The sequence below is a fragment of the Triticum dicoccoides genome, chromosome 5B (genome assembly GCF_002162155.2).
Source record: "Triticum dicoccoides isolate Atlit2015 ecotype Zavitan chromosome 5B, WEW_v2.0, whole genome shotgun sequence".
Taxonomy (NCBI): domain Eukaryota; kingdom Viridiplantae; phylum Streptophyta; class Magnoliopsida; order Poales; family Poaceae; genus Triticum; species Triticum dicoccoides.
This window is the reverse complement of record NC_041389.1, coordinates 391,286,193-391,357,321: the sequence shown is the minus strand read 5'-3', so window position 1 is coordinate 391,357,321 and position 71,129 is coordinate 391,286,193. Positions and strand designations below refer to the sequence as shown.

The 71,129-nt window shown below is 49.9% G+C and overlaps 1 protein-coding gene across 1 annotated transcript; it reads left to right on the top strand.

Moving 5' to 3' along the window:
* Positions 1–22,513: 22,513 nt before the first annotated feature.
* On the top strand, positions 22,514–26,754 carry LOC119309359 (U-box domain-containing protein 33-like). Its single transcript, XM_037585381.1, has 8 exons — positions 22,514–22,914; positions 23,245–23,366; positions 23,518–23,639; positions 23,851–23,955; positions 24,178–24,517; positions 24,682–24,825; positions 24,914–26,167; positions 26,253–26,754. The coding sequence occupies exons 1-8, from the start codon at positions 22,686–22,688 to the stop codon at positions 26,460–26,462; spliced, it is 2,526 nt and encodes an 841-aa protein (XP_037441278.1). The 5' UTR covers positions 22,514–22,685; the 3' UTR covers positions 26,463–26,754.
* The last annotated feature ends 44,375 nt before the right edge of the window (positions 26,755–71,129 follow it).

Sequence of the window (71,129 nt, the reverse complement as noted above, 5' to 3'; positions counted from 1 at the left end):
GGGGGGCTGCGCCCCCACCTAGGGTTTCACCCCTAGGGGCGGCCGCCAGCCCAATCCCATCTAGGGTGGAGGCCAAGGGGGGGGGAGAGGGGAAACTTGCCCCCCAAGTTAGGTGGGTGCGCCCCCTCCCCCAACCCTAGGCGCCTTGGGCCCTTGTGGGGGGGCGCACCAGCCCACCTGGGGCTGGTCCCCTCCCACACTTGGCCCATGCAGCCCTCCGGGGTCGGTGGCCCTACTTGGTGGACCCCCGGGACCCTCCCGATGGTCCCGGTACGTTACCCATAAAACCCAAAACTTTTCCGGTGACCAAAACAGGACTTCCCATATATATATCTTTACCTCCGGACCATTCCGGAACTCCTTGTGACGTCCGGGATCTCATCCTGGACTCCAAAAAACATTCGGTAACCACATACAAACTTCCTTTATAACCCTAGCGTCATCGAACCTTAAGTGTGTAGACCCTACGGGTTCGGGAATCATGCAGACATGACCGAGACGTTCTCCGATCAATAACCAACAGCGGGATCGGGATACCCATGTTGGCTCCCACATGTTCCACGATGATCTCATCAGATGAACCACGATGTCAAGGACTCAATTGATCCCGTATACAATTCCCTTTGTCTAGCGGTATTGTACTTGCCCGAGATTTGATCGTCGGTATGCCGATACCTTGTTCAATCTCGTTACCGGCAAGTCTCTTTACTCGTTATGTAACACATCATCCCGTGATCAACCCCTTGATCACATTGTGCACTTTATGATGATGTCCTACCGAGTGGGCCCAGAGATACCTCTCCGTTAACCGGAGTGACAAATCCCAGTCTCGATTCGTGCCAACCCAATAGACACTTTCGGAGATACCTGTAGTGCACCTTTATAGCCACCCAGTTACGTTGTGACGTTTGGTACACCCAAAGCATTCTTATGGTATCCGGGAGTTGCACAATCTCATGGTCTAAGGAAATGATACTTGACATTAGAAAAGCTTTAGCATACGAACTACGATCTTTGTGCTAGGCTTAGGATTGGGTCTTGTCCATCACATCATTCTCCTAATGATGTGATCCCGTTATCAACGATATCCAATGTCCATGGTCAGGAAACCGTAACCATCTATTGATCAACGAGCTAGTCAACTAGAGGCTTACTAGGGACATGGTGTTGTCTATGTACCCACACATGTATCTGAGTTTCCTATCAATACAATTATAACATGGATAATAAACGATTATCATGAACAAGGAAATATAATAATAACTAATTTATTATTGCCTCTAGGGCATATTTCCAACAAGTGTGTCCACCGGCGAGGGAGGGGCCGGATTTTATAGCGGCCGGTGGCGGCGAGCGGGGCGGCAGACGTGTGTACGCATGGCGGGAGGGGGCGGCGCGTCGTTGGCCACCGCTCCTGAAGGAAATATGCCCTAGAGGCAATAATAAAGTTGTTATTTATATTTACTTATATCATGATAAATGTTTATTATTCATGCTAGAATTGTATTAACCGGAAACTTAGGACATGTGTGAATACATAGACAAACAGAGTGTCACTAGTATGCCTCTACTTGACTAGCTCGTTGAATAAAAGATGGTTAAGTTTCCTAGCCATAGACATGAGTTGTCATTTGATTAACGGGATCACATCATTAGAGAATGATGTGATTGACTTGACCCATTCCGTTAGCTTAGTACTTGATCGTTTAGTTTGTTGCTATTGCTTTCTTCATGACTTATATATGTTCCTATGACTATGAGATCATGCAACTCCCGAATACCGGAGGAACACTTTGTGTGCTACCAAATGTCACAATGTAACTGGGTGATTATAAAGGTGCTCTACAGGTGTTTCCGATGGTACTTGTTGAGTTGGCATAGATCGAGATTAGGATTTGTCACTCCGATTGTCGGAGAGGTATCTCTGGGCCCTCTCGGTAATGCACATCACTAGAAGCCTTGCAAGCAATATGACTAATGAGTTAGTTGCGGGATGATGCATTACGGAATGAGTAAAGAGACTTGTCGGTAACGCGATTGAACTAGGTATTGAGATACCGACGATCGAATCTCAGGCAAGTAACATACCGATGACAAAGGGAACAACGTATGTTGTTATGCGGTTTTACCGATAAAGATCTTCGTAGAATATGCGGGAGCCAATATGAGTATCCAGGTTCCGCTATTGGTTATTGGCTGGAGACGTGTCTCGGTCGTGTCTACATAGTTCTCGAACCCGTAGGGTCCGGACGCTTAACGTTCGGTGACGATCGATATTATGAGTTTATGTGTTTTGTGTTGGGGAACGTTGCAGAAAATTAAAATTTTTCCTACGGTTTCACCAAGATCCATCTATGAGTTCATCTAAGCAACGAGTCGAGGGAGTGAGTTTGCATCTACATACCACTTGTAGATCGCGTGCGGAAGCTTGCAAGGTGATGATGGAGTCGTACTCGACGTGATTCGAATCACCGATGACCAAGTGCTGAACGGACAGCACCTCCGCGTTCAACACACGTACGGGACGGGAGACGTCTCCTCCTTCTTGATCCAGCAAGGGGAAAGGAGAGGTTGAGGAAGACAGCTCCACCGGCAGCACGACGGCGTGGTGATGGTGGAGAAGCAGTACTCCGACAGGGCTTCGCCAAGCACACAACGGAGGAGGAGAGGTGTTGGGGAGGGGAGGGCTGCGCCTTGGAGGGTGGTGCGGCTGCCCTCCCCTCACCCCTCTATTTATAGGGAGAAGGGAGAAGGGGGCCGGCCCCTCTAGAACCCATCTAGAGGGGGGCGGCGGCCAAGGGGAGAGGGGGAGAGGGTGGCTTGCCCCCCAAGCCAAGGGGGCGCCCCCTCTAGGGTTCCCCCCCTCAACCCTAGGCGCAAGGGCCCAAGGGAGGGGGTGCGCCCAGCCCACCAGGGGCTGGCTCCCTGCCCCACGCAGCCCATGTGGTCCCCCGGGAGGGGTGGCCCCTCCCGGTGGACCCCCGGAACCCTTCCGGTGGCCCCGGTACAATACCGGTATGACCCCGAAACTTCCCGGTGCCCGTTTGACAACTTCCCATATATAAATCTTTACCTCCGGACCCTTCCGGAGCTCCTCGTGACGTCCGAGATCCCATTCGGGACTCCGAACAACATTCGGTAGTCACATACTAGTCTTCCTAATAACCCTAGCGTCACCGAACCTTAAGTGTGTAGACCCTACGGGTTCGGGAGACATGCAGACATGACCGAGACGCTCTCAGGTCAATAACCAACAGCGGGATCTGGATACCCATGATGGCTCCCACATGCTCCTCGATGTTGTCATCGGATGAACCACGATGTCGAGGATTCGATCAAACCCTGTATACAATTCCCTTCGTCAATCGGTACGTTACTTGCCCGAGACTTGATCGTCGGTATCCCAATACCTTGTTCAGTCTCGTTACCGGCAAGTCACTTTACTCGTACCGTAATGCATGATCCCGTGTCCAACACCTTGGTCACATTGAGCTCATTATGATGATGCATTACCGAGTGGGCCCAGAGATACCTCTCCGTCATACGGAGTGACAAATCCCAGTCTCGATCCGTGTCAACCCAACAGATACTTTCGGAGATACCTGTAATGCACCTTTATAGTCACCCAGTTACGTTGTGACGTTTGATACACCCAAGGCACTCTTACGGTATCCGGGAGTTACACGATCTCATGGTCGAAGGAAGAGATACTTGACATTGGCAAAGCTCTAGCAAAACGAACTACACGATCTTTTATGCTATGCTTAGGATTGGGTCTTGTCCATCACATCATTCTCCTAATGATGTGATCCCGTTATCAACGACATCCAATGTCCATAGTCAGGAAACCATGACTATCTATTGATCACAACGAGCTAGTCAACTAGAGGCTCACCAGGGACATATTGTGGTCTAAGTATTCACACGTGTATTACGATTTCCGGATAATACAGTTATAGCATGAACAAAAGACATTTATCATGAATATTGAAATATAATAATACTTTTATTATTGCCTCTAGGGCATATTTCCAACAGTCTCCCACTTGCACTAGAGTCACCAATCTAGTTACATTGTGATGAATCGAACACCCATAGAGTTCTGGTGTTGATCATGTTTTGCACGCGAGAGAGGTTTAGTCAGCGGATCTGCGACATTCAGATCCGTGTGCACTTTGCAAATCTCTATGTCTCCATCTTGAACATTTTCACGGATGGAGTTGAAACGACGCTTGATGTGCCTGGTCTTCTTGTGAAACCTGGGCTCCTTGGCGAGGGCAATAGCTCCAGTGTTGTCACAGAAGAGTTTGATCGGCCCCGACGCATTGGGTATGACTCCTAGATCGGTGATGAACTCCTTCACCCAAATCGCTTCATGCGCTGCCTCCGAGGCTGCCATGTACTCCGCTTCACACGTAGATCCCGCCACGACGCTCTGCTTGCAGCTGCACCAGCTTACTGCTCCACCATTCAACATATACACGTATCCGGTTTGTGACTTAGAGTCATCCAGATCTGAGTCGAAGCTAGCGTCGACGTAACCCTTTACGACGAGCTCTTCGTCTCCTCCATAAACGAGAAACATGTCCTTCGTCCTTTTCAGGTACTTCAGGATATTCTTGACCGCTGTCCAGTGTTCCTTGCCGGGATTACTTTGGTATCTTGCTACCAAACTTACGGCAAGGTTTACATCGGGTCTGGTACACAGCATGGCATACATAATAGATCCTATGGCTGAAGCATAGGGGATGACACTCATCACTTCTTTATCTTTTGCCGTGGTCGGTGACTGAGCCGAGATCAGTCTCACACCTTGTAACATAGGTAAGAACCCCTTCTTGGACTGATCCATTTTGAACCTCTTCAAAATCTTATCAAGGTATGTGCTTTGTGAAAGACCTATGAGGCGTCTCGATCTATCTCTATAGATCTTGATGCCTAATATGTAAGCAGCTTCTCCAAGGTCCTTCATTGAAAAACACTTATTCAAGTAGGCCTTAATGCTGTCCAGAAATTCTATATTATTTCCCATCAAGAGTATGTCATCTACATATAATATGAGAAATGCTACAGAGCTCCCACTCACTTTCTTGTAAACGCAGGCTTCTCCATAAGTCTGCATAAACCCAAACGCTTTGATCATCTCATCAAAGCGAATGTTCCAACTCCGAGATGCTTGCACCAGTCCATAAATGGATCGCTGGAGCTTGCATACTTCGTTAGCGTTCCGAGGATCGACAAAACCTTCCGGCTGCATCATATACAGCTCTTCCTTAAGATGTCCGTTAAGGAATACCGTTTTGACGTCCATCTGCCATATCTCATAATCATAGTATGCGGCAATTGCTAACATGATTCGGACGGACTTCAGCTTCGCTACGGGAGAGAAAGTCTCGTCGTAGTCAATCCCTTGAACTTGTCGATAACCCTTAGCGACAAGTCGAGCCTTATAGATGGTAACATTACCATCCGCGTCCGTCTTCTTCTTAAAAATCCATTTGTTTTCTATCGCTCGCTGATCATCAGGCAAGTCTGTCAAAGTCCATACTTTGTTTTCATACATGGATTCTATCTCGGATTTCATGGCTTCAAGCCATTTGTTGGAATCCGGGCCCGCCATCGCTTCTTCATAGTTCGAAGGTTCATTGTTGTCTAACAACATGATTTCCAGGACAGGGTTGCCGTACCACTCTGGTGCGGAACGTGTCCTTGTGGACCTACGAAGTTCAGTAGTAACTTGATCCGAAGTACCTTGATCATCATCATTGTTTTCCTCTTCAGTTGGTGTGGGCATCACAGGAACATTTTCCTGAGCTGCACCACTTTCCCGTTCGAGAGGTAGTACTTCATCGAGTTCTACTTTCCTCCCACTTACTTCTTTCGAGAGAAACTCTTTTTCCAGAAAGCATCCGTTCTTGGCAACAAAGATCTTGCCTTCGGATCTTAAGTAGAAGGTATACCCGACAGTTTCCTTAGGGTATCCTATGAATACGCATTTTTCCGACTTGGGTTCGAGCTTTTCAGGTTGAAGTTTCTTGACATAAGCATCGCATCCCCAAACTTTTAGAAACGACAGCTTAGGTTTCTTTCCAAACCATAATTCATACGGTGTCGTCTCAACGGATTTAGAAGGTGCCCTATTTAAAGTGAATGTAGCTGTCTCTAGAGCGTATCCCCAAAATGATAGCGGTAAATCGGTAAGAGACATCATAGACCGCACCATATCCAATAGAGTGCGATTACGACGTTCGGACACATCGTTTCGCTGAGGTGTTCCAGGCGGCGTGAGTTGTGAAACGATTCCACATTTCCTTAAGTGTGTACCAAATTCGTGACTTAAGTATTCTCCTCCACGATCTGATCGTAAGAATTTTATCTTTCGGTCACGTTGATTCTCTACCTCATTCTGAAATTCCTTGAACTTTTCAAAGGTTTCAGACTTGTGTTTCATTAAGTAGACATACCCATATCTACTCAAGTCATCAGTGAGAGTGAGAACATAACGATATCCTCCGCGAGCCTCAACGCTCATTGGACCGCACACATCGGTATGTATGATTTCCAACAAGTTGGTTGCTCGCTCCATTGTTCCGGAGAACGGAGTCTTGGTCATTTTGCCCAAGAGGCATGGTTCGCATGTGTCAAACGATTCATAATCAAGAGACTCCAAAAGTCCATCAGCATGGAGCTTCTTCATGCGCTTGACACCAATGTGACCAAGGCGGCAGTGCCACAAGTATGTGGGACTATCGTTATCAACTTTACATCTTTTGGCATCTACACTATGAACATGTGTAATATTACGCTCGAGATTCATTAAGAATAAACCATTGACCATCGGAGCATGACCATAAAACATATCTCTCATATAAATCGAACAACCATTATTCTCAGACTTAAATGAGTAGCCATCTCGTATTAAACGAGATCCAGATACAATGTTCATGCTCAAACTTGGCACTAAATAACAATTATTAAGGTTCAAAACTAATCCCGTAGGTAAATGTAGAGGCAGCGTGTCGACGGCGATCACATCGACTCTGGAACCATTCCCGACGCGCATCGTCACCTCGTCCTTCGCCAGTCTTCGTTTATTCCGCAGCTCCTGCTGTGAGTTACAAATATGAGCAACGACACCGGTATCAAATACCCAGGAGTTACAACGAGTACTGGTAAGGTACACATCAATTACATGTATATCAAATATACCTTTGGTTTTGCCGGCCTTCTTATCTGCTAAGTATTTGGGGCAGTTCCGCTTCCAGTGACCCTTCCCCTTGCAATAAAAGCACTCAGTCTTAGGCTTAGGTCCATTCTTTGACTTCTTCCCGGTAACTGGCTTACCAGACGCGGCAACATCTTTGCCGTCCTTCTTGAAGTTCTTCTTACCCTTGCCCTTCTTGAACTTAGTGGTCTTATTGACCATCAACACTTGATGTTCTTTCTTGATTTCAGCCTCTGCTGACTTCAGCATTGAGAACACTTCAGGAATGGTCTTTTCCATCCCCTGCATGTTGTAGTTCATCACAAAGCTCTTGTAGCTTGGTGGGAGCGACTGGAGGATTCTGTCAATGACCGCCTCATCTGGGAGGTTAATGTTCAGCTGGGTCATACGGTTGTGCAACCCAGACATCTTCAGGATGTGCTCACTGACAGAACTGTTTTCCTCCATCTTACAACTGTAGAACTTGTCGGAGACATCATATCTCTCGACCCGGGCATTGTTGGGTTTCGTAGTAATTTCAAAAAATTTCCTACGCACACGCAAGATCATGTGATGCATAGCAACGAGGGGAGAGTGTTGTCTACGTACCCAACGCAGACCGACTGCGGAAGCGATGACACGACGTAGAGGAAGTAGTCGTACGTCTTCACGATCCAACCGATCAAGCACCGAAACTACGGCACCTCCGAGTTCGAGCACACGTTCAGCTCGATGACGATCCCCGGACTCCGATCCAGCAAAGTGTCGGGGAAGAGTTCCGTCAGCACGACGGCGTGGTGACGATCTTGATGAACTACAGCAGCAGGGCTTCGCCTAAACTCCGCTACAGTATTATCGAGGTATATGGTGGCAGGGGGCACCGCACACGGCTAAGGAATAGATCACGTGGATCAACTTGTTGTGTCTTTGGTGCTAGCCCTGCCCCTCTATTTATATGTTGAGCCCCGGGGTCGAAACTTGGAGCAAAAGCCTCCTCAAAGTCGGTTTTGCCCGAAAGGCAAGAGTCCCACTCGGACTCCAGGACCAAACGCCACAATCCTTGGCGTCTGGCCCAGACGCCATGGGCCTCGGCGTCTGGCCCAGGGCCAAACGCCATGGTCTCCGGCGTTTGGCCCCCTGGCCTCCGCAAAACTCCTTTTTGCACCGATCTAAAGCCTCATGGGCTTGACCCCTTGGCCTAACCATATCATCCAATATATGAATCTTTACATCTCGACCATTTCGAGACTCCTCGTCATGTCCCCGATCTCATCCGGGACTCCGAACTCCTTCGGTTCATCAAAACATGTAAACTCATAATATAACTGTCATCGTAACCTTAAGCGTGCGGACCCTACGGGTTCGAGAACAATGTAGACATGACCGAGACACGTCTCTGGTCAATAACCAATAGCGGGACCTGGATGCCCATATTGGCTCCTACATATTGTACGAAGATCTTTATCGGTCAGACCGCATAACAACATACGTTGTTCCCTTTGTCATCGGTATGTTACTTGCCCGAGATTCGATCGTCGGTATCCAATACCTAGTTCAATCTCGTTACCGGCAAGTCTCTTTACTCGTTCCGTAATACATCATCTCACAACTAACATATTAGTTGTAATGCTTGCAAGGCTTATGTGATGTGTATTACCGAGAGGGCCCAGAGATACCTCTCCGACAATCGGAGTGACAAATCCTAATCTCGAAATACGCCAACCCAACATCGACCATTGGAGACACCTGTAGTACTCCTTTATAATCACCCAGTTACGTTGTGACGTTTGGTAGTACCCAAAGTGTTCCTCTGGTAAACGGGAGTTGCATAATCTCATAGTCATAGGAACATGTATAAGTCATGAAGAAAGCAATAGCAACATACTAAACGATCAGGTGCTAAGCTAATGGAATGGGTCATGTCAATCAGATCATTCAACTAATGATGTGACCTCGTTAATCAAATAACAACTCATTGTTCATGGTCAGGAAACATAACCATCTTTGATTAACGAGCTAGTCAAGTAGAGGCATACTAGTGACACTCTGTTTGTCTATGTATTCACACATGTATTATGTTTCCGGTTAATACAATTCTAGCATGAATAATAAACATTTATCATGATATAAGGAAATAAATAATAACTTTATTATTGCCTCTAGGGCATATTTCCTTCAGTCTCCCACTTGCACTAGAGTCAATAATCTAGTTCACATTGCCATGTGATTTAACAGCAATAGTTCACATCACCATGTGATTAACACCCATAGTTCACATCGCTATGTGACCAACACCCAAAGGGTTTACTAGATTCAGTAATCTAGTTCACATCGCTATGTGATTAACACCCAAGGAGTACTAAGGTGTGATCATGTTTTGCTTGTGAGAAAATCTTAGTCAACGGGTATGTCATATACAGATCCGTAAGTATTTTGCGAATTCTATGTCTACAATGCTCTGCACGGAGCTACTCTAGCTAATTGCTCCCACTTTCAATATGTATCTAGATCAAGACTTAGAGTCATCTAGATTAGTGTCAAACTTGCATCGGCGTAACCTTTTACGACGAACCTTTTTCCATAATCGAGAAACATATCCTTATTCCACTAAGGACAATTTTGACCGCTTCTCCAGTGATCTACTCCTAGATCACTATTGTACTCCCTTGCCAAACTCAGTGGTATGGCATACAATAGATCTGGTATACAGCATGGCATACTTTATAGAACCTATGACTGAGGCATAGGGAATGACTTTTATTCTCTTTCTATTTTCTGCCGTGGTCGGGCTTTGAGTCTTACTCAACTTAACACCTTGCAACACAGGCAAGAACTCCTTCTTTGACTGTTCCATTTTGAACTATTTCAAAAATTTATCAAGGTATGTATTCATTGAAAAAATCTTATCAAGCGTCTTCATCTATCTATATAGATCTTGATGCTCAATGTGTAAGCAGCTTCACCAAGGTCTTTCTTTGAAAAACTTTTATTCAAGTATCCTTTCATGCTTTGCAGAATAATTCTACATTATTTCCGATCAACAATATGTCATTCACATATACTTATCAGAAATGTTGTAGTGCTCCCACTCACTTTCTTGTAAATACAGGCTTCACCGTAAGTCTGTACAAAAACTATATGCTTTGATCAACTTATCAAAGCGTATATTCCAACTCCGAGATTCTTGCACCAGTCCATAAATGGATCGCTGGAGCTTGCACACTTTGTTAGCTCCCTTTGGATCGACAAAACCTTCCGGTTGCATCATATACAACTCTTCTTCCAGAAATCCATTCAGGAATGCAGTTTTGACATCCATCTGCCAAATTTCGTAATCATAAAATGCGGCAATTGCTAACATGATCCGGACAGACTTTTAAGCATCGATACGAGTAAGAAAATCTCATCGTTTTCAACACCTTGAACTTTGTCAAAAACCTTTTTCGACAAGTCTAGCTTTGTAGATAGTAACACTACTATCAACGTCCGTCTTCCTCTTGAAGATCCATTTATTCTTAATGACTCACCGATCATCGGGCAAGTCAATCAAAGTCTACACTTTGTTCTCATACATGGATCATATCTCAGATTTCATGGCCTCAAGCCATTTCGTGGAATCTGGGCTCATCATTGCTTCCTCATAGTTCGTAGGTTCATCATGGTCTAGTAACATGACTTCCAGAACATGATTACCGTACCACTCTGGTGCGGATCTTACTCTGGAAGACCTACGAGGTTTGGTAGCAACTTGATCTGAAGTTTGATGATCATCATCATTAACTTCCTCACTAATTGGTGTAGGAATCACTGGAACTGATTTCTGTGATGAACTACTTTCCAATAAGGGAGAAGGTACAATTACCTCATCAAGTTTTACTCTCCTCCCTCTCACTTCTTTCGAGAGAAACTCCTTCTCTGGAAAGGATCCATTTTAGCAACGAATGTCTTGCCTTCGGATCTGTGATAGAAGGTGTACCCAACAATTTCCTTTGGGTATTCTATGAAGACGCACTTCTCCGATTTGGGTTCGAGCTTATCAGGATGAAACTTTTTCACATAAGCATCGCAGCCCCAAACTTTAAGAAATAACAGCTTAGGTTTACTGCTAAACCATAGTTCATACAGTGTCGTTTCAACGGATTTAGATGGTGCCCTATTTTAAAACGTGAATGCAGCTGTCTCTAATGCATAACCCCAAAACGATAGTGGTAAAGAGATATCATAGATCGCACCATATCAAATAAAGTGCGGTTACGACGTTCGGACACACCATAACGATGTGGTGTTCCAGGTGGCATGAGCTGTGAAACTATTCCACATTGTTTTAATTGAAGACCAAACTCGTAACTCAAATATTTGTCTCCGCGATCAGATCGCAGAAACTTTATTTTCTTGTTACGATGATTTTTCCACTTCACTCTGAAATTCTTTGAACCTTTCAACTATTTCAGACTTATGTTTCATCAAGTAGATATACCCATATCTGCTCAAATCATCTTGTGAAGGTCAGAAAATAACGATGCTTGCCATGAGCATCAGCACTCATTGGATCGCATACATCGGTGTGTATTATTTCCAATAAGTCAGTAGCTCGTTCCATTGTTCCGGAGAATGGAGTTTTAGTCATCTTGCCCAAAAGGCACGGTTTGCAAGCATCAAGTGATTCATAATCAAGTGATTCCAAAATTCCATCAGTATGGAGTTTCTTCATGCGCTTTACACCAATATGACCTAAACGGCAGTGCTACAAACAAGTTGCACTTATCATTATTAACTTTGCATCTTTTGGTTTCAATATTATGAATATGTGTATCACTAAGATCGAGATCCAATGAACTATTTTCATTGGGTGTGTAACCATATAAAGTTTTATTCATGTAAACAGAACAACAATTTATTCTTTTACTTAAATGAATAACCGTATTACAATAAACATGATCAAATCATATTTATGCTCAACGAAAACACCAAATAACACTTATTTAGTTTCAACACTAATCCCGAAATTATAGGGAGTGTGCGATGATGATCATATCAATCTTGGAACCACTTCCAACACACATCGTTACTTCACCCTTAACTAGTCTCTGTTTATTCTGCAACTCCCGTTTCGAGTTACTAATCTTAGCAACTGAACTAGTATCAAATACTTAGGGTCTGCTATAAACACTAGTAAAGTACACATCAATAACATGTATATCAAATATACTTATGTTCACTTTGCCATCCTTCTTATCCGCCAATCACTTGGGGTGATTCCATTTCCGGTGACCAGTCCCTTTGCAGTAGAAGCACTTAGTCTCAGGCTTAGGACCAGACTTGGGCTTCTTCACTTGAGCAGCAACTTGCTTGCTGTTCTTCTTGAAGTTCCCCTTCTTCCTTCTGCCCCTTTTCTTGAAACTAGTGGTCTTGTCTACCATCAACACTTGATGTTTTTCTCGATTTCTACCTTCGTCAATTTCCGCATTACGAAGAGCTTGGGAATCGTTTCCGTTATCCCTTGCATGTCATAGTTCATCATGAAGTTCTACTAACTTGGTGATGGTGACTAGAGAATTCTGTCAATCACTATCTTATCTAGAAGATTAACTCCCACTTGATTCAAGCGATTGTAGTACTCAGACAATCTGAGCACATGCTCACTAGTTGAGCGATTCTCCTCCATCTTTTAGCTATAGAACTTGTTGGAGACTTCATATCTCTCAACTCGGGTATTTGCTTGAAATATTAGCTTCAACTCCTGGAACATCTCATATGGTCCATGACATTCAAAACGTCTTTGAAGTCCCGATTCTAAGCCGTTAAGCATGGTGCACTTAAACTATTAAGTAGTCATCATATTGAGCTAGCCAAACGTTCATAACGTCTGCATTTGCTCCTGCAATAGGTCCGTCACCTAGCGGTGCATTAAGGACATAATTCTTCTGTGCAGCAATGAGGATTTAACCTCAGATCACGGATCAAATCCGCAACATTGCTACTAACATTTTTCAACACAATTTTCTCTAGGAACATATCAAAATAAACACAGGGAAGCAACAACGCGAGCTATTGATCTACAACATGATTTGCAAAATACTACCAGGACTAAGTTCATGATAAATTTAAGTTCAATTTAATCATATTACTTAAGAACTCCCACTTAGATAGACATCCCTCTAATCCTCTAAGTGATCACGTGATCCAAATCAACTAAACCATGTCCGATCATCACGTGAGATGGAGTAGTTTCATCGGTGAATATCATTATGTTGATCATATCTACTATATGATTCACGCTCGACCTTTCGGTCTCCGTGTTCCGAGGCCATATCTGCATATGCTAGGCTCGTCAAGTTTAACCTGAGTATTCCGCGTGTGCAAAACTGGCTTGCACCCGTTGTAGATGGACGTAGAGCTTATCACACCCGATCATCACGTGGTGTCTGGGCACGACGAACTTTGGCAACGGTGCATACTCAGGGAGAACACTTCTTGATAATTTAGTGAGAGATCATCTTATAATGCTACCGTCAATCAAAGCAAGATAAGATGCATAAAAAGATAAACATCACATGCAATCAATATAAGTGATATGATATGGTCATCATCATCTTGTGCTTTGTGATCTCCATCTCCGAAGCACCGTCATGATCACCATCGTCACCGGCGCGACACCTTGATCTCCATCGTAGCATCGTTGTCGTCTCGCCAATCTTATGCTTCCACGACTATCACTACCGTTTAGTAATAAAGTAAAGCATTACATCGCGATTGCATTGCATACAATAAAGCGACAACCATATGGCTCCTGCCAGTTGCCGATAACTCGGTTACAAAACATGATCATCTCATACAATAAATTTCAGCATCATGCCTTGACCATATCACATCACAACATGCCCTGCAAAAACAAGTTAGACGTCATCCACTTTGTTGTTGCATGTTTTACGTGGCTGCTACGGGCTTAAGTAAGAACCAATCTCACCTACGCATCAAAACCACAACGATAGTTTGTCAAATAGACTCCGTTTTAACCTTCGCAAGGACCGGGCGTAGCCATACTTGGTTCAACTAAAGTTGGAGAGACAGTCGCCCGCAAGCCATCTCTGTGCAAAGCACGTCGAGGGAACCGGTCTCGCGTAAGCGTACGCGTAAGGTTGGTCCGGGTCGTCTCGTCCAACAATACCGCCGAACCAAAGTATGACATGCTGGTAGGCAGTATGACTTGTATCGTCCACAACTCACTTGTGTTCTACTCGTGCATATAACATCAACATAAATAACCTGGCTCGGATGCCACTGTTGGGTTTCGTAGTAATTTCAAAAAATTTCCTACGCACACGCAAGATCATGTGATGCATAGCAACGAGGGGAGAGTATTGTCTACGTACCCAACGCAGACCGACTGCGGAAGCGATGACACGACGTAGAGGAAGTAGTCGTACGTCTTCTCGATCCAACCGATCAAGCACCGAAACTACGGCACCTCCGAGTTCGAGCACACGTTCAGCTCGATGACGATCCCCGGACTCCGATCCAGCAAAGTGTCGGGGAAGAGTTTCATCAGCACGACGGCGTGGTGACGATCTTGATGAACTACAGCAGCAGGGCTTCGCCTAAACTCCGCTACAGTATTATTGAGGAATATGGTGGCAGGGGGCACCGCACACGGCTAAGGAATAGATCACGTGGATCAACTTGTGTCAACTTGTGTGTCTTTGGGGTGCCTCTACCTCAGTATATAAAGGAGCCAAGGGGGGAGGGGGCGCCGGCCAAGAGAGAGAGGCGCAGGAGGAGTCCTACTCCTACCGGGAGTAGGACTCCCCCCCCAATCCTATTCCAACTAGGATTCCCAAGGGGGAAAGAGGGAGAGGGGTGGCCGGCCACCTTTCCTAGTCCTAATAGGACTAGGGAAAGGGGGGAGGCGCGCAGCCCCCTTGGGCTGCCCCTTTCTCCTTTCCACTAAGGCCCATGATGGCCCATATGGCTCCCGGGGGGTTCCGGTAACCTCCCGGTAACCCGGTAAAATCCCGATTTCACCCGGAACACTTCCGATGTCCAAACATAGGCTTCCAATATATCAATCTTTTATGTCTCGACCATTTCGAGACTCCTCGTCATGTCCGTGATCACATCCGGGACTCTGAACAACCTTTGGTACATCAAAATGCATAAACTCATAATATAACTGTCATCGTAACCTTAAGCGTGCGGACCCTACGGGTTCGAGAACAATGTAGACATGACCGAGACACGTCTCCGGTCAATAACCAATAGCGGGACCTGGATGCCCATATTGGCTCCTACATATTCTACGAAGATCTTTATCGGTCAGACCGCATAACAACATACGTTGTTCCCTTTGTCATCGGTATGTTACTTGCCCGAGATTCGATCGTCGGTATCCAATACCTAGTTCAATCTCGTTACCGGCAAGTCTCTTTACTCGTTCCGTAATACATCATCTCACAACTAACATATTAGTTGTAATGCTTGCAAGGCTTATGTGATGTGTATTACCGAGAGGGCCCAGAGATACCTCTCCGACAATCGGAGTGACAAATCTTAATCTCGAAATACGCCAACCCAACATCGACCATTGGAGACACCTGTAGTACTCCTTTATAATCACCCAGTTACGTTGTGACGTTTGGTAGTACCCAAAGTGTTCCTCCGGTAAACGGGAGTTGCATAATCTCATAGTCATAGGAACATGTATAAGTCATGAAGAAAGCAATAGCAACATACTAAACGATCAGGTGCTAAGCTAATGGAATGGGTCATGTCAATCAGATCATTCAACTAATGATGTGACCTCGTTAATCAAATAACAACTCATTGTTCATGGTCAGGAAACATAACCATCTTTGATTAACGAGCTAGTCAAGTAGAGGCATACTAGTGACACTCTGTTTGTCTATGTATTCACACATGTATTATGTTTCCGGTTAATACAATTCTAGCATGAATAATAAACATTTATCATGATATAAGGAAATAAATAATAACTTTATTATTGCCTCTAGGGCATATTTCCTTCAGGCATGAGCTTGGAAAACTAGTTTCAGCTCTTCGAACATCTCAAATGCTCCGTGATGCTCAAAACGCTTTTGGAGCCCCGGTTCTAAGCTGTAAAGCATGCCGCACTGAACGAGGGAGTAATCATCAGCGCGAGTTTGCCGAGCATTCATAATGTCTTGGTTCTCTGGGACGGGAGCGTCACCTAGCGGTCCTTCTAGGACATATTGTTTCCTGGCAGCTATGAGGATGATCCTCAGGTTCCGGACCCAGTCCGTATAGTTGCTGCCATCATCTTTCAGCTTGGTTTTCTCTAGGAACGCGTTGAAGTTCATGTTGACATGAGCGTTGGCCATTTGATCTACAAGACATATTTGCAAAGGTTTTAGACTAAGTTCATGATAATTAAGTTCTAATCAAATTATGAACTCCCACTCAGATTAGACATCCCTTTAGTCATCTAAGTGTTACACGATCCGAGTCGACTAGGCCGTGTCCGATCATCACGTGAGACGGACTAGTCATCGTCGGTGAACATTCTCATGTTGATCGTATCTTCCATACGACTCGTGTTCGACCTTTCGGCCTCCGTGTTCCGAGGCCATGTCTGCACATGCTAGGCTCGTCAAGTTAACCCTAAGTGTTTTCGCTGTGTAAAACTATCTTACACCCGTTGTATGTGAACGTAAGAATCCATCACACCCGATCATCACGTGGTGCTTAGAAGCGACGAACTGTAGCAACGGTGCACAGTTAGGGGAGAACACTTCTTGAAATTTTTGTAAGGGATCATCTTATTTACTACCATCGTCCTAAGTAAACAAGATGCATAAACATAATAAACATCACATGCAATTATATAGTTGTGACATGATATGGCCAATATCATATAGCTCCATTGATCTTCATCTTCGGGGCTCCATGATCATCTTGTCACCGGCTTGACACCATGATCTCCATCATCGTGTCTTCATGAAGTTGTCACGCCAACGACTACTTCTACTTCTATGGCTAACGCGTTTAGCAATAAAGTAAAGTGAGTTACATGGCGTTCTTCAATGACACGCAGGTCATACAAAAAATAAAGACAACTCCTATGGCTCCTGCCGGTTGTCATACTCATCGACATGCAAGTCGTGAATCGTATTACAAAGAACATGATATCATACATCACAATTCATCATTCATCACAACTTCTGGCCATATCACATCACATGATCAATCGCTGCAAAAACAAGTTAGACGTTCTCTAATTGTTGTTGCATCTTTTACGTGGGTGCAATTGGGTTCTAGCAAGAACGTTTTGTTACCTACGAATAACCACAACATGATTTTGTCAACTTCTATTTACCCTTCATAAGGGCCCTGTTCATCAAATCCGCTCCAACTGAAGTGGGAGAGACAGACACCCGCCAGCCACCTTATGCAACTAGTGCATGTCAGTCGGTGGAACCGGTCTCACGTAAGCGTACGTGTAAGGTTGGTCCGGGCCGCTTCATCCCACAATACCGCCGAAGCAAGAAAAGACTAGTAGAGGCAAGTAAGATGACAAAATCCACGCCCACAACAAAATTGTGTTCTACTCGTGCAAAGAGAACTACGCATAGACCTAGCTCATGATGCCACTGTTGGGGAACGTTGCAGAAAATTAAAATTTTTCCTACGGTTTCACCAAGATCCATCTATGAGTTCATCTAAGCAACGAGTCGAGGGAGTGAGTTTGCATCTACATACCACTTGTAGATCGCGTGCGGAAGCTTGCAAGGTGATGATGGAGTCGTACTCGACGTGATTCGAATCACCGATGACCAAGTGCTGAACGGACAGCACCTCCGCGTTCAACACACGTACGGGACGGGAGACGTCTCCTCCTTCTTGATCCAGCAAGGGGAAAGGAGAGGTTGAGGAAGACGCTCCACCGGCAGCACGACGGCGTGGTGATGGTGGAGAAGCAGTACTCCGACAGGGCTTCGCCAAGCACACAACGGAGGAGGAGAGGTGTTGGGGAGGGGAGGGCTGCGCCTTGGAGGGTGGTGCGGCTGCCCTCCCCTCACCCCTCTATTTATAGGGAGAAGGGAGAAGGGGGCCGGCCCCTCTAGAACCCATCTAGAGGGGGGCGGCGGCCAAGGGGAGAGGGGGAGAGGGTGGCTTGCCCCCCAAGCCAAGGGGGCGCCCCCTCTAGGGTTCCCCCCCCTCAACCCTAGGCGCAAGGGCCCAAGGGAGGGGGTGCGCCCAGCCCACCAGGGGCTGGCTCCCTGCCCCACGCAGCCCATGTGGTCCCCCGGGAGGGGTGGCCCCTCCCGGTGGACCCCCGGAACCCTTCCGGTGGCCCCGGTACAATACCGGTATGACCCCGAAACTTCCCGGTGCCCGTTTGACAACTTCCCATATATAAATCTTTACCTCCGGACCCTTCCGGAGCTCCTCGTGACGTCCGGGATCCCATCCGGGACTCCGAACAACATTCGGTAGTCACATACTAGTCTTCCTAATAACCCTAGCGTCACCGAACCTTAAGTGTGTAGACCCTACGGGTTCGGGAGACATGCAGACATGACCGAGACGCTCTCAGGTCAATAACCAACAGTGGGATCTGGATACCCATGATGGCTCCCACATGCTCCTCGATGTTGTCATCGGATGAACCACGATGTCGAGGATTCGATCAAACCCTGTATACAATTCCCTTCGTCAATCGGTACGTTACTTGCCCGAGACTTGATCGTTGGTATCCCAATACCTTGTTCAGTCTCGTTACCGGCAAGTCACTTTACTCGTACCGTAATGCATGATCCCGTGTCCAACACCTTGGTCACATTGAGCTCATTATGATGATGCATTACCGAGTGGGCCCAGAGATACCTCTCCGTCATACGGAGTGACAAATCCCAGTCTCGATCCGTGTCAACCCAACAGATACTTTCGGAGATACCTGTAATGCACCTTTATAGTCACCCAGTTACGTTGTGATGTTTGATACACCCAAGGCACTCTTACGGTATCCGGGAGTTACACGATCTCATGGTCGAAGGAAGAGATACTTGACATTGGCAAAGCTCTAGCAAAACGAACTACACGATCTTTTATGCTATGCTTAGGATTGGGTCTTGTCCATCACATCATTCTGCTAATGATGTGATCCCGTTATCAACGACATCCAATGTCCATAGTCAGGAAACCATGACTATCTGTTGATCACAACGAGCTAGTCAACTAGAGGCTCACCAGGGACATATTGTGGTCTAAGTATTCACACGTGTATTACGATTTCCGGATAATACAGTTATAGCATGAACAAAAGACATTTATCATGAATATTGAAATATAATAATACTTTTATTATTGCCTCTAGGGCATATTTCCAACATTTTGATGTACTGAAGGTAGTTCAGAGTCCCGGATATGATCACGGACATAACGAGGAGTCTCGAAATGGCCGAGACATAAAAAACGATATATTGGACGACTATATTTGGACGTCGGAATGGTTCCGGATGAGTTCGGGCATATACCGGAGTACCGGGAGGTTGCCGGAACCCCTCGAGAGGTATATGGCCCTTATTGGGCCATAGTGGGAGAGAAGAGAGGGAGGCATAGGAGGGGGTACGCCCCCCTCAAGCCCAATCCGAATTGGGTGGGGGGCCGGCCCCCCCTTTCCTTTCCCCTCTCCCCCCCTTCCTTCCACTCCTAGTCCAACTAGGGAAGGGGGGAATCCTACTCCCGGTGGACAATTTGTGGCAGATCTGAATTTATACGATGGTAAGAACTTACTTCGCCAATGATTGTCAACCGATGAATTCTTTTTTGGAATGTTAGGTAACACTTGTTGATGAGCTTACCATTCCATCACATCAAGACAAATATGTATTGTGAATAATGCCCGATATTAATGCAACATCCAACACCTTTTCCAATTTCTTGTAAGTAGCTGCACTGCTTCAAATAATTGATGGGCAGGTCACAAGAATAGGGATGGTAATGGTGTTTCATTCCCGGCTAAGATCTGTCAAGAATTTTAGTTCTTGGACTTCATTTCATGGGTTTCCTGCTGGTGCTACAAGCTTTCATCATGGTCAATGCTCATGGAGGTATGTCAATGTTGTGTTGCTCCATGTATAAAAAAAAACCAACCATGCAAGACGACTGCATGTAATAGAGAAAAGGAAGCCCATGTCCAGAAAATTTAGCACAACAACGACGACAAAGATAAAGCTGCATGTTAATGTTCCCTTGGGAGAAAAGGAAGCCTACTTCGGCCCCATTGCACACCGAGGAACAAGAACGCAAGAAAAAAATAAGTGCAAAATATAATAAAACCAATGGGTTACTTATCTTGAATTTTTATGGGAAATGATAAGGATACACTAGTAGATTATGTGTTGTTTATAATTTCAAACCTCTATATGATGCTCCCTTGGGTTAGAGGTTTGAGCTGAAGATAATCAAGTTGCTTGATTTATGTGCTGGAAAGTGTTCCATCATTCCCTTAGCCTGATAACACATTATCTTGCTGAAGTTTTTTCTATGCTTTCCAATGGGTGAATGTCCAGATTTGTAATAGCCAATGTTTTCAACGTGTGAATGCCACATTCTCTGTCGGGCCATTTACATTTCAGCCCCTAACTCGAACCACCTACTCACATTTACCCCTAAAAAAATCGTGTGCTCAAATTTGCCCCTCTCCTATTTAGTGTGGTTATAGAAATGTCTTTCCGTATATTTTCCGTCCGGTCAAAGGCCTTTGACCGTTAGATTTTTCTATACGCGCACTTAACAGTCAAAGGCCTTTGAATGGACGGAAAATGTATGGAAGGGCATTTCTATAATCCACTTAATGGAAGAGGGGTAAATTTAAGCACATGATTTTATTAAGGATAAATCTGAGAGTGGGCGCAAAATAGGGGCATAAATGTAAATGTCACTTCTTTGTCCGGTGCTGGACCTATGTATTCACATCTTTTCTTGAAGTAGCTTGGGTCTATTGTTGTTGTTGTTGTTGTTGTTGTTGTTGTTGTTGTTATTATTATTATTATTATTATTATTATTATTATTATTATTATTATTATTATCATTATTATTATTATTATTATGTATCACTGAGAACTGTATAGACGAAAAATAACTTACATGTTTGCCGCTCCAATATATTTGTAACTTTTTTCATATTTATTATAAAAGTTAAAAATAGAGGGTGCGGCTACGCGCACCATCAATGATCTAGTCAGTTTTATTATGGTGATCGACTCCTTCCACATTGGTAGTTAGATTTCAGATCTAGTACACAATACTCCTAATTCTCCCAGACACGTCATCGCTGACATCAGAGCTAGTGTAGCTTTTTTCTATGTAATGTTGGTGTCCTAACAACTAAGTTCAGCTTATTAGTTTAGTTTGCTGCTAGCTGGAGTTAGAGTATCATTAAGTATTTATATTTCAGTTTGTCTAATTCACATTTAGATGTTTTTTTAAGAATGTCACATCTAAACTCTCACAAATATATAATGCAGCAACAAGAAATAAAAAAAAAAGAAAAATCACAAATAGAATGAACATCAGCGTAAATGTGACATAATTATGTCACATCTAGATGTGTCCTAGACACACCCTTTATATTTCTTATAAGCACTTAACTTCGTCCAATGCGACCATCATTTCAAGCGCTAGGATTAGAAAACTAGACCACCCTTCTGGTCCTTGCTCATGTATCGGTCATGCAGGGACACATGTCATTAAGAAGGTCTGATTGGCAAGGGCCTTAATTGCCACAGCTTCGATGTTTAGTATATGAGGCAAGTCGAAGCATATTCACATTAGGTTCGTGGCATATCCCTTGTACGGAATAGTCAACGGGGTTCATGACGCGCCTTGATACTGGCATGCTAATTTCCCGTACATATGTGCTCTGCTCCAGCGCTTCGTTCACGCATGATGTATGTGGGATTCATGTGATGCAGACCCAAGATGTATCATGTATGTGGTGTATTCGATGGATAATTTCCTTGTCAAAACTTGGAGATGCATGTGTGTACGGTGTAGCGACGTTTGGCCCTTGTTGCACAGTTTGGAATGGGTGCAAGGCGAGTTCAAACCTAAGCAGCGCCGGGCTGCTGGTGAGGAGCAGGTCTGGTCAACATGATCCACCTACCCAGAGTCCAGCTAGCTTAGCTAGCCCCGAGATAAAGGTGCCCGGAATATCCCTCCATGCGGGCCCGCCTGCCAGAGGCGCGACCGTCTTCCAACTGCTTCCGATTGGTGTTGTCCTTGTCTCTCTTGTCTCCTCTTCCTCCTGCAGCTACCTTTGGCTTTTAGGTGCAGGCAGCAAAGTAACTAGTTCCAGTCGCACTCCAGGAAGATGTAGAAACTAGCCTACCTCGGTGTCCCTCTCCCTCTCCCGCGTCGTATCCGTATCATCGCTCCCGCCCAGAGAAGGAAGATCGATCAAGTGAGCAGCTCATCGACCGATCAAGCAAGGAGGATCATTATGGCGGAGGCAGGCGGCGTTGGTCGCAGCGGCGAGGATGATGAGGACGGGGAGGAGGAGCGCGGAGGGGGAGCGGCCGCGGCGGAGGTGCAAGTGTACTGCGCGGTGGGGAAGGAGGCGGGGAGGGAGTGGAGGGCCAACCTGCGGTGGGTGCTGGCCAACTTCCCCCGGAGCCGCCACCGCCTCGTCCTCGCCCACGTCCACCGCCCGCCGCACCGCATCAACATGAGTAAGCACACGACCTGTTTACCTCTCCTCCCAAAGTACCGTACTATATTATCTTCATTTCGCCAAGCGCAGTGCGCTCAAGCTCCAATCAAAAGCTCAAAACTCCCTGCACTGAAAAATTACACGTACTGCTAGAGTTTTTTAGGAGGTCAATTTCTCTTCTGACCATTTTAGTTGTCTCCTGTTCGCTTCATGAAACTCTAGGTCACTTTGTTAGTACAGTACCTTTTTTGTTTCTTACACTTTTTGTGCGTCGACGAGGAATCTCGTGTGTGGCATCGCCGGGCGCACGTACGGGCTGACGACGACCTTGCCGCTTGTTTGATCGCAGTGGGGGCGTGGGTCCCAGTGAGCCAACTTGCGGAGCACGAGGTGGCCGCGTACAGCAAGCTGGAGGAGGAAAGGGCCAGCAAAGCCCTCGACGTCCTCATCGACATCTGCACAAGTCAACGGGTTCGTTCCTTCCTTCCTTCCTTCCTTCCTTCGTCCACACCAACTCCTCCAGTCCTCCTCCCTTCGTTTCTTCTGATGATGAGGCGATCCTCATTCTGATCCCCGCCACGGCCGAGACGCTGAGCTGAACGGTCGCATTCGATCGGAGCAGGTCCACGCGCGCAAGGTCATCGTGTCGGGGGACGACGCCGCGAGGGGCCTGGTCCAGCTCATCGACGACCATGGCGTCGCCGAGCTCGTCATGGGCGCCGCCGCTGACAGGGGATACACCAGGTACCCGCCCACCTACCTACCACTCTCTTTGTCCTGCGGTAGGTTCACACTTCACACGTAGCATGATGAGAAATCCAGCATTTCTGCTACCTCTAGTGTCAGTGTGCGTGTGCGTGTGGATGCAGAGATGATCGATACAAGTTATTAGTATTTCCTAGCTAGATCGATACATTGTATTGTGATTGTGATGGATATGGTGTGTGGATGTTAGGAAGTTGCGGGCGCCGAAGTCTAAGAAGGCAGTGACAGTGCAGCGGAAGGCCAACCCCTCCTGCAGGATCTGGTTCGTCTGCAAAGGAAACCTCATCTGCACTAGGTACATATATATGTCTTAACATCTTGATGCCTTTCAGTCCACTGCTTCACATAGAGTTTGCCTAGAAAAATGCTGTTTGATAGAGAGAGGACCGACTAACAGAACAGACCAAAATCAGTAATAATACCACAAATCATCGGATGGGTTTTAATAGAAAGTATACTTAGTAAATTAACTGGCACATTTCATGTTGTTAATGCCATCTATCTGGCCTTCACTCAGGGAGGTCAGTGAGGAGCTGAACAGAGGAGAGCCATCCACGGCTAGCAGCAGCCCCAGATCGGTCGCTTCCGACTACTCGAGATCGAAATCGTCGCCGCCGCGCCTAACGCCCCACGGGGACGGTGACGGCGAGCTGTTTGGGATGCACCACGACTCGCCCGATCCGATGGTGGAGGCGTCCGTCCGCCGGACTCCGAGCAGGGACGACAGTGACAATGCCACGGATCACAGCCTCGAGGATTTCGGTCATGAGGGAGCCGCCGAAGGTGGGTTGTCAGCTGTCGTGCAGTTACTGCAAGATGTCGAAGAAGACCCGCCGACGCCTTCGCACGATGGTTCGGTATGTGCAGGCATTTCAAACGAAGATATTTTTTTTTAATCTGAACAACAATGTGGTGAAATTTCCTAGAAAAACAATTTACTGAAATTTTAAAAATTTATGTGCTACGATCGTGTGATCATGTCGGCGTGGTATAAACTGTTCTTGTATGATGGTTTTGTCAGGAAGAGGCTGGCGACATGGAAGATGCTTTGTACGAGAAGCTCAGAGACGCGATTATGGAGGCCGGGAGCCTCAGGCACGAGGCGTACGAAGAGGCTCGCCGGCGGCAGAAGGCCGACCGTGACCTGGCCGACGCGTCCATGATGGTAAGTTTCTGAATACAGTAGGTACGATTGCTTTGCTTCGATCAACGAGTTAGATTCTCGACTATCATCTGATTTTGATTGGGTGCAGGCGAGGGACGCAGAGAGCTCCTGCCATGGCGAGGCGAGACGCCGGAAGGAGATGGAGGAGAGCCTGGCGAGGGAGCGCGCGGCCTTGGAGCAGGAAAGGCGGGAACTCGACGCCATTCTCGTGAAGATACGGGAGGTTGATGAGCGCAGCGCCGAGCTTGAGCTCCAGATCACCGACTCAGGGCGCGTGATGAGCGAGCTCGATGTCAGGATGTCGGAGTCGTGCTCTGTCCTCGACGCGCTCAGGCGGGAGCGCCGAGGAGAAGGGCCTGCAGCTGACGAAGAATCCATGCCTGCGGTGGACGATGGTGATCAAAGTGTGAGTTGCTTGCGGCTTGGTTTGTCGGAGCTGGAGGAGGCGACAGATCGTTTCCACGAGTCTGCCATGATAGGAGGCCCCGGTGCCGGCAGCCGCGGCCGCGTGTACAAAGGGAGCCTCCGCGGTATGAGCGTCGCCGTCAAGGTGATCTGCGCCGACGTCGCCAACGAGGCGCGGTTCGGTCGTGCAGTGGACGCCATCGCCAGGGCGAGGCACCCAAACATTGTCGCGCTCGTCGGCGCGTGCCCGGAGGCGCGCGCCGTGGTGCATGAGCTCGTGCCGGGCGGGAGCTTAGAGGACCGTCTTGGGGGAGAGGCGCCGCCACTGCCGTGGCACGCACGGTGCGGCGTCGCGTACCGAACCTGTTCAGCCCTGGCCTACCTCCACTCGACGGCAACAGTGCATGGCGACGTCCGGCCAGCGAATATCCTTCTGGAGGACGAGTGGTGCTCCTCCAGCAAGCTCGCGGGCCTCGGCATGCCTGGTCTCGTGGAGCCGCCACAGCTCCCCGGCAGCCTGGCGCTGGCGTATGTGGAGCCGCGGTACCTGGCGACGGGGGAGCTGACCCCGCAGTGCGACGTGCATGCGCTGGGCGTGGTCCTCCTCCGCCTGGTCACGGGCATGCCGGCGTTCGCGGCGAAAAAGGCGGCGCAGAAGGCCGCCGACGGGAGCACGCCCTGGCACGAGGTGGTCGACGCGAGTGCCGGAGGGTGGCCGATGGAGCGCGCCACGGAGGTTGCGCTCCTCGGGCTGAAATGCTGCGACGCGGTCGAAACCGGAGGGCCACGTCGCCCGGCCGAGCTTCTGGATGAGGCGCTGAGCGTGCTGGAGGCCGCGACGGACGCCACGCCGGGGAGGACGTGGTCGTCGCTCTCGGCGTCGACGGCGTCCGACAACGGCGGCGCTCCGTCCTACTTCCTCTGCCCGATACTCAAGGTATGCACATGCGCATTCGATCATTTACATGCGCGCGGCTTTCCGAAATGATGCGCGGTGATGAATAACTGATGTGCGCTCGCAGGAGGTGATGAGGGATCCGCAGATCGCCGGCGACGGGTTCACCTACGAAGCGGAGGCGATGAAGGAGTGGCTGGGGAGCGGACATGACACGTCCCCGATGACCAACCTCAAGCTTCCCACCGAGGAGCTCATGCCCAACCACGCACTCCGCGCCGCCATACAAGAGTGGCGACACACAAGACCTAGCACCTTCCATCGGTACCAATGGTAGATGAGAATTAAGATTGTTCCAACCACGATTAGCATTTACTCCCTCCGTTTCAAAATAGATGACTCAACTATATACTAACTTTAGTACAAAATTGGGTCATCTATTTTAGAACGGAGGAAGTAGCATGAAAACTTCCCGTTGTGGATTTTTGGAACCTGATGTAGGCGCACCCGATTAACCCCCAAAAAGGAAAGAATAGGCAGAAAAAAAATGTAAAACTTTGTAAGGAACAAGCATTGTCTAGTGTATCGCCAATGTGTAAAGTTTCGTGATAAAATGACTTTGTTGGCAAAAAAGATAATATTTCAACTACAAACTGTATGAATAGTAAGCTTAATATAGTGTCGGTTTTGTTTTATTCGTTCAAAATGCCATGAAAGTCATTTTGTCGTGAAACTTTGCTAGGGAAGAGTTTTTTCTCTATTGATCATTATTCTATTTATTCTTCCGTACTTCGATCGAGATATTAGACATAGAATGCCACTCTTTAAAAAGGAAAAATAGAGTAATCAGCTGTGATACGAAAAAAACGAATCCTTTTGTAGCTCATCATTTATTGGCAAAGATAGAAAATGTCAATAAGAAGGAAGAGAAAGAAACAATAGTAACATGGTCCCAGGCATCTAGCATTCTGCCCATAATGGTTGGCCATACAATCGCGATTCATAATGGAAAGGAACATATACCTATTTACATAACAAATCCTATGGTAGGTCGCAAATTGGGGGAATTTGTGCCTACTCGGCATTTCACGAGTTATCAAAATGCAAGAAAGGATACTAAATCTCGTCGTTAACTGAATTCTGAATAGAAAGATTAAGAAGAAAAAAAGATTCAAAATAAAGTAAAGGCGGGGAATAACCTTATTTATGACAAGTTTCAAACTAGTAAAGTATATCCCTAGAATAAAGAAGAAGAAAAGTGGGCTAAGGAAACTCGCAAGGAAAGTTCCAACCGATCATCTACTTAAGTTCGAGAGAGTTTTCAAAGCACAAAAATGTATCCCTATGTCTGTTTTCAACGCACAAAGAGTTCTTGACGAGATTCGCTAGTGTTACTACGAGGAAATTGTTATGATACTGAACCTCATGCCCTATCGAGGGACACAGAGTTTCTGCTCCCGAGCTCATTTGAGCTCGGGTGAAACAGTAAATTCAAAAAAAAATAAAAAATTCCAAATTATTTTTGGAAGAAACATGACAAAAAATTTAAGTGCATGCAAAAATTCGTCATGGAATCACATTCCTGTAAGGCGTGGCAAAAAAAAACAAATTCAGTGCTAGAACATAGAACTTTTGTCAATGTTTTTCCCAAAAAAATGGATTTTTTTAATTTTTTTCACCAAGCTCATTTGAGCTCGGGAGCAGAAACGCACTTTCGCCTATCGAGCATCTTATCCCATCTTAAAGTTGGTTTATTCGGCAGCCGCAAATGCTACTCATTATAGGAATTTCGACAAAGTGAATTTATTTATTACTAAAGCCGAAGTTAGTAGGAGTACTATTATGAAGAAATTCAGACCTCGAGCTCGAGGACGTAGTTTCCCCATAAAAAAAAGCATGTGTCACATAACAATTGTACTAAATATAGTAAAGAAATCTAAATAACCTTTAGATCCTTTAGATCCATCTAAGATTTCGATTCCCTAGGTATTCTCTACCTACCCACCTGTGTCGGTTTCGAGTACAGGTACCCTTTTGTTGAAGGTCGTTCGAGCTTTTCCTGGGAGTATGACATCAGTTACATACTTCAGTGCCTGGTATGAGCCTCGTGGAGAAGCAATCGCTAGTCCACGGGGCTCATACTTCAGCGCTGCAGTGCTCGATACTCGGACCTCAGCTCGAGGCATTTTCTCTACCCCTTCTTACCCTGAAAAAGCAGGGTCACCTTGTGTCCTTAAACCTATAACCATCTTTCGGCTAACCTAGCCTCCTCCATCCTTCCGTACCAACAAGGGGTAGTACAGGAATATTGACATGTTATCCATCGACTAGTTAGTTTAGAGATCGTATAAGAATTTGGATAGATTTACCAGCTTGTCGGTCAAGTCTTATCTACCATATAAATAGGGCCAACCCCTCTCAATAACATAGAGAAGAATATTGTTGTTTACCTCTATCTACTTTCAGCCATTGGAGTTCTGCGAGTAGTAAATATTCCACCAACATTAGGACATCTTCTAGGGGGGAATACACCTTGGTTCCTAGTTGTATCTATACCCTATATGTGGATATTTTTTAATAATTCAACAAAAAGTCAAAATAGTTCAAAAGTATTTTTAGATTAAACTTGACTTTGTTTTGCACTAGTATATAAATTCTCATGAAAAAAACCAACATTGACCTTTGGGAAAAAAAGACAAAAAATATTTGTTATTATAGGTCATTATTCACACTATTTTGACCAAAAAATTGTATTTTTTGAAAAGGAGTCACAGAGTGATTTTATCTTTGTGAAATTTTTCTCACAAGTATAATAGAAGGTCAAGTTTATTTCAAAAATATATTCAGATTTTTTGACTTTTTGTTGAATTGCTAATTTATTTTTCCATATAGGGTGTATATACACCCAGGAACCAAACGTTCCCGTCAATCTTCTAGGAAGCCTAGAACAAGAATGACTGACATGCTACTTGCCATAGCGACAATGAGTAGGACGGGATTCAAAGAACACGTGAGGTGGAGCAATGTGTAGAGGCCACAACATGATGAACATTTACACATTTGAAATATGATAGGGGATATAATGGGAAATTAACCAATCAATATGAGTTTATTGGCATGCATATTTATTGTGCAACTAATGCTAATTCTAAATTCTTTGAGGCCCAACTAACACAATCAACCATTTGCTGATTGTCCCTGTATATCAAATAAATATTCATGCAATTCATGAAAATTGTAATTGTATATCACAACGATGTCTTGTGACAAGCATGGTTTATAAAACTACCCGCAATTGTTATTTTTCAAAATGATGATGTGCATTGGAAAAGATCACACTTTAAGGAAAAATATGTTCACCCAGAACAACATAATGGATTTGCTAGTGATGATAATCCTTTTTATTTTATGATGATGAAACAGTGATAGTTCACTATATGAACACAATGTTGTTTAAAAAATATGTTTATTTTTTCAAAAACAACTTAGAAAACTAGCAATGGATGATGGAAACACATGGAAAACAAACTAATAAATTACATTAAAGTAAAAAAAAGTATACATGCACATAAGAAGACAATGGGCAAATAAACCTAGAAAAGAAACATAGAACAAAGGAAATGGAAAGCTAGAAAAAAAGGTAAAAGCAAATGCAAACAAAATAAAAATGAGGGGAGAAAAACTTCACCTCAACACTACATGTTGGTGAGGGCAGCGGAACTTTAGACAACATTGTTTTCAATGTGCTAAGGTGGACTGACGAGTTCAAGCATTTCCTGCCCTGATAAACAACCAAGAGCAACACTAGTGAACACATGGACCAGACCATCATCAGGCGTTGATTGCACCTTGATGCAACATCCTCACAAACCCATTGTATCATTGTAAACACAGGAGGTGATACTGTCGTACGCAAAGTAATTCTGTTACAGAAATTAAACTTTCAAGGACCTTTTGCTGCTAGGAGAAAGAGAAATGATTTTGGGCTTCATCATTCGAGCCTTCAAAGCAAAGTTAGTGCCCTCTCATGCCTCCATGCATGGGGCGAAGCATAGGCATGTCTCCGTGCATGCTACTGCTGAATGGGGGTATGGTGAATATGTTGGTTGAGAATTGAGATGCAACCACTCTCGGCAGTCGTCGGTGATGGCCTTGAGGAATAGTGAGTACGGTTGATCGTCTAATGGTGTCTTGTTTAGAGATCCGAAGGCTTTTATTTCATTCACCTTCAGTTCACTTGTAGTAACTTTTAGCCCGAGGGATCGTAATAAGGTGGTGCTCGGAGCATGCATCATGTCCATAGGCTCTACTTACCCTGTAAATGGAATCGATGTGTTCCATCTAAAAGAAAAAGATATTAGCGGCCATGGAGCCGACGAGCTGCATTAGACATTGGTCGGTGCCTCCATGTTGATAGCCGGCGCCTTGGTGGTTGCTGGGTGCAATGCACGGGGCATCCCGCTTTGGCCCGCAAAACTCATCAATCAGCTCATATAATTTGCTCGTCACTAGTGGCTACAATGCTCATATAACAGTTGAAAATTAATGATTGACCCAAGACAACCAATGGTTAGTATAACTACGATATAGTCATTGCTTCATACTACTAGTTGTAGATGTATAAAAGTACCCTTAATTTGGCCTCACTTCTTACATTATAGATACTGTATAAAATTTGCAGATGGGTTGCTCGTCTTCTTGGGAGTTGGAATGCGCAGCTGTGAATCTTGCTTCTTGACTTTCTCGTTTAGTTCCTTGGAAGCATATACTCCACACGGATACTCATGAAACATGAGCCCTCTCGCCCTACAGTAAACAAGAGAGGGAATAGAAAACAGATTAGGGCTCGATCTTTTTTTGACTGGATAAAAACTAGGCTCGATCTTGAAGTCGTGATCCTAGCTAGTACAAGGGGTAGTAGAGTACAGGGTATGCTTACCACTCGAGATGGTTGCAGTACGTGATGAGATGGTCCGCAATGGTGAAGGGCCGCGTGGAGCACAACGTCTTCGAATACAAATAATAACTCTCGGGGCAGTCACTGCTGAGAGAGTATAACTCGACACAACCTTCAGATGTGTAAACAGAGTTTCCTCTGATGGACGGCAGGTGTTTGGCCGAGACGGACAGGCATCTGTCCTTACCGAGGAACAGCGCGCGATCGCCAATGTTGCCCAGCGGGGTCAGCTGCCGGCGGTCGAGATCCACGTCGAAGATCTTGACGGCCGTGTGTATGTTGGGGAGCGCGACATGGTGGCGAGCAGCGAGCGGCATGCGGTCGTTGGACTCGACGAGGAAGGATCGGCACGACAACGGAGGGCCGAGCTCGTCGGGGATAGGAGTATCCACCGGAAAGATATTGCTCTGAGGGTAGACCTGAAGGATGTTTGCCGAGTCCCGAGCGGTGGCGTAGAGGCGGCCACGGAAGGCGAGGACGCTCTGGAGCTGGACGTCGAGGTAGATGGCGTTCCAGCTGGCATCCCCAGGCTTGGCCCAGAGCATCGCCTTTTCCCCCGGGAACCAGGCCACGACGTCGACAGAGGTGTCGGGGGTCGCGGTGCTCGTGCAGATGGCGGCGTTCATGCGGAGGAAACACTCTTTTTTGTCTTTCACGCCTACGACGATGCGAAAGGTCGGGGCCATGGGCGGGAGATCGAGGTAGCTCCTGGTGAAGGGGTGGAGCAAGCGAACAATGGAGTCGCGCTTGTGGACCAGGACGAGGAGGCCGCCGCTGAAGGAGAGATCCTGTAGCCCCTGAGTTTCGTCGGGAAGCGGGCGCGGAGGCGCCGTCCCGTGCTGAGCTTGAAGAAGGCGATCTGGAGTGCGTCGTCCGGGCGCGTCTGGTCGCCGTCGCAGAGCGCGACCCAGCCGCCAGGGCGGAAGTAATGGTACTGCTCCTGCGGGCTGCGCGGGAAGTCCGTGCTGGCGCGCCAGCCGGAGCAGGCCGCGCGGAGAGAGATGTAGTCGATCACGTCCCCGTCGAGCCGCACCCGCTCGGCGACGAGGCGGACCAAGTCGCCGGGGAGCGACGCCCAGCCGCCGCTCTCCTCGGCGATCCTCCGGCGCTTGCGGCGATCGCGGGATCGCCCCGCGCGCCTTGCTGTTCCTGCTGCGGTCGCAATCGTGGCCGGAGTGCCTTCGCCGATCGGTGCCGCCGCGTGAGCAAAGGGCACCGGTGGCTCCTCCATCATTACGATCTGTGACTAGGGTGGAGTCTTCCTCGTGGGGTAGTCTCCTCTCGCTCAGCGTTTTGATTTTCGGTTTGTGATTTTCGGTTTGTGATTTTTCTCGCTCAGCGTTTTGACCAAATTTTGACTGAAATTTGATTAAAATTTGACCAAAATTTCTCAAATTTGACCAATTTCGGCGGAAAATAGATTTCGCCCTAAGCCGAGATGGCCGAAATTCGGCCGAAATCCATTTTTTACGGCCGAATTTCAAAACCCTGCTCTCGCTCCGGCCTTCCAAGTCAAGTCTTGTATGGATGCTGTTACGCACACGATCCGTTTTTGTTTGCGGGTGGCGTCGTGCGATTGCTTTTGATCGGCCTAAATCGAGGGGGTTGCGCGTGTTAGGGTCATATTAGGGATGGATTTTTTATATTCTCTTGACCTTTCCTTTTGAACAAATATTTTTGATGGCAAGACCTCGTGGCTAAGTTTTTTCAGTTTTGCTAGAACACATCTAGATGAGATATAATTTGGTCTCATTCATCTTTTATAGCTATCGGATGTGATGCTATAAAATGCGTGTGTGCTGACGTGGATTGTATATATTTTTATTTTCAAAGTGAATGAGACCAAATTATATCTCATCTAAATGAGTTCTAAGTACTCTCAAGTTTTTTTAAGGGGACTCCAACATGGCTAACTTTATTAATTTAACGGAATCAATAACTCCCGAACCTACCACGTTTTCTCGTCTCGTCCCGAACGCCTTTTTTGCCGTTCGATCTGACGCACGCATCTCAGAGCACTCGAAAGGATAAACGTCAGCTGTTGACCACGTTTGCTATAAGGGCAAGGCCAACGCTACAGCGTGGACGGCTGCCACAGCTATCCACGTCGGCTCGGGTGGTCCCAAATGGCTTGAGGTGCTGCCTGCAGACCAAAGCGGGTGCCTGCAGAGGAGGCCGACTCCTACTTGACCAAAGTAGCAAAAAGGAGAGAGGGAGGAAGAAAAGTAGAGAAAGTTGAGCTTGCATGGGTATAAACACAGGCAAACTCTCTCTCCATGCGATGAAAAAGAGAGACTGTGACCCCCGTGAGGCAGCCTAATGCATTGGGTGTTTGTTTTTTAGTACTATTGCTTCATCATACTTTATCTAGGTGGAGAGGATGGAGCTACACCTACGGATGCTTCCATTGTACATGCCCTAAACGTGCCATAGCCCGAACGCCTTATCCACTCTCTCCTTCCTCGTCAGTCTCTCCCCATCCCAACAAATCCCCACTCCGTCGTGGCTCCATCGCCGGGACGCGACTAGAGCGTCGTCGTCCTTCTTCTCGCGCTCGGCGCGATGCTGTTGAGGAGCGCCAGCTACCAGGCGTCATGTGTGGGCGATGAGACGGGCAGCAGCGGACATAGGAGCTCGGGTAGATTCGGGGCGTCGCACGGTAGAGGCGGGCGGGCGGGCTCCGATGTCCTCGCCGGCATCGTTAATTGGAGCATGGGGGGAGACGGAGGTGCCCCTGCGTTGTGCTCCCCGCAAATTCCCCTCCGCCGTGGCTCCATCTCCGGCACCGCTTTCCTCCGCCGTCCAGATGAAGGAATGGCCATGGGATCCACCGGAGGCTGGCGCCACCGCCGTGGAATCCATGGCAGGGACGTCTGCCGGGTGACGGATCTAGCTGAGACATGGACGCAGCCGCAAGAGGAGGGCTCCACATCGACGACGCCCGAGGAGATGATGACGACTACCACACATCTGCCGCTTCCCGACGCTGTGGTCACGAATGCGAGCTCCCCTCCGCCTCTCGGCCGGGTTCGACCCGAGCACAGGTGCAACAGCTATCGGTAGAACTAGATGGCATCACAGGAGGTGTGTTCGACCATTTACGGCAGCACACTACACAAGACCCCGTGCTGGCTAAGTCTCTTGCAGGTAGCACCTGTGCTCAAGCTTTGTTTATTCATTTTTTTCAGCTTATCTCTTCAATTGTCATGCGATTACCCAGGAATGCACAACAATTTTCATGTGATTCCCATATCAATGCAATTTTTTATAGTTTTGCCATGGAACTAAAGCAATGTTGTGGTTTGCCAAGTATATTTACGATATGTTGCCATGCCAACTAGAAGTTTGTGGGACTAAAAGAATGTTGTTGTTTTTGCCATGTAAATTTATAGATGTGTTTGCCATGGAACTACACGAATGCTGTGTTTTTGCCATGTAAATTTTATAGATGTGTTTTCTATACAACAGAATTTCCAAGTTTTGCCATGGCAAAAATGCAATGTTTGTTTGCCTTGGCAAATTTTCTAAAGTTCATGGCAATTTTTCATCTCTAGCCTTGTTCATAAATAATGGCAATTTGCTCTATATGACAACATTCATGTGATTTGCCATGACACTTTTTTTATCTGAATACATGGCAAACTTGCCATGGCAACTTTGCCATGTACAAAAACATGGGAAAGTTATATATGTTCAAAAACATGGCAAACTTGCCATGTCACTTTTTTATGTGAATACATGGCAAACTTGCCATGGCAACTTTGTCATGTTAAAAAACACAGAAAGTTATATATGTTCAAAAACATGGCAAACTTGCCATGTCACTTTTTTTATCTGAATACATGGCAAACTTGCCATGGTAACTTTGCCGTGTTAAAAAACACGGAAAGTTATATATGTTCAAATACACGAATGCTCTATATACCACTCAGAGAGGGAGAGAGGGAGAGAGAGAGAGAGAGAGAGAGAGGGAGGGAGGGAGGGAGGGAGGGAGGGAGGGAGAGTACCACTCCCATGGAGTTCAAGGCCTCCATGTGAGCATGTGAGATGATCCTACAGGATTCAGGGCCCCTCGATCCATCTAGGATTCAAGGCCTCCTCTTGGAGATGAACTTTACCTTGTATTTTTCCCGTTGTTGTTCTTGTATCTTGTGGATCTATGTGTTTGTTAATCTAGTGGATGTGTGATTGGGCTTGTTCTTGAGTGTTTCCTCCCGTTCCCCTCGTGTTCTTCGTGTTCATCATGGGAATCCCTCCAATCGTGAAAGATCGACCTACATCGGCTTAGCCCTGTATCAAGAAGGTTCTTAGGAATTCTTGTATATCTGTCGGATGTTGGGTTCCGGCAGACCCTTAAGGTTCGAACTCTGGGGTGCGCGCGAAGATCTCTCCTCTACCGACCTACGTCCCAAAGCCTCGCTGAGAATCTAGACTAGCAAGATGAACAACACAAGGGACACATGGTTTATACTGGTTCAGGCCACCATTGTGGTGTAATACCCTACTCCAGTGTGTGGTGTGTGGATTGCCTCAGGGGCTGATGATGAACCATACAAAGGAAGAACAGTCTCGCGAGGGATGTTCTTGTGGATGTGTGGTGTGGCTATGCTTGGGAAGGATTCGATCCCTGGGTGCCAGATGCCAGATGAGCTGCCCTACCTACTGTGGTGGCTAGCCCTATATATAGAGGCCCTGGTCCTCTCCCCAAATATTGAGCGGGAAGGGCGCCAACAACGGCCATTTTGAAGGGGAACATCTAGTACACTTATCCTGACTAAAGTTGGTTTTCGACTGCCAAAGGCCCTGACGATGACGCCGTCTTGGGTTTCACGGTGACCTCCATCCTGCCGCTCTGCTGGTCTTGGTCTCGTTGCACCGAAATGGCAACCTTTACTTGACGCCTTGGTACTCCGCGCCTGCGCTCGCCTCCCCCCTTTGCACCAAAGGGGAAACAAGGACACTGCCCAGGCCGGCGCCCGCCTGGCGCCCGCCTGGCCTCGATCGTCATGGCTTGCGTCATGAGTACCTCGCGAGGTACCCTTGCCTTGATCTCTCCGCCTTCTTGCGAGCCTGCCTGGTGAGGCCGCCACTGAGGAAGCTTCCTGTCGTCCGCCCCGCGAGGCTTGGCCCCTCGCGGGGGTCTTGAGCTTGAGTCGATGAAGATGGGCCGCATTGGGCCACCACTCGAGCCACGTCGCAGGCCGCAGGCAGGCAAGTCTGGGGACCCCCGTTCCCAGAACGCCGACAGTAGCCCCCAGGCCCAAGGCGCGCTCGAACTTGGCTTAGCAGAGAAGCGAAGGGGCAAGTGCGAAGCGCCGCGGGCCCCAACAGCCTGCAGCCTTGGGCGCCGCGTGGCGGTTGATTGGACGTGGGCGTCTCCGCTTCCCCACGCTGCCTCGGCAACTGCCCATCTGATAAAAGGGCTGGTCCGGTTTAGGATTGCCTTCATTGCTCTCATTCGTCTTGCTTCAGATCCCCTTTCTTTCCCTTCACCCTCTTGCTTCCTAAATCTCCAGATCCGCCTCAACTCTCCACCTCCGGCGAGTAATGGCGCCTCGTAAGATCGCGCCCGGGGCTCCTTAGGCCTAGTACTCGCCGGCTCTGGATTCCCCGAATATGTCGGAGAAGAATCTCGCCCTCGCGCGCCTGATGACGGCGGCGCAGGGCAGCGAGGCGTGGAAGACCGTGCTTCGGCCCGGCTCTGCTCAGCCTGAAGACAAGGGGAGCACCTTCTATCCGTTCTTCATGAGCGCCATCATCGCTGGTCTGGTGCCTCCTTTTTCTGAGTTTTTCCTTGCTGTTCTTCGCCAATACAACTTGCACGCCATGCATCTCCACCCCAACTCTGTCCTTCTCTTGGCGATTTTCGCCTACTATTGTGAGGCTCACGTTGGGGTGATGCCCTCAGTGGCCCTGCTGCGCCATTTCTTCTCCCTCCGAGTTTCTGGTGGCCACATCACCGCATGTGCGAGCTTTGTTGCATACTCCAAATCCAACGCCATATCGAAGACGGGGAAGAGGATCAAAGGCTTCAGAAGCAAGTGGGTCATGGTGGACGTCGGGCGCATCCACCCCCGACTGGCGCTGCCTACGGGGCAGCCCAAGGCTGTCGATGCGTGGTCTCGCGCGGAGCTTGACGACCGTCGGACGAAGATGGTGCTGAAGAAGATGAATGCGGACCTGAGGCCGGGCAACTTGGGGGCGGCGAAGCTGACTGGGGCCATGCTCCTGAGGGAGTTCTTGGTGCACTGGGTGGCTCCACTTCAGGCAAACTCGCGCCCGTTGTGGAGGCTCGGGGACGCAGACGCCGTCCTCCGCCTGAGCTTTGAGGCCCTGGTCGACGAGGACCTGGCCGCGACCCTCCGCTCCTTGGTCGGGGAGGACGTGGCGAGCCCGGAGGGCGCTCCGGTCCCCTTGTTCCTTCGCGATGACTGGGAGCTGGTAGTGAGCGCCATGCCCACCTTCAACGGGGACGGACTGGTGCCGGCGGAAGCTCCTGAGGATCTGGCGGCGATGGCAACGGTGGACTTGTCCTCCGACGACTCCGGCGAGGGGGAGGAGGAAGACGAGGAGGAGGAGAAGGAAGAGCACGACTCCGAAGCAACCGCTGAGGGGACAGGCAAGACCTCCCCTTGGCGTAGGTCCAGAGCCCTCCGCTCCATGCCGGATGACGACGAGGTCGGTGCCAGGCAAAGGGGAGAGGACCCGCCCTTGGTCCCAAGAAAGGACAGGACGGGGCTGGTCTCCCGAGGGTTTGCTCCGGTCCGGGGGCTGCCTGAAGCCAGCTCTAGCCCCTCTGACGCGCCCTCTGCTTTCGGACCACCCGAGGCTGATCCCCGCAGGAGGCTTTCAGGCTTCAAGTTTGGCCGGAGACTGCTTGAGCTCGCGAATGCCGACCAGTAAGTGCTCGACTTCTGCTTTGCTTCTCGTTTCCGTCCCCAAGGCTTGACGTCTATATTCCTTTGACTAGGCCACCGCCTGTGGTGAAAAGGTTGAAACGGGCCTCGGCGGCCCTGCCTGGGGCAAGCTCGCCTGTCGGGGATGCGCCTTCGTCTGTGGGGAAAAGAGGCAGCGAGGCTCGTGCCTTCCTGCCTGGTCATCCTCGCGAGGCCAGAAGGGGCGCACTGGCGTGGATCCAGCCCCCGTGGCCCTGGTGACTCCGGAGGCGTCCGCGCTTGACGCTGTCGTCGAGGCCACCGAGGCTCTGAAGGCCCCAGTGCCTGATGTTGTGATTAAGCTGCCGTCCTCTCCTCCTACTACACCGGCTGTCGTCTCTCCGACCCCTTCCACTGTCTTGGATCGTGCTGCTGCCGAGCTGGGTCGGCTGCGAGAAGATCTCCAAGGCGCCGACCCCCGCCTGGTGGCCGGGCGCCTGAAGTTGGTCTCTGGTTGGGTCCCCTCTGATGCCTCTGTCCGAGCGGCGCTGAACCAGGCTGTGCCGGCCCTCGAGGAGGAGAAGCAAGCCACCTCCCAGGCCAAGGCCGCTCGCGATGCAGCTTTGGGTGACGCCACGGATGTCCGGGGCCGCTGCAAGGTGCTGGAGGACGAGCTGCAAGGTCTGCGTGACGAGCTTGCCAAGGAGGTCCGAGGCCGCCAGGAGAAGGAGGAGGAGATGAAAGCTCGGGAGGCTTCCATCAGGGATCGTGACACTGAGCTTTCGACCGATCGCGGCCGTCTGGAGACGCTGAAGCAGGCGCTGAAGGCAGAGAGAGTTGAGCTGGATGCCAAGGCGAAGGTCTTGGCTGAGGATCGGGTGGCCTTCGCGAAGCTGGAGAAGAAAGCTCGCACCGCGCTGAAGACGCTCTACGACAACGGCTTAGAGAAGTCGCTGGCCGGCGCGGAGGACGGTTCCGCCAAGCTGCTTCCCTTCCTGGTCCAGGCGCTTGAAGGTTTCGTGGACGGCATCGGCCCCACGGCCGAGGCTGAAGCGCGTGTCCTTTCTTCCGCAGCGCAGACGCGCGTCCTCAGCCATGTCTACCTTCGCGACCCCAAACCGACCTCGACAGCCTGCTGGAACCTGTGAGCGGCGAGCTTGCCGCCGCTGCTGCTGAGGCTGTGAAGGGCCGAGCGGAGGCCTTGCTGGCGAAGTTCCGCGCCTTCAGCACCAGGCCCAAGCGAGGTGCTGCCAGCTCCGCGGCTTCGGGAGGTGGAGCTGCCCAGCGCGACCCCACCACATGCGACGACACTGCCAAAAAGTGACCTCTTTGCGACTTTTATCATGTTTTAATTCCTGCAACATGCACCGTGCCTCGTGGAGGCGTTTAAACTTGTGTTTGGCATTGTGAAAACAACCTATGGTCTGTAATATTTGCTTCTGAATTTCCAAGAATTTGCAGTTTCCCCCCCTATTTGCTTTGTGTTCTACGTCGGCAGGGCCCGGCCCCGCGCATACCTCAGCCGCCATTATCCCCGACCGGAAACCAGGACGGAACCAAGGAGTGAGGGGCTACGTGACCAGTTAGGCTCCTGAGTCGCGATGCTCAGGAGTCCCCCTTGATGCGCGGACAGCAAATAGGGAAGGGAGGTGTAGGAGTGGATTTGTCGTTCTACGTCGACAGGGCCCGGCCCCGCGCATACCTCAGCCGCCGTTAGCCTTTCGGAACTAAGGGGTGAGGGGCTATGTGACCAATTAGGCTTCTGAGTCACGATGCTCAGGAGTCCCCCTTGACGCTCAAACGGTCTTCGTACCTAGGCTCCGCTCGGGGAGAGGGGCGCGACGACCAGGTCCGAGGGACCTGGCTAGGTGGCATGCGCTCAGGCATGGCCCGGGCGCAGCCCCCGTGTCCAGCCCCCTCGCGCGGCGCTCCTGAGGGGAGGCGTTACTATAGGGCCGGACACTGAGCTTTGGGCTCCCTGAGGTTGATGCAGCCGTGGGCCGCCCTCAGTTGTTTATCACCAGCGCGGAGCATAGCGCTTCCGTATGTGTACGGGCATAGCCGCTCCTCGGTAGTGTCGTCAGCCAGCACGAAGCATGATGCTTCCACTCATGGGTGGGAGGGGGCTCCCCTCCGGGAGGAGCCCCGGGGGCGTGTACAGCCCCGCCCTAACACGTGGTCGGCATGGTAGGGCTAGACGAGGTGTATCTGGGCACCCATGAGCCAGCGCGGGACTCACGAGGCCCTACCTCAAGGCAGGTTGCGCCTGGCTCTGGGCCTTTGTTGGTGGTACGTTCCTGCAAGATCGGTTAGATGCCAATGTCAGATGTTGGGTTCCAGCAGACCCTTAAGGTTCGAAATCTGGGGTGCGCACGAAGATCTCTCCTCTACCGACCTACGTCCCAAAGCCTCGCTGAGAATCTAGACTAGCAAGATGAACAACACAAGGGACACAGGGTTTATACTGGTTCAGGCCACCATTGTGGTGTAATACCCTACTCCAGTGTGTGGTGTGTGGATTGCCTCAGGGGCTAATGATGAACCATACAAAGGAAGAACAGCCTGGCGAGGGATGTTTTTGTGGATGTGTGGTGTGGCTCTGCTTGGGAAGGATTCGATCCCCGGGTGCCAGATGCCAGATGAGTTGTCCTGCCTACTGTGGTGGATAGCCCTATATATAGAGGCCCTGGTCCTCTCCCCAAATATTGAGTGGGAAGGGCACAACAACGACCATTTTGAAGGGGAACATCTAGTACACTTATCCTAACTAAAGTTGGTCTTTGACTGCCAAAGGCCCTGACGATGACACCGTCTTGGGCTCCATGGTGACCTCCATCCTGCCGCTCTCCTGGTCTTGGTCTCGTTGCACCGAAATGACAACCTTTACTTGACACCTTGGTACTCCACGCCTGCGCTCGCCCCCCTTTGCACCAAAGGGGAAACAAGGACACTGCCCAGGCCGGCGCCCGCCTGGCGCCCGCCTAGCCTCGATCGTCATGGCTTGCATCATGAGCACCTCGCGAGGTACCCTTGCCTTGATCTCTGCCTCCTCACGAGCCTGCCTGGTGAGGCCGCCCCTGAGGAAGCTTCATGTCGTCCGCCCCGTGAGGCTTGGCCCCTCGCAAGGGTCTTGAGCTTGAGTCGATGAAGATGGGCCGCACTGGGCCACCACTCGAGCCACGCCGCAGGCCGCAGGCAGGCAAGTCTAGGGACCCTCGTTCCCAGAACATCGACAACATCCACTTGGCTAACAAAAACCAAGACAATCAAAGCAACAAATGAATGTCTTTGAATGGAGAAAATATGCAAACCAACATGCTCACACAATAAAATAGCAAATAAAATATGTGTCAAACATGCACAACCAATTCTAGCATCTATCAAGCAGTTGGCGATGACTAGGTCATCTATATATGAGTATATTGACTTAGGAATCAAATGAGAACATTTGATCATAGGTCATACTCATCATTTAAGCACAAGTGGGGTTGCCACTTTTACATAAAGCATTATGTGTTCACACCATTAGAGTTGCTTTAGCTTAATTTTTAGAGCGAAGCTCCCCTAGATATGATATCCCCCCAAAGAGGGATGAACTAACATTGGGTTTTGTCGATGATGAATTCATGTAGATAGTGAAGATGTGTATGCTCAATATTGATGTAGATCATCAAGATTTCGGAGCAATCCTTTGGAGTTTTGCACTTTTAATACCTACATGGGTTAGTCCCACAAGGAACATACAAGGATATCCATAGACATAGAGAAAAATGCACAAATGATGATGTCCATGAAAGCATTAGGTTACCTTGTCCCTTGTCTTACCAACAAGAGGGTTTGTGACTCCATGAACTTGATGCAAGATATGAAATTTGGTTGCACAAGTCCTTGCCAAAATGAATACGAGTGAAGTATGTTGGTGGATTCACCCTCAAGAACACTCTAGTTCTTCTTCTTTGGGACCCACATCAATTTGATGGGAATCCTTGGAGTTGTATTTGAACTTGATGAAGTAGAGCTTGATGTATTCTTGGGAACCCACTTGACCATGGCTTTAGAAGCTTCTTCAAATGAGTCAATCTCCTCTTGGAGCTTGTCCTTGCCTTTTAGCTTGTGGTCTTGTGGTAGAAGATCATCTTGAGCTTGTGTTCCCTTAAATGAAGTGGGGTCATACTTCTCTTGTTGAGGAACAAACTTCGTCTTGGGGTATTGATCTTATTCCCATTGAACTCCATTGGCATTGAACTTTCGTTCACAACCAACACCTTGATTCTTTCGGTGTCTTCCTTGCTTGCGTACAATTTCCTCAAATTGCTTACTCCCGACAAGACTCTTGTAAACACTTTTCTCTATAATTCCCTTCAATAAGCTATTTTCTTGCTCAAGTGTAACTTGGCTAATAGAATCATTAGTGGAATCAAGATAATTACTATAAGTAACAATATTGGATTTTGCATGGTTATTGTTACTGCTAGAAGAAGAATCTTTCTTGCTCTTGTTACTAGGTTTAACTTGTGGCATGTAAGTAGACAAGAGGAGACGTTTGGCAATGTAAGAAGAACCCTTCTTTCGAAGATCATCATTGATTGATTTTAGGAACTCATGCTCTTGCTCTAAATTTAGCTTCCCGAAGTGTAGCTTCTCATGAGTTCTTAGGAGCTCTCTATGATCCTCTTGAGTTGTTTCATGAGCTAACTTAAGAGTGTTTAGTTCTTTAGTTAGATACTCAATCTCCTTATCATTGTCATTCGCTTCATCTTGATTGGCATGATTACTAGCAGGTTCATTATAACTCATATCACTAGTTTTATCAACAAGCAAATCATCATCACCTAGCAAATCATCTTCATCACTATTGAAATCAAGATACTCGGGGTGTGATACCTTGGGGCCTTTAGCCATGAAGCATCTTCCAATTCCTTCATTTGTTGAATCAAATATGTCATGGGAGTTGGATGATACTAGTGCAAGACCAGCAACACCTTCATCTTGTGTATATTCGGAGTCGGAGTGATAGCTTCTCTCGGAGTAGTTGTCGGAGTTGGAGCCGTAAATCTAGTCACCAATGTGAGCTTGATGTCTTCGTATTGTGTAGCTTTTTGATGACTCGTCTTTCCTTTCTGAATCCTTGCTTCTTCGAGAGGGTCTTCGTTCATAATGATCATCTCTACTCCTCTCTCTTGGAGGTGATTCATCTCTTCTACTTCTCCTTTTGCGTGAGTCTTCCCTCTTCTTGTAGGGAGCCGTACACTCGTTGGAATAGTGTCTAGGTCTTCCACAATTTTAGCAATTAGAATCACGACTAGAAGATCTTTTCTCATTGTAGGACCTTGACTTGGAGCTTCTCTCTTTGCTTCTACTGTTGTAGAACTTGTTGGAGTTTTTCACCATTAAGCTCAATTCTTCATTGGAAACTAACTTGTCACTTGATGTTGTAGAGCATCACTTGAAGCTTTGTATGCACCACTTGACTTGTTGTGGAGCTCTTCCTTATCCTTGAGTGACATCTCATGAGCAACAATTCTACCAATGACTTATATAACCTTGAGATCTTTGTAATTAGGCATCATTTGGATCAATGTGCACACGGTATCATATTTTCCATCCAAAGCTCTAAGTATCTTCTTGATGATGAATTTGTCGGTCATCTCTTCACTTCCTAAGCCAGCAATCTCATTTGTGATGAGAGCAAAGCTAGAGTACATTTCAGCGACTCCTTCACCATCCTTCATCTTGAACTTGTCAAGTTGACTTTGAAGCACATCCAACTTGGATTCTTTGATGGACTCGGTACCTTCATGCATATCAACCAAATTATACCAAATTTCATTTGCATTCTCAAGGCGACTGATGTCGGATTTAGGGTTCCGGCAAAACCCATGAGGTTCGAACACTGGGGTGCGCACGAAGACTTCCCCCTACCGAATCTTGCCCTCAGCCTCGCCGCGATCTCTAAGCTTAGCTCGATGAACTCACAACACAGGAGACACAAGATTATACTGGTTCGTACCACCATTGTGGTGTAATAACCTACTCCAGTGTGGTGGTCGTGGATTGCCTCTTGGGCTGATGATGAACGGTACAAGGGAAGAACAGTCTTTTGAGAAGATGTGTTCTTGTGCCTGGTGGGTGCGAGGATGAACCGAGTTGGTCTCCCCCTTTCTATTGTGGTGGCTAGTCCTACTTATCGAGGCCTTGGTACTCTTCCCAAATATTGAGCGGGAAGGGATCCAACAATGGCCAATTTGAAAGGGGACAACTAGTACAAGCTATCCTGACTAAAGGTGGTCTTCGCCTATCAAAGGCGCTGGTGGTGACGCTGTCTTGGGCTCCACGATGACCTCCGCCCTGCCGTCCTGCTGGTCTTGGTCTTGTTGCACTGATATGGAAATCTTTGCCTGATGCCTCGGTTCCGCGCCTGCACTTGCCCCCCCCTAGCACCAAGGGAAAACGAGGACACTGCGCGCTGGCGCCCACCTGGCCTAGGTCGTCATGGCTTGCGTCACGGGAACCTCACAAGGTACCCCTTGCCTTGATCTCTCTGCCTCCTCGCGAGCCTGCCTGGTGAGGTCGCTTCTGAGGAGGCCTTGTGTCGTACGCCTTGTGAGGCTTGGCCTCTCGCGAGGGTCTTGAGTGCCGGCTGACAAAGACGGGCCGTACTGGGCCACTGTTGGAGCCACGCCGTGGGTCGCAGGCAGGCAAGTCTGGGGACCCCCGTTCCCAGAATGCCGACAGTAGCCCCGGGGCCCAAGGCGCGGTCGGACTTGGCTTAGCGGCGAAGCCAAAGGGCAAGTGCGGAGCGTGCTACGCCTTGAGCTTGCGTTGGTTTTCCTTGAAGAGGAAAGGGTGATGCAGTAATAGTAGCGTAAGTATTTCCCTCAGTTTTTGAGAACCAAGGTATCAATCCAGTAGGAGGCTCCTCAAAAGTCTCACGCACCTACACAAACAAACAAAGAACTCGCAACCAACGCAATAAAGGGGTTGTCAATCCCTTCACGGCAACTTGCGAAAGTGAGATCTGATAGAGATAGTATGATAAGATAAATATATTTTTGGTATTTTCATAATATAGATTGGAAAAGTAAAGATGCAAATAAAAGTAGATTGAAAGCTTATATGATAAAAGATAGACCCGGGGGCCATAGGTTTCACTAGTGGCTTCTCTCAAGATAGCATAAGTATTACGGTGGGTGAACAAATTACTGTCGAGCAATTAATAGAAAAGCGAATAATTATGAGATTGTCTAGGCATGATCATGTATATAGGCATCACGTCCGCGACAAGTAGATCGACTCCTGCCTGCATCTACTACTATTACTCCACACATCGACCGCTATCCAGCATGCATCTAGAGTATTAAGTTCATAAAGAACAGAGTAACGCATTAAGAAAAATGACATGATGTAGAGGGATAAACTCATGCAATATGATATAAACCCCATTTTTTATCCTCGATGGAAACAATACAATACGTGCCTTGCTGCCCCTGCTGTCACTAGGAAAGGACACCGCAAGATTGAATCCAAAGCTAAGCACTTCTCCCATTGCAAGAAAGATCAATCTAGTAGGCCAAACCAAACTGATAATTCGAAGAGACTTGCAAAGATAACTTAAACACACATAAAATAATTCAGAGGAGATTCAAATATTTCTCATAGATAAACTTGATCATAAACCCACAATTCATCGGATCTCGACAAACACACCGCAAAAAGAGTTACATCGAATAGATCTCCAAGAAGATCGAGGAGAACATGGTATTGAGATCCAAAAAGAGAGAAGAAGTCATCTAGCTAATAACTATGGACCCGAAGGTCTGTGGTAAACTACTCACAACTCATCGGAGGGGCTATGGTGTTGATGTTGAAGCCCTCTATGGTTGATTCCCCCTCCAGCGGAGTGCCGGCGAAGGCTCCAAGATGGGATCTCGCAGATACAGAAGGTTACGGCGGTGGAATTAGGTTTTCGTCTGCTCCCTTGATGTTTTCGGGGTACGTGGGTATATATAGGAGATAGAAGTAGGTCAGTGGCCGCCCGAGGGGCCCACGTGATAGGGGGCGCGCCTTCCACCCTCGTGGCCGCCTCGACTGCTTCTTGACTTGCACTCCAAGTCCTGTGGATCACGTTTGTTCCGAAAATCACGCTCCCGAAGGTTTCATTCCGTTTGGACTCCGTTTGATATTCCTTTTCTTCGACACACTGAAATAGGCAAAAAAAGTAGCAATACGGGCTGGGCCTCCGGTTAGTAGGTTAGTCCCAAAAATGATATAAATTTGTAAAGTAAAGCCCATAAGCATCCAAAATGGGTAATATAATAGCATGGAACAATAAAAAATTATAGATACGTTGGAGACGTATCATAGCGCTGCAGGCCCCAACAGCCTGCGACCTTGATCGACGCATGGCGACTGATTGGACGTGGGCATCGCCGCTTCCCCACGCTGCCTCGGCAACTGCCCATCTGACAAAAGGCTGGTGCGGGCAATGCTTGCCTTCATTGCTTTCCTTCGTCTTGCTCTAGATCCCCTTTCTCGCTCCTTGCTTCCAAAATCTCTAGATCCGCTTCGATCCTTTCCCTTTCAGCGACCAATGGCGCCCCGCAAGGTCAAGGTTGATGTGCCGCCTGCTTGGTACGAGCCGGTCCTGGATACGCCCACTGTCCTGTAGAAGAATATCGCCGCCACGAGCCTGCTGACGGCGAGGGAGAGAAATGAAAAGGGGAAGACCAAACTCCGGGCTGGCTCCGCCGTGCCGGAGGCTCAGGGGAGCACTTTCTATCCCTTCTTCACGAGCGCCATCGTCGCAGGCCTAGTTCCCCCCTTCTCCGACTTCTTCTACACCGTCCTCCACCATTACAGGTTGCAGGCCCTTCATCTACATCCCAACTCCATTCTTCTCTTGTCGATTTTCGCCTACTAATGCGAGGTGTATGTCGGGGTGATGTCGTTCATGGCTCTGCCGCGCCACTTCTTCTTCCTCCGAACCAACGGCGACCACACCTCGGGGTGCGCACGGCAAGGCCAACGCGATTTCGAAGGCCGGAAAGAGGGTCGATGGCTTCCGGAGCAAGTGGGTCATGATGGATGCCAAGTGTGGCCACCCCCGGTTGGCGCTGCCAACGGATATGCCCCAGTCTGACGAAGGGTGGTCTCGCACGAAGCTCACTAATGATCGGGCGATGTTGGTGCTGGAGAGGATGAACGCCGACCTAAAGCCGGGCAATGCGAAGGCGGCGAAGGTGACGGGGGCCACGCTCCTGAGGGAGTTCTTGATGCAGCGGGTGGCCCCGTTTCAGGCGCGTTTGCGCCCCTTATGGATGCTTGGGGGTGCAGACGACAAGCTTCGCCTGAATCCGGTGGCTTTGACTGATGAGGAGCTGGCCGCAGCTCTCCGCCTCTTGGTCGGGGATGACCAGGAGTATCCGCTGAGTGCCACTGTCCCCTTGTTCCTCCGCAAGGACAGGGCGCAGGTGGTGGCTGCTATGCCCACCTTTAATGGGTGTGGCCTGGTGCCGACGGTGCCCCTTGTGGTCTGGGGGGCGACGACGCTGGTGGACGTGTCTTCGGGTGACTCCCGCAGAGGAGGAGAGGAGGAAGACGAGGAGCACGACTCGGAGGCGACCCCCGAGGGGACGGGGAAGACCTCCCCCTTGCGCAAGGCTGACATCCTCCGCACCTTGCCAGACGACGACGAGGCCGACGCCACCCAAGAGAAGGAGGATCCGCCCGTGATCCCGACGAGGGGCAGGTCGGTGCTGATCTCCCGAGATGCTGCTTTTGCCAGGTCGCGAGGCTCTCGAGCTTCAAGCTCAGCAAGAGGAAGGTGGACTACACCGCGGTAGACCAGTAAATGTCCGTGCTCCATCTTGTTCTTGATTCTGCTGCTGATTCTTGACGTTCGTCGTTGATTGATTAGGCCACTGCCCGCGGCGAAGAAGAGAAAGAGGGTGCAGCGACGCCGCTCGGGGTCGAGCCACGTCCGGCGGCTGCACCTCCGGTTGCAGGGAAGGGGAGTGATGGCGCTCACACCTCCCCAGCTCGGTCGTCTTCGTGAGGCCTGGAGGAGTGCCCTGGTGGGGAGCCAGCCCCCATGGCCCCGCTGGCTCCAGAGGTGCTGATGCCCTTCCCGTCCGCTGAAGTCTCCGGGGCTCAGGAGCCCCTAGTCTCCCAGGCTATTGTGACGACGTCGCCCCTTGCTCCTTCTGTTGCGCCGCTGGTTCCAGGTCCTTCTACCTCCCCCGATGTCTTGGAACGTGCCCTTTCCGAGATGACCCAGCTGCGAGAAGACCTCCAGGGCACCGACTCCCATCTGGTAGCCGGGCGTCTGGATCTGGTTTTTGGCTGGCTTCACTCTGACGCCTCTGTCCAAGAGGCGGTAAGGCGGGTCGCGGCAGCCTCTGAGAAGGAGAAGCAGGCCGCCACCCAAGCCGCAGCCACTCGCGAGGTGGCGCTGAAGGATGTCGCGGCCGCCCAGGACCGCTGCCGGGCACTGGAAGCCAAGCTGAAGGATTTGTGCGACAAGCGCACCGAAGAGGCTCGTGGCCGCCAAGCTGAGGAGGAGAGGGTGAAGGCTCAGGAGGACGCCGTCAGGGGTCGCGACACCGAGCTAGCGCAGTCGGCGGAGGCGCAGGCCACTGAGCGCGGCCAGCTGGAAAAGCTAGAGCAGAAGGTGAGGGCGGAGAAGGCCGAACTCGACGCCAAGGCGAAGGTCCTGGCCGAGGACCGCGCGGCCTTTGCACTCCTCGAGGTGAGGTCTCGCATGACGCTGAAGGCACTCTATGAGAAGGGCCTGGAGAAGCCGCTGACTACCCACAAGGACGGCCCCGCCCAACTGCTTCCTTACTTGGTCGAGGCACTTGAGGAAGTCGTGAGCGGCATCGGCCCCATGGCAGAGGAAGAAGCTCGCATCCTTTCTTCCACTGCACTGACACGCGTCTTCAGCCACCTCCACCTCTGTGACCCTGACGCCAATCTTGACGAGCTGCTGAAGGCTGTGGACGATGAGCGCTACGCCTCTGCTGCCGAAGCCATGAAGGGCCAGGTGGAGGCCTTGTTGGAGAAGTTCCGTGCCTTCGAGCCTGCGCCCATGGCAGGCGGTGCTGCTGATCCCGCGGCCCCGGGTGGTGGTACAGGTGAAGGCGATGCCACCACGGGAGTGGAGTCCCTGGCGGGCGACGGCGATGTCCAAGGATGACTGACTTACGGCTTCTTTCCTGCTTAATTCCTGCAATGTGCACCATGCCTCGTGGAGGTATTTAAACTTGTGTCTGTTATTGTGGAGACAATTATGGTTTGTAATGTTTGCTTCAAGATTTTGCAGTTTTCTTCCTAATTGCTTTACATTCTACGTCGGCAGGGCCCGACCCTGCGCATACCTCAGCCGCCGTTGGCCCCGACCGGATCACCAGGACGGGACCAAGGAGTGAGGGGCTACGTGACCAGTTAGGCTCCTGAGTCGCGATGGTCAGGAGTCCCCCTTGACGCGCAAAACAGCTTATAGGAAGGGAACGTAGGGGTAGATCTAGCGTTCTATGTCGGCAGGGACCAGCCCCGCGCATACGTCAACCGCCGTTGGCCCTGACCGGATCACTAGGACGAGACCAAGGAGTGAGGGGCTACGTGACCAGTTAGGCTCCTGAGTCGTGATGCTCAGGAGTCCCCCTTAACGTTTAAACGACCTTCATACCTTGGCTCCGCTCGGGGGGGCGCGACGACCAGGTCCGGAGGACCTGGCTGGGTGGCGTACGCTCGGGCGTGACCCGGGCGCAGCCCCCGTGCCTAGCCCCCTCCCGCGACGCTCCCGAGGGGAGGTGTTGCGATGAGGCCAGACACTAAGCTCCGGGGCTCCCTGAGGTTGATACGGCCGTGGGGCCGCCCTCAGTTGTTTATCACCAGCGTGGAGCATAGTGCTTCCATATGTGTACGGGCATAGCCGCTCCTCGGCAGTGTCGTCGGCCAGCGCGGAGCATGGTGCTTCCACTGGTGCGTGGGAGGAGGACTCCCTGCTGCGGAGAGCCCCCGGGGCGTGTACAGCCCCGCCCTAACACGTGGCTTGCACGGCAGGGCTAGACGAGGTGTGTCTGGGCACTCGTGAGCCAGCATGGGACTCACAAGGCCTTACCTCAAGGCAGGTTGCGCCTGGTCTTGGGTCTTTGATAGCTGTGTGTTCCTGCAAGACGGTTAGGTATAAATGCTCTGCGTCCTCAGGACCCGGCCCTCGAGCGAGCTCAGCCGCCACTAGTATGCCAGGTCGCGATGCCGTGGTCAAGGCCAGGGGGTGATGGCTGGAGAGACAGTAAGAGCTCTTGAGTCACGATGCTCAGGAGCCCCCCTTTTAAGCGCAAGCGAACTGCATGAGAGAGGGAGGGACCCGTGGGAGGTGGCAATCGAGCAGGTGATAATCATAGGTGGATTAGGCATGAAAGGCAATTAGCTTAGGTAAATGCAAAATGGATACATGCCACTGGGTCAGACCCAAGCGGCTTGGGGATGATGCAGCCCGAGGGGCACCCCCAGCAAGGTAAGCCAAAGACATAAAAAAAGATACATGCCGCAGGGACGGACCTGCGCGGCTGGGAATGATGCAGCCCTGAGGGCGCTCCCAACTGAAATGAACTCGGGAGATGTCACCTGGTTCCGTTGTAGAGGGGGTGTTGGGGCAGCTGAAGATGCATGGTGAAGGTGTTGGAAATATGCCCTAGAGGCAATAATAAAAGTATTATTATATTTCATTGTTCATGATAATTGTCTTTTATTCATGCTATAATTGTATTATTTGGAAATCATAATACACGTGTGAATACAAAGACCACAATATGTCCCTAGTGAGCCTCTAGTTGACTAGCTCGTTGTGATCAACAGATAGTCATGGTTTCCTGGCTATGGACATTAGATGTCGTTGATAACGGGATCACATCATTAGGAGAATGATGTGATGGACAAGACCCAATCCTAAGCATAGCACAAAGATCGTGTAGTTCGTTTGCTAGAGCTTTGCCAATGTCAAGTATCTCTTCCTTTGACCATGAGAGCGTGTAACTCCTGGATACCGTAGGAGTGCTTTGGGTGTATCAAACGTCACAACGTAACTGGGTGACTATAAAGGTGCACTACAGGTATCTCCGAAAGTATCTATTGTTTTATGCGGATCGAGACTGGGATTTGTCACTCCGTATGACGGAGAGGTATCTCTGGGCCCACTCGGTAATGCATCATCATAATGAGCTCAAGGTGACCAAGGTGTTGGCCACGGGATCATGCATTACGGTACGAGTAAAGTGACTTGCCGGTAACGAGACTGAACAAGGTATTGGGATACCGACGATCGAGTCTCGGGCAAGTAACGTACCGATTGACAAAGGGAATTGTATACAGGGTTTGATCGAATCCTCGACATCGTGGTTCAACCGATGAAATCATCGAGGAGCATGTGGGAGCCAACATGGGTATCCAGACCCCGCTGTTGGTTATTGCCCGAGAGTGGTTTCGGTCATGTCTGCATGTCTCCCGAGCCCGTAGGGTCTACACACTTAAGGTTCGGTGACGCTAGGGTTGTTAGGAAGACTAGTATGTGACTACCGAATGTTGCTTGGAGTCCCGGATGAGATCCCGGACGTCACGAGGAGTTCCGGAATGGTCCGGAGGTAAAGTTTTATATATAGGAAGTTGTTAAACGGGCACCGGAAAGTTTCGGGGTCATACCGGTATTGTACCGGGACCACCGGAAGGGTTCCGGGGGTCCATCGGGAGGGGCCACCCCTCCCGGGGAGGCACTTGGGCTGCGTGGGGATAGCAGCCAGCCCCTAGTGGGCTTGGTGCCCCCCCCCTTGGGCCCATGCGCCTAGGGTTGGGGGGGAAACCCTAAAGGGGGCGCACCCCCTTGCTTGGGGGGCAAGCCCCCCACCCCTTGGCCACCGCCCCCCCTAGGGTTTTCCCTAGAGGGCCGGCCCCCCTTGCCCCTTCCCCTATATATAGAGGGGTGAGGGGAGGGCTGCAAAAACACCACAAGCCAAGGCGCAGCCCCTCCCCTCCCCAACACCTCTCCTCCTCCGTACGTGCTTGGCGAAGCCCTGTCGGAATACTGCCGCATCAACTGCACCACGCCGTCGTGCTGCCGTTGGAGCTGCCTTCCTCAACCTCTCCTTCCTCCTTGCTGGATCAAGACGGAGGAGACGTCTCCCGTCCCGTACGTGTGTTGAACGCGGAGGTGCTGTCCGTTCAGCACTAGGACATCGGTGATCCGAATCACGTTCGAGTACGACTCCATCATCACCATCCCCTTGGCAAGCTTCCGCTCGTGATCTACAAGTGGTATGTAGATGCAAACTCTCTCCCTTGACTCGTTGCTTAGATGAACTCATAGATGGATCTTGGTGAAACCGTAGGAAAAATTTTAATTTTCTGCAACGTTCCCCAACAGAAGGGGCCGGCCCTCACGAGCCACCGGGGCCCTGAGCCTCAGGAGGCTTTGGGGGTAGGTGGTTCTTTGAGGACAGTCTCCATCTCTGCTAGGATCGCGTGGTGCCTAGCCTCCTAAGCCGCCAGGATGCTCCGCAGGTGACGCTGGTAGGTGGCAGCCGCGTTCGGCAGGCCGAAAGGCATGCGAACGTAGCTATGTGGTGGGCCCTCGCAGCGTCCCATGCGCGAAGGCCAGAAGCGCTCCTGACATGCGGCTTGGTTGAGCCCTGGGACGTCGATGCAGACGCGCAGCCCACCATCCTCGCCTGGATGGGGAGCCACGCCAGGCGAGCGGCGGTCGCCACGCACGGCCCTCGCTTCCTGAAGCTCCTGAGTGGTCTTAGTAATGAACTCCTGAACATTGGGCTTTCCACGCCTTGTGTCTTCCTGAGGGAAACGTGCCGCAAAGCACGCCTCGAAGTGATGCTCGAGCGCCTCCCTCATGATGTTGGCGAGGTCTGAGGCCCTCCAGAATAGAGCCCCCAAGCCCTGCCCGAGGAGGGCGCCAGGCGCGCCTTTCTATGCGATGGAAGGAGGCGTCCCAGGCACAGGCGCTAATCCTGACGCGGCACCACCTGAGGTGTCGACGTCCTGAGGCCATGTGCGGAGTGATTGCTTCTTCTTCTTGGGGAGGGCCTTAGGAGGGTTCTCGCCCTTGCTGTCCGGGTCCTGATTGCTGCGGCTTGGAAGGCACGCTTGAGGGAGCACATCGCATCTCTCTCTTCGCAGGGGACCGTGATGATTCCGCCGCTTCCTGGCATCTTGAGGACGTTGTAGCCGTGGTGGGTCACTGCCATGAACTTGGCCAGGGCTGGATACCCGAGGATGGCATTGTACGGCAGGTGGATGTGGGCGACGTCGAAGTTGATGAGCTCGGTGCGGTAGTTGTTGCGCTGTTCGAAGGTGACAGGGAGGCAGACCTGCCCTATCGGGGTGGTGGAACCGTTGGTAACTCCTGAGAAGGGCTTGGTAGGCTGGAGTTGATCATATGGCATTTGAAGGTTGTTAAACATCTCAACGGACAGGACGTTAACCCTACGCCGCCATCGATGAGGGTCTTGGTGACTTGCACGTTGCTGATGATGGGTGAACAGAGCATCAGGAGAACGCCAGCAGTAGCCACACACTTGAGTTGATCTGCCGAGCTGAAGGTGATGGCGCACTTGGACCACCTGAGCGGGTGCGTGGCCTCGAGCCTGGGGAGGGCTGCGTTCACCTCGCGAGCAAACTGCTTGAAGATACGCTGAGAGGCTGGGGCCTGAGCCCCTCCCAAGATGCAAGCGATAGCACGTGGCTCCTGAAAGCCCCCAGCCCCCTCGTCCTGATGATGGTCGTCATTCCTTCTTGGTGGCGGTGGCAGCGGAGGAAGGCCTACGTTACCCTAGGGGCGGTCCTCGCGAGGCTGATCCCTCCAGGCGCCCTTGCGAGGCTGGTCCTGCCAGCGATCCTCACGAGGTCGGTCACGCCACTCCTGGCGAGGGCCACGGTCGTCCCATCGTCCTCCGCCACGTCCTCCTCCTCGGTCGTAGCCCCGGTCATTGTGCTCGGGGTGTCGACTAAAGCGTCCTTCTCGAACGGCCCTAAGCTCCTGGCAATCATTGTTGTTGTGGGTGTGGAGGTTGTGGTAGGCAGAGAACGGTCAGCTGCCCTTGGACGACTCCGGCTGGTCCTTGCCGCGCTTCGTGTCTGGTTCCGCCGCGAGCACGGCCACTCCCTTGCGCTTCACGTCCTTGGACTTGGTCTTCTTTTCTTTCGGGTCAGCAGCTGGGAGCTCGAGGAGGGAGAGGTGTCCCTCTTTAGCTCTTGCGCACTTGGTCGCCAGGTTGAACAGCTCCAGGGATGTGCATAACTCCTCGTGGATGGCGAGCTCCTCCTTCATCTTGACGTCACGAACGCCATCAGAGAACGCTGAGATGATGGCCTCGTCCGTCACCTTGGGGATCTTGAGGCGTTCGCTATTGAAGGGATGGATGTATTTCTGCAGGGTCTCCCAGGGCTGCTGCCTGATGCGGCACAGGTCACCTGCGGTCGGGGGGGGGGGGTCGCAAGTGCCCTGGAAGTTGGCGATGAAGCGGCTGCGCATCTCATCCCAGGAGGAGATCGAGCCGGGAGGCAGGTTCAGGAGCCATGAGCAGGCACCATCCTTGAGTGCCATGGGAAACCAATTCGCCATGACTTTCTCGTCGCTGTTGGCCGCCTTGATGCTCAGCTCGTAGAGCTGCAAGAACTCCATGGGGTCGGGGATGCCGTCATAGCGAGGAGGCAGGTCCGTCTTGAACTTGCCCGGCCAGACGACGCTACGCAGCTCAGGGGTGAAGGCGCGGCAGCCTGCTGTGGTCACCGGGGCCCTTCGCTAACGTAGAGCTTGCTCCTGATGGTACCCGTGAACTGCTACCATGGGCAGTATGCGGTCTTGTCATGCCGGTGTAGGGAGCACGGGGGCGCCTTCTTGAGGCCGGGGGATTTCTAGACAGTTTCTTTCTTCTTGCGCGGGCGCCGGACGCGGTGGGTCACGCCCAGTGGCCGCGCACCTGGGCGCCAGGGCACCGTCTTGTGGCAGAGGTGGTGGAGGCGCTCCATGAGCCACGTCGCCCGTACCTGGCGGAGGGCAAGGCAATGAGAGGGACGGCGCGGGAGAGCCCCCTGTGGCGCTGACAAGCTCGGTGATGCGAGCGAGCCATTCCTCGTAGAGGTCGTCGACGGGGGCGGTAACGCAGGAGCTCATGTGCCATAAGCAGCGCGGCCTGCGCGTCCGTGGGGGTGCGACGAGCGTGGGATGACGAACCAGCTAGGATCAGCGATGGAGTGGCGGTGCGGCCGTCCCGCCGCACTAAGGGGTGCAGTGAGGATGCTTGCTGCTCGTTCCCCGCCGGGCCGGTGGCGGCGTTGGCGGCAGGAAACGGATAACAACGGGGAAGCCCGCCGACAGGAGCCGTCCGGGCGACGCGTGTGGCGAGAGCGGACCGACGCTCAACGCGGGCTCAGCGGGTGTCAGACATGGATGCGACGAAGCGATGGGACGTAGATCAACGGAAGGAAGACTTCGGCACACCCCTACCTGGTGCGCCAAATGTCGGATTTAGGGTTCCAGCAAAACTCTTGAGGTTCGAACACTGGGGTGCACATGAAGACTTCCCCCTACCGAATCTCGCCCTCGGCCTCGCTGCGATCTCTAAGCTTAGCTCGATGAACTCACAACATAAGAGACACAAGATTTATACTGGTTCGGGCCACCATTGTGGTGTAATACCGTACTCTAGTGTGGTGGTGGTGGATTTCCTCTTGGGCTGATGATGAACAGTACAAGGGAAGAACAGCCTCCCGAGGAGAGGTGTTTTTGTGCCTGGTGGGTGCGAGGATGAACCGAGTTGGTCTCCCCCTTTCTACTGTGGTGGCTAGTCCTACTTATAAAGGCCCTGGTCCTCTTCCCAAATATTGAGTGGGAAGGGAACCAACAACAGCCAATTTGAAAGGGGACACCTAATACAAGCTATCCTGACTAAAGGTGGTCTTCGCCTGTCAAAGGTGTTGGTGGTGACGCTGTCTTGGGCTCCACGATGACCTTCGTCCTGCCGTCCTGCTGGTCTTGGTCTTGTTGCAGCGATATGGAAACCTTTGCCTGATGCCTCGGTACTCCGCGCCTGCGCTTGCCTCCCCCCCTAGCACCAAAGGGGAAACGAGGACATTGCGCGCACTAGCGCCTGCTTGGCCTTGGTCGTCATGGCTTGTGTCACGGGAACCTCACGAGGTACCCCTTTCCTTGATCTCTCCGCCCCCTCGCGAGCCTGCCTGGTGAGGCCGCTCTTGAGGAGGCCTTGTGTCATCCGCCTCGCGAGGCTTGGCCCCTCGCGAGGGTCTTGAGTGTCGGCTGATGAAGAGGGTCGTACTGGGCCACTGGTGGAGCCACGCTGTGGGCCGCAGGCAGGCAAGTCTGGGGACCCCCATTCCCAGAACGCCGACAGCTGATTTTGTTGAATTCCTCGAGGCACAATCCATTGAAGAGAATATCACAAACTTGATCATTGTATTGCAACATCTTCAATTCTTCCACGGTCGCTTCACGATCCGGTTCTCTACCATCCTCAAAGAATTCACCCTGCAAGCCAATACGAACAACAACCCAAACGGCGGGGTTATGACCAAGAATATGCATTTTCATCGTATGCTTCCAACTAGCAAAATATGTACCAAATAAAAATCTTTCCTTTTCTCAATTTTAGTTGTGGACAGATTTTAGCAATTATGACAAGTCAAGCAATCAACCTACACATGCAATTCTAAGAGTATAGCAGCGGAATGTAAAACATTGCATACGAAGGTAAAGGGAAGGGTTTGGAGAAGGCAAATGCAATGGAGACACAAAGATTTTTGGCGTGGTTCCAATAGGTGGTGCTATCGTACATCCGCATTGATGGAGACTTCAACCCACGAAGGGTAACGGCTACGCGAGTCCACGGAGGGCTCCACCCACAAAGGGTCCACGAATAAGCAACATTGTCTATCCCACCATGGCCATCACCCATGAAGGACTTGCCTCACTCGGTTAGATCTTCATGAAGTAGGCGATCTCCTTGCCCTTACAAACTTCTTGGTTCAACTCCACATCATGACGGAGGCTCCCAAGCGACACCTAACCAATTTAGGACACACTCTCCAACAGGTAATAGACTGTTTGTTGATGATGAAAGCCTCACTCTTGTGCTTCAAATGATAGCCTCCCCAACACTCAATTCTCTCTCACAGATTTGGCTATGGTGGAAGAAGGATTTGAGTGGAAAGAAACTTGCGGAAGGCTAGAAATCAAGGTTCAAATGGTAGGAATGGAATCTCTTGATCTCAACACATGAGTAGGTGGTTCTCTCTCAGAAAATGAATGGTGGAAGTATAAGCACGTTTTGATGGCTCTCTTCAATGAGAAAGAAGGGGTGGATGGGTATATATAGCCTCCACACAAAAATCCAACCGCTACACACTTTTGACCCATATCAGTGGCACTGATCAAAAAAATTTGGTGGCACTGATCTGTGCAAAAATATGAATGTTAGGAATCTCGGTGGGACCGACGGGAACAACTCGGTGGGACCGACGGGAACAACTCGGTGGGACCGATGTTCTAGGGCTTAGGGAAAACCTCATCTCGGTGGGACTGAAGTGAAGCAATAAGGCAATAGAGAATCAGTCATGCCATCTCGGTGAGACCGATTGCAACTTATTGGTAAGACCAAAGTGGCTGCAACAAGTCACAGAGAGCTGGCAAGGCCATCTCGGTGGGACCGAGATCCATATCGGTGGAACCGAATTGTTAGGGTTTTGGCTGTGGCTAAGTCCAGATGAACTCGATGGCTCCGGATGGGAAATATCGGTGGGGCCGAGTTGGGAATTAGGGTTTGGACATATTTGGGTAGAGAAAGTGAGTGAGGGTTCTGGAGCAATATCACTAAGCACTTGAGCAAATAGATCATTAAGCAACACTTCATCCCCTTTTAATAGTATTGGCTTTCCTATGGACTCAATGTGATCTTGGATGACTTAAACAAAAATGTAGAGTTTTGAAATTTTGGCAATCCTTGTCCTTAGCATTTTGAGTGGTCCACATATCTAGTCCATGCCATGCCAATCATTGAACATCCTGAAATACTTATCTCAAATGGATATTAGTTCAATTAGATATATGTTGTTCTGAATTACCAAAACCACCCGGGGATTGGTTACATTTTCACCTTCGCATGCCATGTGTTAACCTCTCATAACCTTACTACTCAAGTACACATGTCAACATTGAAGTTTAAAGATCCACATGTTCAAATGTGCATTCATAATCCTCAAGTCAGTAAAGTGTCATAAGTAAATCCCATGCCACCAAACTCTATATGACACCATAAATAGCACCATTTAGAGCAACTTTAGCAGAGTCGCCATGTTGACAACCTCGATATGCATATGGGCCGCGCTCGATGCATTATGGAGGCTACTGAGGTGATGCGCAAACTCAGCGCATACATGTTGGTTGCCTCCCTATCATGGGACCCACTCATCAGTGGGGCATTCTTTTTCTCTGGTCTCTCTTTGATCCCCACGCGAGGTGGTGGATTAAAGTTTCCTTGGCACCATACACACAACTCTCATATGGAGGCGCTACAAAAGTTGGCACACAAAAAATGGAGCATGAGAGGCCAAATATCGATGGAGCTTCATAAATCCTCGTGATTCTGACATGTATGTTGACTCTGCTAGTGTTTTTGTTAGAATTGCCATATTAACAGTTATTATGGCAACTGGCCCACTATGAAGACTCTACTAGAATTGATCTTAATTCGGTGACACTTTCTTTTGTCACTGTTTTTTGTCTCATAGATGATCATATTCATTTGTGATGCAAAACTGGGGTTACATGGTACTTCAGAAAATAAGCTTATGGGTTTGCTCCTGGTTCTTGATTTTTTGCGGGGAAGCACAAAAAAACATACAAATAGGATTAGGAGAAATAGCACAAAAACACTTTTTGGCGGGGAAGCACAAAATTATTCTTAGAAGCCCATTTGAAAAGAAAAGAACATTTTTTTAAGGTAAAACACTATGTGGATGGGAAAGTTTTTTCTTTGGGCACCGCTAGGCGCCGGTGCACCGGCCGAAAATTTCGGTCGGTCCAGCCCTAGCCGCTTGATGCGAGCCGCGCGGCGGTTGGATCTGGAGCAAAAAAAACCGCCCCAGCTTCTTCTTTCTCGGGCTCGATCCCCTCGCTCAGGTTGCGCGGCGCCGCGCCTCCTATCCCTTCTAGTAGCCGTCCTCGTCGCCAGTCCACACCCTCGCCGGCCATCCCCGTCGCCGGTCCCCACCCTCGCCGCCCGTCCCCATCGCCGCTTCCAACCCTCGTCGGTCGTCCTCATCGTCGCCGCGACGCATGAAACAACTACATATGCGGTTGCAGCTTGCAGCGGTGATGCTTGTAGCTCTCCCTAGTTATATCTCCACCACCGCGGCTCCCCATTGATGCTCATCGCTGCACGAAATTGCGTCGACGACGGCTACCAGGGCATCAACTATGATTGTAGCTCCGGTGGCAACGCACGTCGGTTGAAGATTTTCACACATACGATTGAAGCTTTCTCTACAAGGGATGCAACTTGTCTAATTATGCAGCGTATGGTTGTAGCTTTTTGCATCCACGGGCGAAACTTTTCTATCAACGGTTGCAACTATTTTTCTTTGTAGCAGTCTTGGTTAATGCTTTCTCTATCGTTTCGGTTGAAACTTTTTTCATCAAGGGTTGTAGCATTTTATGTCAACGGTTGTAGCATTCCGCCATGGCAATGACTGCCTACAACTTTTCATATATCTCATTGAAGTTTTTTTCATCTCATTTGAAGCTTTTTGGTTAGCGGTTGTAGCATGAGCGCGTGCAGCAGGTTTTGTAATGCCTCCACCACCGTCCAGTCGAGGGTCCTGGGAGTTGCAAGGCACTGGAGTTGCAAGGTTCTGCGGGAGGAAGCGGAGGTGATTTCTCCGGCGGCTTGCTTTGGCTGCTCGCTGAAGGTAGGGGATGAATGAGTGGAAGAGAAGAGTCTGTACGGGATGCCGGTTCCAGCAAAAAACTCATCAGTTGTAGCAAAAATTGATGTCGGTTCCAGTAACCACGGTGGGATCGTGAGACGGAGAAAGCAGAGACACCCGCGTGAGAGGATAAGGCTAGCGGGATGTGGGTGTGGGCCAACCAGCCCACGTGGGCCCGAGGTCGTGGCACTCCCTGTGTGAAAGGATCCAGCGCGATCCGATTGCATGCGCCCGACTCGCAAGCGACCGGTCGAAACGCTCGGTCGGCGCACCGCAGGGAAATGTTTCCCTTTTTCTTTTGATTGGTGAAGCCCTTGCACGGTGGCCGAGGTCCGAGGCAGCCAAGCTCTGCAATGTCCACAGCGCGCTCCTTTCTCCCTGCCCCGCCCCGCCCCGCTACACACGGTGCAGCAGAGGCCCGGGCGATTCTTCCGATTTCCTGTGCGGTGCAGTGCAAATCATGGGGCATAAACAGTGTTCAGAGTCACCGCAATAAGGCCTCGTTTGATAGGAGAGGATCGAGGGGGTTTTGAAGGCAATTTCCTCGCGTGGCCCAGAAACCCCGCAGAACCGCGAGGGCCCATTTGGTACACGGGTATTCGACTGCCCAACCCCCTCCTACACCCTCCTTTCCACGCGGAACAGAACCCTCGAGTGGGGCCTCGCGGATTTGGGAGGAACGACACCACGCTGCCGCCGCGTGCTCATCGCGCCGCCGCTCGATTCCTCCACAACACGCCGTCGAACGACATCTCTACACCGGCGTACCTCCTCCGCCATACTGTCCTTCTCCTCGGTGGTAAGCCCTCGCCTCGCCTCCCCTCCTTTCCCCTTGTCGTCTAGGGTTCTTCAATCCACCCGGCCATGGTTGCCGCCTCATCTTCCCCGGCGAGCTCGCCAAGCATGACGTCTCCGATGGCATCAAAGCCATGACCAAGTTCACCTCCTCTTAGATTGTGTCCCCTGTATCTAGTAGCAGGTTACTGTTGGTTTAGTGATTCACTGTCGACTCTGAATCTTAATGTGAACTGCAAGTAGTGGTAATGCTTGATGTGGTTATCTGCAAGTAGTAGTGGTAATGCTTGATGTGAACTGCTAAATCGGTGCCAATGCTTCGTTGGTTCGTTGGCTGCAACAACTTGGTGTGGGAGGAGGACGACGAGCCTGTGAAATCCGACTGAGACGAGTGGAGTGGAGTTCAACATGTATCTTTATTTATCAAGAGATGTTTTGCCCATCTATGATGGGTTTGTGATTTAGGAACATATGTGTATTGGAGCAGCGCTCCGTCTTGTTCTACAATGCTGTGCACCTGCTTGCTTGTTTATTTAGCATCAACAGCAAGAAGCATTGTTGACTTCTTATTTGGTTGGTGGATGTCGGTGTCAAAACCGGCGGATCTCGGGTAGGGGGTCCCGAACTGTGCGTCTAGGCGGATGGTAACAGGAGACAAGGGACACAATGTTTTCACCCAGGTTCGGGCCCTCTCGATGGAGGTAAAACCCTACTCCTGCTTGATTAATACTGATGATATGGGTAGTACAAGAGTAGATCTACCACGAGATTAGAGAGGCTAAACCCTAGAAGCTAGCCTATGGTATGATTGTTGTTTGTCCTACGGACTAAAACCCTCCGGTTTATATAGACATCGGAGAGGGCTAGGGTTACACAGAGTCGGTTACAATGGGAGGAGATCTACATATCCGTATCGCCAAGCTTGCCTTCCACGCCAAGGAAAGTCTCATCCGGACACGGGACGAAGTCTTCAATCTTGTATCTTCATAGTCCAGGAGTCCGGCCAAAGGTCATAGTCCGGCCATCCGGACACCCCCTAATCCAGGACTCCCTCAGTAGCCCCTGAACCAGGCTTCAATGACGACGAGTCCGGCGCGCAAATTGTCTTCGGCATTGCAAGGCGGGTTCCTCCTCCGAATACTTCATAGAAGATGTTTGAACACAAGGATAGTGTCCGGCTCTGCAAAATAAGTTCCACATACCACCGTAGAGAGAATAATATTTGTACAAATCTAATCTGCTGACGTATTCCGTGGCGTGACATCATGCCACAGCCAAGCCTTTATTCGAATCGTTTTACTGTCCTACCTCAGTGCGTTTAGCGAGGCGGTTTCCTTGGCACGTCTTGTCAAAGCAGAGATCATGCCCCCTTATTCCGGGATTCTCGTCAATACGGGCGTGGGTAACCCAACCGTGCCATTGGTATGACTTCTTAATTGAAAGTGAGTCCCAAACAGTCACGGGGAGGGCTCTTGGTATTCAACCTCTTTATAAAAAGACCAAGGCTCGACTCATTTCTTTAAATCCAATCAAATCCGCCTCTCGCCTCGAGTTCCAACACCCAAAGCTCCAGATTCCAGGCGCTTCAGACCTTCAATGATGTCCGGCTCCGACCTCCAAGGCCGGTGGACGCCTTCCTCCGTCACGGAAGAAGACATGCGAAAGCTGAGAGACGCCAGGTATCTAACCGGTGAAATCTCGCATAGGCTGCCTGCTCAAGGGCAGGCTATTCCCACTCCCCAGCCCGGTGAGAGCATGGTGTTCGCATCTCACTTCCTTCGGGGGCTAAGTTTCCCGATTGATCCCTTCGTGAGGGGGCTCATGTTTTATTATGGACTGGAATTTCACGACTTAGCTCCGGAGTCCATTCTCCAAATCTCATCGTTCATTGTCGTGTGTGAGGCCTTCCTCCATATTACTCCTCACTTCGGACTGTGGCTTAAGACTTTCAAGGTGGAACCGAAGAGGATCGAGGGGCAGCACGCTGAGTGCGGAGGTGCTATTATAAGCAAGATTGCCGACGCTCCATGGCCCGAGGGCTCTTTTCAAGAGGAGTTCGGCTTGTGGCAACAAGAGTGGTTTTATATCACAACTCCCAGGGGCACCAAATGGGTGGCGCCTCCTGCCTTTCGCTCGGGTCCCCCACCACAGCTGGCGTCATGGGTCAATAAAGGGCTCAACTGGGGGCCGTCCAAGGACGTGCCTTTGTTGCAGGGCCGCATTCGAGATCTCCTGGAAAGAAATATTAGTCTGGCTGCAGTGACGCAGGTTATGTTGACTCGTCGCATCCTGCCCTGCAAACGTCGTCCCCTCTGTCTATGGGAGTTTAATCCGGAAGGACCACGAGCTCTCCAACATTTTATGGGCACGACGCCCGTGGAGATGTATAAATTGTACTTCGGATCACAAGCAATGTGTCCGGACTTGTCCGAGGACGTAGGTCTGAGCTACAATCGCCTGGATACTCAAGTACGTAGCCCTGCACCCGGACACGCTATTCGTACATTTATCATAAAACTGCCCTTAAAAGAGCTATCCTTTGAACAGGAGTGGATAGCGAAAGCAAAGCTTATCAGGTGTCCGGGCCCCCTCCCCGAGACCACGCCGGATCCCATGTTGACCAGGATGCTGGAGATTGCGCCTTTGGAAGAAGGTGAGGAGGGGAATAAAGAAGCTACCGCCTCCGCGAAGGAGGCTGTCAGGGAAGGAGGAACCGAGAATTCCGCTATCCTGGGAAAGAAGAGGACCGCCTCTGAAGAACCGGAGGCGATGGCCTCAAAGCGGGGGAAGAAATCTTCATCAGAGGGTCTGGCGCCGGAGGGTGCCCCGGCCGCATTGCACCCCCAAGGGGACCAGCTCTCCACCGAGCCGTAAGTAAAGAGAGGGGTTTTAAAATGAGAGACATCCCTATTTTAATTCTGAGGAAGATAACCGAAAATTTACCTTGCAGTTCGGATCTCAATCCTTCTCAGCAGAGCTCATCTTTAGGGGATCTTTGTCCGGAGATGATGGAGAGCAGAACACCTCCCCCAGCTGTACCGTCTTGCGAGGCGGGCGACCCTGAGGTGTCGTCTCAGAGGGTTTCTCCGAATCCGGCCTTAGAAAAAGGTCCGCGGACGAGTCCGGCACCGTCCGGTGCACGGTCGCAGGAGCTGAAGGATCTGCTCGGGCGAGCGTCTATCTCAGAAGAACACCGTGTGTTGATGAACATGGTGATTGGAAGGATTTCATCCGCGGAAAGCGGATTGCACGAGGCCGCCAGGAGTTTACTAACATGTTTTGAGGTACGCGAAATGATGTACCATTTGACAGATCCGCATATATAAAATGCGCCCTGTATAGATAGTAGCCCCTGAGACTCTGTGCGTTGTCAAAAATGACGGCGCGCAGAGGATCATAATCCCACGTATAATATGTCGCCTTTCCTATGTAGGTGGCGGGGTGTTCGGTGGCTAGCCGGACTGATGAATTTGCCGAGCTAAAGCGGTAACTTGACATGGCAGATACCGACATTGCGCTTGTCAATGAGCGGCTGGACGAGGCACAAGGTATGTAATGTCTCCAAAGACATCTGGTAAAAGGAGCTTGATGCTCGTACCTTATAACATGTGTGCTTAATGCAGATGGTGCCGCTGCCATGGAGAACCTTCGGGCGGAACTTGCCCGAGCCAAGGAGCAAGCCAGGAAAAGTGATGCGGCTGCCTTAAAGGCGGCTGAAGAGCTAAAAGCCGAACAGGCTGCTCACTGCCAGAGCAAGAAGGAAATGGCCGAGATGGCTGTAAAATTGAAGAATGCTGCCGACCGTTGCAAGCTTCTTGAAAAAGAAGATAGGGTGGCACAGAAGGACCTAGAAAGGTCACTGTCGAGGCCAAGGACACTCGCTCTGCAATGAGAGCTATGAAGGAGGAGCTACGTCAGGCCGGAGATATCACGGCTGGAAAGCCCTATATGCTGCGGATGAAGTTCGGGGATCCTAAGTATGCTCCATTGGACCGGAAGTGGAGTGCGGCGAACACTTATCTGGATTTGGCGGCGAGTGCCGCGGACGCGACCGAACACTTCCGGGGTCTAAATGACCACGAATTGGAAGAACTTTTTTGGTCGCAGTTCCACAATCCAGAGCGCCCACTTTCGGTATCCGATCGTTTGGCCGCATGGGCGGAGCTACACAGGTTATCCGGACTCGCCATGAAGCATGTCGTCAGTCATCTGTGGCCGAAAGGGCCCGAGCCGAAGAGTTATTTTAGCTTGGTGCAGCAGTTCCTTGGTGCGGTGTCGCATATTGATGCAATGAAGAGGTCAGCATGCAGAGAGGGTGCACAGATGGCTCTTGCCCGTGTCAAGACATACTAGGCAGAGATGAAGGCTAGTGTTGTTGCATCCCAGGATTTGGACGAAAGTCGAGTACCTGCCGAGCACTGTTTTGAGGAAGTTCTGCAGGGCGCTCGTTTAATAGAGACGCAGTGCTCGAAGGATGTTATGTTCGAATAACATGTACTATTGTAAAATAATGTTTTGATGGAATATAAAAGCTTTTTATACTTGTGCTTTCAAGAATTAGAATACCTCATGTGCGGCCGTTAATGTGTATGTGTATATAACCTGAAAGATGGCAGTCGTTGGCTTCAGCCCCACGCATATAATGCGGGGGTGTTCGCTGAAGGCGCATTTCCACACTTGATCCAACGTCTTGGTCCTATAAAGGAGGTGATAGCGCAGCGAACTAGGCAACCGGACTATAATGCTTTATCACTTTCACTTAGCCATAGGAGTTTGACAGTGGGGCTACTGAATAGCCCCTAGGGGCACCGCGCTCGCCCGAGTTCGGGTCGCGTGTGTGCCTGACCGGGAAACGGCCCTTCATTAATGCGGAGGAATCCTAAAGATTCCAGCAAGTCATCGAGTGGTTGACCAGTCTCTTGCTATATCATGACAGCCAGTTTTTGGCTTTCTCTACTAAGGTGCTCGCCTGGCCGAACCGGGGCACAATCGCAGTAGTTCTCCTGGTGCCGCCTTAGCCTATAGAGTGGAACGTAAGGCAGCAAAACACAGGAGCCGGGCAAACCCAACATTTGACCAAAGACATGATTCAGAGCTGATGCATATAAGGCCAAACTCGCGACGCCGAACACTCCCTAAGGTATTCGGTCTTTTATGAAAACGGGCTGAACAAAAGCCCTTGGTAAGAAGCCCCTGGTGTCCAGGTACGCGCAAAATTCTGGTGTGGCCACATGCCAAGACGCCAGCCTCCTCTTCGGTTATAGCAAAAAACCGGGGGATGTTATCAACAAGAGACAGTAAAAAAGGTTTACGCAGGGTCTTAATCTGAAAAGAATCCTTTGAAATGGGTCCCTACTGCACGTCTGCGCCTGTGTCTCCGTTGTGCCGTATCCTAGACAAATGTAGCACGGTGTTCGTCTGTAAAAGAGAGGAACTTAGTTGAAAACAACTGTGCGAGAAATCTATGTTAAAATAAACAAAGTATAATACAGAAAATTGGTAGAATTGAGCTTTATTGTCTCTTGGTGTAAATGCGCGGAGCCCCTCGTACAGGGGTATGCGGCTACTAAGCCTTTGTATGTTTACGCCGGACTCGTCAAGCCATGTCCGGGGTCTTGAACGACCTGTTTAGGTGCTCTAACTAGTAAAGCTGGTTTAGTGTGCGGCTGTCAAGGCAGCCGCACCATCGTTCGCGCTCGAGGAACACTCGATATTTCCCTTTAATGAGATGATGCCTCGTGGACCGGGCATTTTGAGTGTAAGGGATGCATAATGCGGTATTGCGTTAAGGCGGGCGAAAGCTTCACATCCTAGTAGTGCTTGATAGCTACTTATGAATGGGGCGATGTGGAAGGTTAGCTTTTCGCTTCAGAAGTTGTCGGGGGAGCCGAACATAACTTCTAACAAGAGGGAACCCATACAATGGGTATCTGGGCCTGGCGTGACCCCTTGAAAGGAAGTGTTGCCATGGCGAATTATTGCTGGGTTTATCCCCATTTTGCGGATTGAGTTCTGATATAACAGGTTTAGATCACTGCCGCCGTCCATTAGGACTTGTGTGAAGTGGAGTCCGTCAATTATCGGATCTAAGACCAAGGCAGTCCAACCTGCGTTCCGGATACCTCTAGAGTAATCCTAATGGTCGAAGGTGATTGGTTGTAACAACCAGTGGCGAGACTCCACTAGGACAGGCCGTATGGCGCATATCTTCATAGGCGCCACTCTGTTTTTCCCTTTTGTCACATGAAGTGAATTTACTGTTTTGACTTCTTGCGGGAACTTCATTTGTTCTCTGGTGCTCTGCTTGTGGGGTTCGTCGTCATCTTCGCTTGGTATGTCGAGCCCCTTGTGTTCGGTGTTGAGTTTGCCGGATTGCTTGAAGACCCAACAATCTCTATGGGTGTGGTTTGCAGGCCTCCCGGGAGTACTGTGAATTTGGCATATTTTGTCCAAGATTTTGTTGAGGTTAGATAGCTCGTCACTATTATCTTTTGGGGGCGGCTTTTTCTGATTCTGCCGAGAGCTTTTGAATCCGGCGTTGACTGTCATGCTCTTCGGGCTGTTATCCTTGATCCGGCGCTGTTCCTTGCTACAGCGCGGTTTCCCATTTTCATCTCTGACTTCGGATGTACTTGGGTCGCTGGTGCTGCTTCTTGCCAACCAGCTATCCTCTCCTACGCAAAAGCGGGTCATGAGGCTTGTCAATGCGGCCATTGTTCTTGGCTTTTCTTGGCCAAGGTGTCTGGCGAGCCATTCATCTCAAACGCTATGTTTGAAAGCTGTTAGGGCTTCGGCGTCCGGACAGTCGACTATCTGATTCTTTTTAGTAAGAAATCTATTCCAGAGTTTTCGGGCTGACTCTCCGGGTTGTTGAGTTATATGACTTAGATCGTATGCATCCAGAGGTCGGACATAGGTCCCTTGAAAATTTGCCCGAAAAGCATCCTCGAGCTCTTCCCAACTTCCTATGGTGTTTTCGGCAAGGCTTTTAAGCCAATGCCGGGCTGGCCCTTTGAGCTTGAGGGGTAAGTATTTTACAGCGTGGAGGTCATCACCTCTAGCCATATGTATGTGGAGGATATAATCCTCAATCCAAACTCCAGGGTCTGTTGTTCCGTCGTATGCCTCTATGTTTACGGGCTTGAATCCCGCTGGAAATTCATGGTCCAGCACCTCATCGGTGAAACATAGGGGATGTGCGGCGCCCCTGTATTTGGGTGTGCCGCGATGTTCGGATATTTGTTGCGTTTGCTTACTAGAGCTTGCTTTCTTGGCCCGTAGATAGATCTGGTTGGGCCGTCTTTTTGATGCGAATCCTTGTGCGGATCGCGTGCCGGATTGAGCGCGGCGCTCTTTGCCGCTCTATGTCGGTCATGGGGTCGTCTATCCGACCTGGTGGCTTCCTTGCTTTTTGACTGTGGGGGCTCTAAGGCCTCCTCATCAAATTCCGGTAGTAATTTTCGCTTCGGATAGCTCTTTGTGTGGTGACTGTCGCCGTACTTGTGTGCGGTGTTGAGTACTTTGCCCCATCTGATTCTGAGTGCATCTTCCGCTGTTTTGAGCTTCCGCTTCTGCTTTTTCAGGCTACGCGCAGTGGCGACGAGCCTTTGGTGGAGGTTCTTCTGCTCCAGCAACTTGTCCGGCGTGAGGTCGTCCGGACTATTATTTTCGCCGGGGACGGGTTGTTCGGTTTGTTTATCCAAGTTGCCCTGTTCGGATGGTTGCTCGACGGCATGTTCGTCGTCCGCCGGTTCGCCCCGCTCTATGGCTGGGTCTCTGTCGAGGTGGGGTTTGGCGTGGCGCTTACGCCGCCGCTTTGATTGCTTTTCGAGGGAACGATCCCTCGTTGCGCCCTTTTGATCCTCGTCGTCGTTTCTTTTAGGTGTGTCCACCATGCATACATCATGGGATGAGGTGGTTGTCCAGTGCCCTATAGGCGCTGGTTCTTGTTCGTCTCCTTCATCGGCGTCCATACTGTCGATGTCTTCTGAGTCGAAGTCGAGCATGTCGGTTAAATCATCGACAGTGGCTACGAAGTGGGTGGTGGGTGGGTTTCGAATTTCTTCGTCGTCCGCGTCCCAACCTTGCTGACCATAGTCCGGCCAGGGCTCTCCTGACAAAGAGAGAGACTTTAGTGAATTCAGGATGTCGCCAAAGGGCGAGTGCTGAAACACGTCCGCGGCGGTGAACTCCATCATCGGAGCCCAATTGGGTCCAATCGGAAGGGGTGCGGAAGGTTCGGAGTCCGGAACGGAGTCCGGCACCTTGGAGTCGTGAGCTTCGCAAAGGACAAGGCTGGTATTCGACTCGATCACCGTAGAGATTGCGGCCCCCGAGGCGGTGTCCAACCATCCGTCCTCGATTGGCGCAGTCGGCTCTGAGCTAAGGGTCGGAGCGGACACCTGAGCGGCCTTCTGGACACTGTCCGGCGGCAAAGCTAGATCATGCCCATCGTGACAGTGTGGCGTGCTCGGCTGTGGCTCGAATCCGTCGAAGATCAAGTCTCCGCGGATGTCAGCCGTGTAGTTCAAACTTCCAAATCTAACCTGATGGTCAGGGGCGTAGCTTTCGATCTGCTCCAGATGGCCAAGTGAATTGGCCCACAGTGCAAAGCCGCCGAATACGAAGATCTGTCCGGGGAGAAAAGTCTCACCCTAGACCGCGTTGTTGTTGATGATCGAAGAAGCCATCGGGCCTAAAGGTGACGACACAGAGGAACTCTCAATGAAAGCACCAATGTCGGTGTCAAAACCGGCGGATCTCGGGTAGGGGGTCCCGAATTGTGTGTCTAGGCGGATGGTAACAGGAGACAAGGGACACGATGTTTTTACCCAGGTTCGGGCCCTCTCGATGGAGGTAAAACCCTACTCTTGCTTGATTAATATTGATGATATGGGTAGTACAAGAGTAGATCTACCACGAGATCAGAGAGGCTAAACCCTAGAAGCTAGCCTATGGTATGATTGTTGTTCGTCCTACGGACTAAAACCCTCCGGTTTATATAGACACCGGAGAGGGCTAGGGTTACACATAGTCGGTTACAATGGGAGGAGATCTACATATCCGTATCGCCAAGCTTGCCTTCCACGCCAAGGAAAGTCCCATCCAGACACGGACGAAGTCTTCAATTTTGTATCTTCATAGTCCAGGAGTCCGGCCAAAGGTCATAGTCCGGCCATCCGGACACCCCCTAATCCAGGACTCCCTTAGTGGAGATTTCTTGTTTTCCTCTATTCTTGTACTGTAGATTATTATGCTGACAGAGAATGTAGCAAACGAAATTACTACACAGTTTTTTGAAGAAATTAGTGCACTTCTTTTTAAGATAAGACAGTGTAGTAGTAGTGTTTGGAGTTTCAGAAGGGAGGCAATTTGGTTTGTGACTGCACATTTTTTTAAAGAAATTACTGCACAGTTTTTTAAAGAAATTACTAAACATCTTTTTTTTAAATACTTGAGATTACTCTTGTGTTTGTCTTGCCTTGTGACTGTTTCAAACTGCAAATAAATTGTTTGCTCATCGGACTTTGTTATGAGTTTTTCTCTTCCACGGAAACTCTCTATTCGGTCTGGAAGTTTCTGTATTCTGTTGGTCTTGATGTAGCTTTAACAAGGCCATGAAATAATTCATACTATTTCTTCATTGTACTTTTCCCTTTGCAAACAGTCTTCAGCCTCTGTTGGTCTTGATGTAGCTCTAACAAGGCCATGATATAATTCCTTGAAATATACCCGATTGTTCTTGTGCTCTTAATATCATTTACTTGAAATATACCTGGTCATTTACTTGTACATAAATACTCCCTCTGTCAACTGGCTCCTCTGTTTGTGGGTCTTGGAATTGAAATTGAATGAGAAATATCTGCATTGAATTGAAATGAGATATAATTTTGTCAACAGTAGCAACATTACCTTGTTTTCTTCAGTATCATCAGTTTTTTTCTGGAGTCATTAAACCAGGTTGAGAAGTGGAACAAAACAGAGGAGGAATGAGACGTTTGCAGGGTCCCTCGAAGTCGTCTATTTGAGAGTCTCGTCAGTTGCTTTTGTGTCGGTTCTATTGTTGTCAACATGCTTAAATGTACGCATGTCTTATGTATTCTCAGCATGCTTAAATGTACGCATGTCTTTCCTTGGACTTGTGAATGCTGAAAATGTACGAGATATTTTTGGTTCCAAGTCATGCTGATGTGAGAGATTATGTTGCTGTTATGTGACATTGCAATTATGTGATGACATATTGGTTCCAAGTCAAGCAAATTATGTTGTTCATGTGAAGAACTGTTGCAAGATTAGATTTTTAACCGTTTTACACCATTTTAGTTCAATATGAAAATCCCTCCGTGTCAAACAGTGTTCTCTATGGAGG

What these genes read in the sequence shown, in the direction of transcription:
- LOC119309359 (XM_037585381.1), top strand. Translation starts at nt 22,686, where the DNA reads ATGGCGGAGGCAGGCGGCGTTGGTCGCAGCGGCGAGGATGATGAGGAC. An exon ending in TGGCCGACGCGTCCATGATG is followed by an intron (nt 24,826 to 24,913) that starts GTAAGTTTCTGA and finishes GATTGGGTGCAG; the next exon opens with GCGAGGGACGCAGAGAGCTC. An exon ending in TCCTCTGCCCGATACTCAAG is followed by an intron (nt 26,168 to 26,252) that starts GTATGCACATGC and finishes GTGCGCTCGCAG; the next exon opens with GAGGTGATGAGGGATCCGCA.